General features: G+C 39.1%; 1 protein-coding gene across 4 annotated transcripts; it reads left to right on the top strand.

Annotated features, from left to right (window-relative positions):
- The first annotated feature begins 46,076 nt into the window (after positions 1-46,076).
- LOC149323169 (guanine nucleotide exchange factor C9orf72 homolog) lies at positions 46,077-65,179 on the top strand. 4 transcript variants are annotated; one of them, XM_089510156.1, is made up of 12 exons: positions 46,077-46,100; positions 48,832-48,940; positions 49,599-50,072; positions 53,151-53,210; positions 53,977-54,072; positions 55,763-55,827; positions 57,008-57,080; positions 58,982-59,098; positions 60,949-61,184; positions 62,863-62,920; positions 64,073-64,182; positions 64,281-65,179. In XM_089510156.1, the coding sequence occupies exons 3-12, from the start codon at positions 49,629-49,631 to the stop codon at positions 64,465-64,467; spliced, it is 1,446 nt and encodes a 481-aa protein (XP_089366282.1). In that variant the 5' UTR covers positions 46,077-46,100; positions 48,832-48,940; positions 49,599-49,628; the 3' UTR covers positions 64,468-65,179. The 4 variants fall into 4 exon arrangements, with proteins under 4 accessions (XP_089366282.1, XP_089366301.1, XP_089366272.1 ...); XM_089510146.1 differs by lacking the exon at positions 46,077-46,100 and adding an exon at positions 46,136-46,247; XM_089510175.1 differs by lacking the exon at positions 48,832-48,940 and having other exon boundaries at positions 46,078-46,100.
- Positions 65,180-72,089: the final 6,910 nt, after the last annotated feature.

Here is a 72,089-nt window from a genome sequence, read left to right as displayed (position 1 = left end):
CAATATAAAGGGAAAGCCTCCTATGCTCGTGCCCCTTTGGAAAAAATGGGGCGCGTGCGCGCATGCCATCGCTATTATTGTTATGCGGCTTCCACGTAAGCTGGAAGCCGTGTATAGTGCACCCGTGTATGGCACGGGTGCATTTTACTTGAGACAGAATATGAATTCTGTTATGTACTACTTTTCCCACTGCTCAACACTGCTTTTGCTGAGCTAGTTGAGCTGGCCTTGGGCTGGCACTAGAGTCGTCCTGGGGGGGGGGGGCTGCTGGAGGGACTTCAACATCTATGCCTCTGCCTTAGCATTTCATGATATCATATCATCCATGGATCTGTTTCAAGTCATATCATCTACAGAGTTGAAGAGGCAAGCACAGCTCCACCAAGCCTAGCCCCAGAGGCAGATGAAAGGAACTCTCTCCATCTTAACTGTTATCACCTTGGCCTCAGGGAGAGAGAGAGAGAGAAGAAGAGGCAGGCACAGCTCCACCAGACTTAGCTCCAGAAGCAGATGGAGCACCCTTCCTCCATTCCAACTGCCACCTTCCTGGCCTTGAAAGGAGAGAAGAACCATCAGTGATTCCTTTGGTTCCCTTCTCCATTGTCATTCCCTTCTCCTTTTGTGTCATGCCTTTTTAGACTGTAAATTTGAGGGCAGGAAACTGTCAAATAAGCAATCTGTAAGCCACTCAGAGAGCCTTTGTGGCTGAAGAGTAGGATATAAATACTTTAAATAAATAAATAAATAAATAACCAAGCACCATTCATGTTACAGGACACATTTTGGGCCTGCTCTTCTGTGCTGGATGGGATGGTTGGGATCTATGTATGGAGGGACTTTCCCTAGTTCTGTTTTCTTTTATCACTCCATGTTGGGATTTAGACTCGCTGGAACTCAACACCTCTGCAGGACTGGAGGGACTCATTCTGAGTTATCTGCCATCGTTGTTGTAGTTTCCATCCTTGTTTTGCCTGGTTCAGTTCATGAGCCTGGTGGAATTTGGCTCCAGAGCAAATCCAGTCCAGCTTCCTGTTTTACTAGGGAACAGTTGGTGATGAAATAAGTAGGATGGGAACTACAGCAGTGATGGCAGATTACTCAGAATGAGTCCAACTGAACAAAAGATAATGCTCATAGGAAGTCATCATTCTTGTTGGCCCAGGCAGCAAAAAACAAAAACACAACGGTTTTCTGTGCCACTATTGCATCTGCTCAGATTTATCCAGAAGAGCTGTTTTGAGTGGCCAGGGGCCTATTATATTCTAGCCTGTAAGTATGCAGACCATTTGACAGTGCACTGAAAACAATTTGCAGAATACTCTGCAGATAAAATCAGTAGGATCTGTTCAGATTTGGCTGCTGTAGCTGATAATAATAATAAATAATAATAAACTTTTTATTTATATGCCGCCCTTCCTTCGATCAGGGCGGCTTACAACATACAGTTCTAGTGGATGTAACTCTGGTTCCTGCCTAACTAATAATAATGGACACTTTTCAGTTTGTTCAGCCTGAGGTTGTGGATAGAATCCTTGAACCACTAAAGTCAATGCCATGTGTGCTGGATCCTGCCCTGTCTGGCTTATAAAATAGTTGGAAGGACTGGCCAATTTGGTGGGGATGTAAATCTTTTCTCAATTTCTTCTCAAGTGAAGCAATTAATAATTTTAGAAATTGACTTCCTACTGTGAGAAGCTTTATGAAAACTGCATGTTGTGAAGCCTATTTACAATTTGGGAAAACGTATGTGCAAAATTTGCACACTGTTGTTTTGTGAAGAAAACAGCATTTCCTGTGCAGAAAACAGCAATAACATTTCTGCACATAAAATAATTGCATGTGAATTTTGTGCAAAATAATGGTGAAGATTCACATCAGTCCATGATTCTTCCCATCTGGGTAACTCAACACTCAAAAGAGCGACGACGGAAGAAGGGCAGTGAGAGAAAGAGAGACGACGTGGAACACGGACTAGAGCGACAGCGGAAGAAGGTCATTGAGACAGGAAGAAGAGGAGGAACAGCGACGGAAGAAGGGCAACGAGAGAGAAGAAACGAGGGAAGACGCGGGCTAGAGAGGAAACGGAAGTCAGCGGAACAGTGAAGGAGAAAGAAGGGGAAAGAGAGGTCTGAAGGAGGACAGTAAGTCAGAAAGATATAAACAGAGACGTGGGCCTGAGAAACAAAGGAAGAAGACAGCGGGGAAAGACGTGACGATTTGAGGGGGGCTGGAGAGACGCTGTAAGGAGGACTGAGTGAGGAGAATACTGTAAAAAGGGGGGTTTAGAACCAAAATCAAACTAAGGGAAGTTGTGTTTGAGTTTAAGAATTGAAAAAAGGAGTTAAAGAGGAGACACTGGAACTGATTTTAGGAAATTGAAAGTTTAACCTGTGAGAAGTGTATTTAAACGTATATTAATTTGAATAATAAGACTTACTGGGTATTTGAAGAGGGGACAGCTGGATGGTTAAGTGGGTATAGTAAGACTGTTTGGCTAGAAAAAAAGGATAGATAATTAGCAAAGTAAATTGTGTTGAGATAAATATAACAAAGTAATTATTTTTGTTTTATTCTATTTGGGTCTTGGGTGAGGGTCTCAATAGATATTGAAGGCGAAGAAGTGATAGTTGCACAATATGAACACTAGACATCAATCTCAAAAGGCAATTCAACAGGCACAAGCCCAAAGAAAGCTCTCGGTGGACAGACCCAAGAGCCCAGACATGAATCAGCTCTTATTGGACAAAATTGAGAATTTATCATTAAGTTTGTCGGCGAATCTGGCTAAGGAGATGAACAATTTTAAAAAAGAAATTAAACAAGAGATAAGGTCGGATTTGAGGGAAATTAGCCAAACAGTAGACAAATTAATGTTGGACAACCAAAAAACAAAACAAAGGGTGGAAATTTTGGAATTTAGAACAGAAAAATTAGAGTCGGAATTTGTAAAAGTTGTTTCCAGTAAAGAGGAAGAACTGGATGAGAAGGCGGTTTGGGAACAGAAATTAAGAGAAAAATGTGTTAAAATTAGAGGTTTGGCAGAAGAGAAAAATGAAGATTTGGCAGATAAATTAATAACGGAAATTGCAAAATTTTTGAAAAAAGACCCAGTTTTTTTTGACGAAGAAATTGATAAATTATTTCGAATAAACTCAGTAATTGCTAAACAGAAGTGTCTCCCACGCGATGTGGCGGTTTATTTTGTGAGAAAACGTACTCGGGACCTATTCCTTACTAAGCATAACGAAACCCCCTTTACATATAAAAATCAGGAATTGAAAGTGTTGAAAGACATCCCAGGACGGATTCTCCGAAAAAGAAAAGACTATATAGTGCTGACGACGTTCCTCAGGAAAGAAGGGATTCCATATCGTTGGGATCTTCCAGAGGGTCTCATTTTTTGGTGGAATAAAAAAAGGACAAAGATATCTTCCCCGGATCAAGCAAGAGCCTTCTTAAAGAAGACATCACAAAGGAATAAAGAACAAAATAAAGGAAAACAAACAGAATCAGAGAATAATAGCCGGGAAGAAGGACTGAATAATTTAATAGTGGACCTAAATGATAAAGAAGAGGAGTTAGGAAGTGAAGAAGAACTAAACCGTAACCTCTCGGATAAATCCTTCACCGACTTGGAACCGCAAGAATTTTTATTGGAGGAAGAAAGAATCAGGAGAGAGGAACTGGATTATGAAAAAGGTGCTGCCGCAGCAATTGAACAAGAGTAGAAGACTGAGATTCCCTATCTGTCAGAGAGCCAAACCCCTGCTACTTTATCTAGTCTTCAATTTTTTCGTCTGAAAGTAAATCAGTATACTTCCTTTTTTCATTTTTAAAGTTTAATTTTTTGTTTCCTTCTTATTTATGAGAATAAGAAGGGAACTTTTCCCTTTATATCAAGAATTTAAATAAAATCTTTTTCGAAAAGAGCTCAAAGAATCCTTGGTGTCTGAATATAAGGTTTAAGAGATACTTCATAGACACATAAAAATGGAAGCGTATTTAAAAATATTATCATGGAATGTACAAGGGCTTAACACTCCACAAAAAAGAAAAAAGGTATTTAGTTACTTGCAAAAACTTAAATTAGACGTGATATGCCTACAAGAAACCAGGATAAAACAAAAAGACGTAAAACACTTGAGATGCGTGAAGTTAGGCCAGGAATTTATATCAGCGGCTAAAGGAAAGAAAAAAGGGGTTGTAATATATGTGAATCAGAAGTGGGAAGTAAAAGAAATAGCAAAGGATTCGGAGGGGCATTATATAATAGTGGAGTTGAGATATAGGAATCAAAGATGGATGTTGGTAGGAGTTTATGGCCCACTGGAAAATAAGAGTAAGTTCTATAAGAAATTAAGAGAAAAAATTTTGGAACTAGAATATGACTCACTTATAATGTTAGGGGACTGGAACGGGGTGATGGACCCCAGTATAGATAGATTTTCAGAAAAAAAGATAAAAAAATCTCAAGGGAAATTACCAAAAGAATTCTTTAACATGATGGAGGTACTGGTGGTAAATGATGTGTGGAGATCAATGAATATAACAGAAAAAGATTACACATTTTTCTCTAATCCCCACAAGACATGGTCCCGCATAGACATGATCTTAACCTCGTTACATCTACTACCTGGAGTACATAAAGCAACAATATTACCAAAAATTTGGTCGGACCATAACCCGGTTCAAATAGAAATAAAAACGGGACATAAAGAATTTCATTGGAAATTAAATACGAACTTATTAAAAGATGAGCAATTAGTGAAAGAGCTGAACCTAAATATACAAACATATTTTAAAGAGAATCTAGATAAAGGCCCAGAAATTCAGACGGTATGGGATGCATTTAAAGCTGTGATAAGAGGGTGGTTAATTAAGAAAGCTTCCGAAAAAAAGAAACTCAAGAACGCAAGGATAGATACTTTAGTTAAAGAATTAGAACAAAGAGAAAAAATATTAAAAAGAAACCCTGAAAACAAAGAAATTTTAAACGAAATTAAGTATATACAAAAGCAAATTTCAATATTGATGGTGGAAGAAATGGATAAAAAACTAAAATTTGTAAAACAAAAATTCTTCGAATCTGCTAACAAACCTGGAAAATTTCTGGCATATCAAATTAGAAGGGAGAAGGCCAGACGTATGATAAGTATGTTAAAGGAAGAAGGTCGGATAATGAAGAATCAAACGCAAATTAAGAACTGCTTTCTGAAATTTTACACAGAATTATTTAAGAAACCAATAGTTAAAGACAGAAAGATAACGAATTATTTGAAGATGACTAAACTGAAAAAGTTCTCAGAGGAGCAGAAAGAGTTGTTAAATAACACGATAACTAAACAGGAGTTGTCGCAAGCGATACAGAGAGGTAAAAAAGGAAAGTCACCTGGCCCAGACGGATTCCCTAATGAATTCTATAAATCGGGGGAAGAAAGTGTTAGAGATCCTCTACTCCAGATAATGAACGAGGTATTAAAAGGTAGGATACCCCAAACATGGACTCACTCCAATACAATTTTGATTCCAAAAGAGGGGAAAGATTTGACTAACCCAAGAAACTACAGGCCTATTGCTTTATTAAATTCGGACTATAAATTATTTGTCTCAATATTGGCTGAAAGATTAAAAAAAGTTTTGAAGAATTGGATACATCCTGATCAAAACGGTTTCCTTCCGGGAAGAATGATAAAAGATAATATTAGGAACTTATTGAATTTAATAGAAATCCATGAAAAAAGAATTGACAAAAAATTAGCATTATATTTTATTGACGCCGAAAAGGCTTTTGACAACATATATTGGGAGTTCATGTTTGGGGTGTTAGACTCGGTGGGGGCGGGAGAAAAATTCCAGACGGCAGTGGAAGCCATATACGATAAACAAACAACAAGGATCTTGGTGAATGGAGAAATGACATCATCGTGTAATATACATAAAGGGGTAAGGCAAGGGTGCCCTTTATCTCCATTATTATTTATCATGATGTTGGAAATATTACTCATAAATATAAGAGATAACCAGTTAATTGAAGGATATAAATCAAGAGGAGAAGAATATAAATTAAGGGCTTATGCTGATGACCTAGTCCTGACAATAGCAAACCCATTGGATAATTATCAGCAGATCATTAAAGCTTTAAAGAAATTCGGTAAAGTGGCCGGATACCGAGTAAATATAGAAAAAACCAGTGTTTTGACTATGAATTTGAATAATGAGGAAAAAAAGCTGCTGCAGGAAAAATCGGGATTCAAAATTGTCAAAACGGTTAAGTATTTAGGGATAAATTTAATGGCGAAGAATATAGACTTATTTAGTAATAATTATGAGAAAACATGGAAAATAATTAAAAGAGATTTTGAAAAATGGACCAGGCTAAGATCCTCATGGATGGGCAAAATTGCAGTTATCAAAATGATGGTGTTACCTAAGTTAATATTTCTTTTCCAAAATTTGCCAATAATCGCTAATGATTTACCTTTTAAGAAATGGGAGACAGATATTTCCAAATTTATATGGAATAAGAAAAAAGCAAGAATTAGGAGTAAGGTATTACAAGATTCGGTAGATAAAGGAGGATTAGCTCTCCCAAATATAAAGTGGTACTATCACGCGTGCGTTATGAATTGGGTAATGGATTGGCTTAAATTAAAAGATAAGAGGGTAATAAACTTAGAGAAAGTGGATTTAAAGTTTGGATTACATGGTTATCTTTTTTATGACAAAATTAAAGTAGATGGGAATTTCAAAAACCACATTATAAGGAAAAATTTATATAAAATTTGGAATAGATATAAGGGAAAATGGTGTAATCAACTACCACTATGGACCTCACCTAACGAAGCCTTCTTTAAAAGAGAAGAATTGAAGGAAAATTACTGGGTGCTATATGAGGATATAACTAAATTACAAAATGGAGATAGAATTATGAAATCACAAGAGGAGTTAAATAAAGAAGGATATAGGTGTAGCTGGTTTACATACAGACAGTTTAAGGAAAGATTTGTTGAAGATAAGAAAAAATCAGGGATTGGACAGGTAGATCAGGATTTGGAAAAAATAATCAAGGACCCTAGACATAAAATCGCGAAATTATACAGTGCAATTAGAAAGTTGGAACTAGAACAGGAAACAATTAAAGAATTTATGATTAAATGGGCAAGGGACATTAAAGAACCAATACAACTGGAACAATGGGAAAAATTGTGGAAGATAAAGATGAAATATACACCAAGTATAATGATTAGAGAGAACTTATATAAAGTAATGTATAGATGGTATATGACCCCTTTTAAAATTGCTAAAATGTTTAAAAACAATAAGAACAAATGTTGGAAATGTAAAGTAGAGGTGGGGACATATTTACATAGTTGGTGGTATTGTAAAAAGCTAGAAATATATTGGAGAGAAATTCACAATGAGATTAAAAAAATTTTTAAGACAAAAAGTATAGGGAAGGCTGATCCAAAGATGTATCTCTTGAACATGACAGACACCAAGGACTTGGATAAAGAAAATGAGAAATTACTCTTCTATTTGACTGCAGCGGCAAGAGTTCTGGTGGCTAAATTTTGGAGATCAGAAGAAATACCAACGATTGAAGAATGGAGATTGAAAGTGCTCGAATACTTCGAAATGGATAAGCTGACAACAATAATAGGCAATGATACCCTAAATCAGTTCGATAAGAAATGGGATCCATGGAATATTTATATTCAGAGGGTGGAAAAAACAAAAACAAAAAACAAACAAATTCTGTAAATAAACAGGACAGTCTGATACGGAGGGTGTAAGTGAAAATAAAGATAGTATAGGGAAGGTGGAAATCCTATTGTTTGATATTTTTTTGAGTCTATGGAGAATGTATAAATATTGTTAAAAGAGTTAGTCTGATGATAAAAGAAATATTTGGGGGAATATGGATTTGTCTGTGGAAGAGATAGGAAAAATAAGTTATGAAGAGGACAGTAACTATTAGCATATACTAGTTAGGTACGGAGATTTTAAAGTATTGCTTACTTGTCTTTTTATGTGATTTTCTTTCTTTTTTTTTTTTTTTGTAAAAGAAGATGTAAAGATGTATTTCTGAATAAAAAAAATTAAAAAAAAATAATTTTAGAAATTGACTTCCTACTGTGAGAAGCTTTATGAAAACTGCATGTTGTGAAGCCTATTTACAATTTGGGAAAACGTATGTGCAAAATTTGCACACTGTTGTTTTGTGAAGAAAACAGCATTTCCTGTGCAGAAAACAGCAATAACATTTCTGCACATAAAATAATTGCATGTGAATTTTGTGCAAAATAATGGTGAAGATTCACATCAGTCCATGATTCTTCCCATCTGGGTAACTCAACACTCAAAAGAGCATGGCTCCTTCTTATTTTTAAATATTTTCAGATTAATTATTTTCATGCCTAGTGATCAGTGCTTCTCTGCAACAAAGAAACATTCCATTGTGTTTTAAAATGGCAGTTGTGAATCCATTGTTTAAAAAGACCACCCTGAATCTTATCATACTGAATAATTACAGAGCATTTCCTAATATTCCATTTTTAGATATTGTCTTGAAGTATGTGGTGCCCTCTCAATTCCAGAGTTCCTGGAAAAGGCATTTATTTCAATCTGGCTTCAGTCCTGATTATGGGATAGAAAAGGCTGTGGTCACTTTGGAGGATGATTTGTGCAGAGAAGAAGGAGTCTTTCTCTTTGGCTTCTGCTGAACATCTCAGAGATTTTTTGATACCATTGACCACAACATTCTGTTGAACCATCTTTCTGGAATAGGGCTTGGAGGCATTGTTTTTCAGTGGCTTTGGTCTTTCCTGGCAGAATTAATTCAGAAGTGCTGGGTTGTTTCACATTTGATGTCCTGGAAGTAGTTCCGTGACATTTGTCAAGGCTCTGTCTTGTCCTCCATTTTATTAAGTATTTATCAGCAGCCACTGGGAAAAGCTGGTCAGGGATTTGAGGTTTAGTGCCATCAATATGCCTTACCCTCTAAATCTGAAAAAGCTGGTTTAGTTCTAAACTAGGGTCCAGCATTAGTAATGGACTAGATTAGCATGAAGACATCAAAGCTTAATCCAGACAAGATGAGAGGGGGGTTGATTCTGGCCATCTAAAAGGCAGATCGGGGAATACAGATTTAACCAGTACTGGATGGAGTCAATTGAAGAAGCAGGTTTGCAATTTGGGTGTACGCCTGGATTCAACCCTGAATTTGGATTCCCAGATTTTTGTGGCAGTTGTATAACTAAAGGTAATGTGCCAGCTGAATCCATTCCTGGAGAGATCTGATGTGGCTATAAAGATACTTTATAACATAAATTATATCCTATTTGGATTACTATGGTGTGCTTTATGTAGCCTGTATTTGAACAACGTTTGCTACAGCCAAACTGTTAGCCAGGGCAAATTACAGGGAATATATGATTTCCCCATTACAACAGCTTCACAGATTACTAGTCCATTTCTGGGCACTGCAACACTATATTCCCCTATATAAACTAGCTTGGGTTTTGAGGTCTTCAGAAGAGGCTCTTTTCCTAAAGTGTATCTACAAGATAGAAATAATGCAGTTCAACACCACTGCACTGGTGATGGCTTCCTTGTACAAAACCCTGGGATTTTTAATTTTGTAAAGCTCTAGCACTCTTTGGTACAGAAAGCTAAAGACCTTGAAAAACTACAAATCCTAGGATTCTATAGGATGGAACTACAGCACTTAAAGTAATGTCACACTGTATTATTTCTACTGTGTAGATGCACTCCTTATTTTCACCACCTTCAGAAGAACATCTGGTATAGACATAAAAGAGGGCCTCCTTGCTGGTTACTCCAAGGTTATGGAACGCCTTAATCCCTTCCAAGGCAGGTTACAATAGTCCTGTCCTGGTCATCATTTTGTTAGCTAGCAAAGACCTTTCTATTGAGTGCCTGCTATAGTCCACGGTTTTAAAGCTGATGTGCTGGATTTTTAATATTTTACTGCTTATTTATTATTAATGTGGAATTTTTAAATTGTCTTAATTGGCATTTTAATAGTATCAATAATTTATGCTATTTATAATATATATAATGTATTGTGTTTTTATTGGAACCTATTAAACTTTTTTTAAAGTTATGTTAAAAGCCACCGTGCATTTCAATCCTGGTAGAAAGGTAGGGTATGCATTAAAAATAAATAAATAACTTTCTTCTTTACCCCAAGTTCATGTCATGCTGTGGTATCTCGTGGCTATCCCTAAAACAGATCTTTGAGTAATTCTTTCAAAGTCTGGACTAAAACCCAGAACAGAACCCCAGTCACTGCCCTACTGACATCATAGCCACTAGTCTCAACAGGTACCAAAGGAAAGATGCATTTTGTGTCAAGTATAAAAAATCAAGCCCATTTACAAAATTATTCCCATTTAGGGGTGGTACTAAGGGAGTGCGGAGGGTTGCGGACCACACTGGGTGACACCACAGAAGGGGGAGAACATCCAGTGGAGTGATGGCTCCCATCTGTCCTAAGACCCCCTTTGGCTGCACTCCTCTACTAGCCAGGGCACCTCTGCCATCCATCAGCTGCGGATGCTGGTAGAGGTGGGTCGCTGCTTCTGCCCAGCAGCTCTTCTGGATCTGGCAGGACTAGTCTTGACTGAGTGTGGAAGCAACATCCCACCCCCACCAGAAAGCACTGGTGGCAAGGGGCTGCCTACTGGGTCTGGTGCCCAACAGCTCTGCCAGATCCAGAAAAGGGTTCTGGACAGCACCAGCATCCCACCCCTACCGTGCAATCGGTGTCCCGAGAAGCAGAGAGGGATGGTGTTGGGGTGCCAAACAGCCTGGAGAGGACAGCATGAATCACCACATTGGAGTGACATCAACCCTAGTGATGCCACTACTGACATATAGCATTATTCTTGCTTTTCTAGTTGTGGGTAAGGGGAAAAAATGCAAAGCCCCATAGTGCACTGGAAGAGGGATGCTGCTCTGGGGCCTTGTTAAGAGTAGGGGCCCTTTCATACTACACAGTGATCGCACTATGATTCCACTTTAACTGCCATGGCTCCATTCTATGGAATCCTGGGTTTTCCCATTTAGGGATAGGCATCTGAGCCAGAGAGCTCTTATGCCTCCCCAAACTACAAACCATAGGGGTTCCACAGCATGCATCCATGACAATTAAAGTGAAACCATGGTGCTATAACTGTGTTAGGGTGAAAGGGCAGAAACATGACCTTCAAATTATTGCGAAAAAGAAATGCATTTAACAACTCAGCCCCCATGGAATTGTATTTATTTGAACTTGACTGCTTTGCAGAGCCTAACAACATATCTACCAAGAAGCTCACCACAGGGCATGGGAGAGAGAGATAGGGATAGATAAACAGACTTATCTTTGACCTCAAAATCCCAGAATCCTCCCCATCACATGGGCACTAGGTTTCTGGGAGCTGTAGTTGAAAAAACAAGGTGTCCACCCTCTGCCAATAAGCCTTGTATAAAGTTACTGCTTTCTACAAACAACACTGCAAATCTTAGTATAACTTGGCTGGGGATTGATTGCAAACTTTATCAAACTTTACTAAACTTAGCTTAGAGAAATAAAGAAATATACCCTCTGAGGGCTGCTTCCTATGATTGGGTTTTTAGTTTGTTTGTTTTTTGTATTGTGTGAAAGGACCTTAGGAGTAAGCACAGCATGTTGATAAATTGTGTCCTACTTATGTCTACTGAGGGTAGCACAGCAGAGAAATATGCAAAGAAATAGTCCAGAACCCAGTCCAAAGGTCACATAATGCCAACCAGTCAGTCACAGCAAAGGGCAGAGACAAGAGCATAGTCACAAGGCAAGTCCAGAGGTCAGATAACCAGAGTCATGAATCAAAGAGCAAGAAACAACAAGGCTGCAAGACTGGTTGTCAGGTGCAAAGAACCTCTGCAGCTGGAAGTCTTTTAAAAGGCCTCTGCTCCTCTCAGCTGAAACCTATTAGCTCTCCTCTTGGCTTCTAGCCTGGAAGAATGCCTCAAAGACTCCTTGACCTGCCTTCTCTGCACAGGCCCTAGCATCTAGAGCCTGTTTTTCCCTGAGCCTCCTCTGAGACTGCTGATCTAGGCAGCCCCAGATCTGCCCCTGTCTCAGCCTCCTCCATGTCTTCAGAGTCTGAGTCCTCTGACTGTGCCTCTAAGTCAGGTCCAAAGCAGTCCATGACAACTGAGGCACCATCCAGCATGCAAATGAAATCACAACATAATAATGAAGCTACCAGTTTTATTATTATTTACAGAAGACTTGCATAAAAGAAGCCAGGGAAGGATTTTGGAAATATCATGAGAAGACAAGACTCACTGGAAAAGACAATAATGTTGGCTAAGGTAGAAGGCAGTAGGAAAAGATGGATATTACAGACTGATAGACTCAGTCAAGGAAGCCATGGCGCTGAGTTTCCAAAACCTGAGCAGGGCTGGTGATAGAGTGACTTGGAGGCTCTTTATTCATAGGATCTCCATAAGTCGAAGTCGACTTGATAGCAGTTCACAAAAATTTAGGTGTGGTCATGTGAACGTGACCTCAAAGTTCTACAAAAAGAAAAAAGAACTGATGGTTTTATTGAAAGTATGCATAAATGTGATTACAAAAGGAGAACATGGGTGCCAAAATCAGTTCTGTGCATTGATAAAGAGAATTCTTGCTTTTTTAAAAAAAATCACTCAAGAACAAATGGATTTCTGAAAACACACTGTTCGGAAAAGATGAGTCCTCCCTTAAATTCAATTACATTGGAACCTCCTGTGCTTTGTATCCCTGCAGTCCCACTTAATCATTAATTACAGTGTCTTTTATTGTCTCCCATGTTGATTGCATGTCTGATATCACAGATTGCTCAGCAAGTTGACTTAACACCTTCGCTAATTGCTCCGTGGTGCTATGCTTTAATTTTCTTTTCTTTACCCCCCCCCCCCCCCAGTTTAATGAACATGGGAGTTCTGAGCTGTTTGCTCAAGCAAGCCCATTGTATGTTTTATTCTATTATCTGTAGCATCTGTGCCTACAATGCACAAAAAGAAACAGGGAAGTTTGCACCTGGAATTTCTTTTGTGAGTTGTTTAGGGAGTGACAAAGGCACACCACAACACTGAGGAGTCTAACCTTCCTTGAAGTGCAGCTTCTGAGCTCTTAGCTCTGAAACTAAAGATAAATAATTTTGTAGCCAGAAGAATATGTTCATGTCCTGTGACATTTTGCATACAAAAACAGGGAAACTACTCATTGGTATGTTTGAAGTACAGAATTTTCTTACTGCAACAACTCCCTTGGTCGCTGGTCTATTTCCACGCACAATTCAAATTGCTGGTTATGACCGATAAACCCTATATGGCACAGGTCCAAATTATCGGAAAGACCATATTCTCTCATATGAACCTGTTTTGAGCTTTTCTGTAGAGGCACTTCGCTCTATCCCACCACCCTCACAGGTATATCTAGCACGAACATGGGAGAGGGTCTTCTTGGTGGCTGCTCCTAGGTTCCAGAATTCTCTTTCTAAAGAAGTTAGACTGACACCTTCCTTACTAACTTTTCACAAGCAGGTGAAGACTCCTTTTGTTTTGGTAGGCCTTTAAAGATGGACTACTCAAAGGGAAAGGGCCTTACATAACATGTTGTATGGCCTATTGGTTGTTTTCTTTGCAATGATTATGCTTTAATTGGTTTTCATTTCATTTAATCTTAAACTTTTTCATTTAATTACATCTTAAACTTTTGCATGGAATTTGTTGTGACTTTTGTAAAGTGCTTCGAATCCTGAGCAGGGTGAAAGGCAGGATATAAATAAATATAAGTGTAATAATATTCTCATACCAAGGATTCAGCTCTGGCATCACCATTAGGAAGAGTGACGCAAACACTGACCTTTCCCGTCACCTGGTAGGCAAAGTCACGGGTGGCATATACCCTACCCTGCACCCCTAACCCAGCGTGCTACCCTCAGTTGACATGGGTGACCCAGTCCAATTGCTAGCGTTGGAGTAAGTTCCACCATCAGCCCAATTGGCTTATGTACATGGGACAATGGGGCCATATTGTACTTTGCCGCAGACAGCAAAATGTTTGTATGCTTTATAAAAGAAATGTGGAACTGTATCATTCAGGTGGATAAAAAGGTACTTTAAAATGTGGAGAAGGGCTATAGGGAAAAAAAGATCTGAAACCTGAAATAAATAGATGGAAAGAACCTGAGATCAAAGATGTGCCAGCACTCCAGGAAAGAAGGAAACCTGAGAGCAGGTTGAGTCAAGGGCTGCACTTGAGAGTAATCTTAAACTGATCAGAACTCCATGAATCAGCAAAATGTTCACCTTCCGGGGACCTGCCTTGGCAGTAATTAAGTGTAGGAGCCCTGTTTCATTTTTGAAGAGAGCAAATGTTAAAGTCATGAGGGGAAAAGGAATGGCAGCAGACGCACTACACGAGAAGAAGCACCATTGTTAATCAAACTACAACTGATTACATCCACTGGAAGCATTCTGAGCTGCTACTCTGGATGGATTTTAAAAAAATCTTATTATTCCACCCACCTTCCTCCACCATGGATTTTTTTTTTAAAAAAAAATCATGTCCATTTTTATTTTTAAAAAAACTTGGTTTATCTAGATTTAGATGTGTACTGTACATCTAACACAGTCATGTTAAAGATTACATTTAAAATAGAATCATTGTCATCTCCCAAGCCATCTTGCATCCTGGGCTAGAAGCAAGAGGGGATAGAAATGAAAGCAAGCAAGAAATTTGAGGAGATGCCACTTTTCCTTACAAATGCGAGTACCATAGATTGCTTATGCCTACACCAGCCGCAGTCAGGCAGTGAATCTGTTTGTGTTTTTAGCCTGAACTTTAAATGAGCTATCCATGGTACTTAACTTATTTTGTAAACACTTTGAATCCAGAGCAGATTCACTGCCCTACTAACATGGAAGCCACCAACTGCCCCTGTTATTCATGAGTTGTTCTTGTTGCATGCCTTCAAGTCATTTCCGATTTATGGAGATCCTCAGGCAAATCTATCATAAGGGGGTTTTTTTTGGCAAGATTTCTTTGGGGGGGAGGGAGTTCCCATTGTCTCCCTCTGAGGCTGAGAGAGTGTGACTTTCCAAGGTCCCCTGGGGGTTTTCATGGCTGAGCAGGGATTGGAACCCTAGTCTCCAAAGTCACAGTTCAACACTCAAACCACTACACCATGGTAGCTGTTCTGCATATATGCATATATTATGTATTCATGAACTATATAAGCATTATAAATGACACTGTTTTGTCAGCTGTTTAGTATTTAAACACAGTAGAAAGCCTCAAATATGAGCAAATAATCATAAATACTAATTCCTGGAGATATTATCCTGTAACTCACCAAAATGAACCACAGAGCCCACTTAGAGTAACTTCAGCTCCTATTCTTTATATCCCCAAATATCCAAGTACTGCATTTCTCATGAATTCTGGCAGCAAACATTTTTCCATTTGTTGCAATGCTTGTGGCAAATGTCACCCTTCACACACCCAACTCAAGGTGCATACTACCCAAATCCAACTAAGGCCCAAAACTGACAGGCCAAATAGAGCAGCTTTTGGCCGCTTCAGGAGCATGTAATTTAGATGATGCATGCCCCCAAAGAGGCCGGAATCCACTCTGAGGCACCTAAGGCAGCCCAAAGCCACCGGCAAAAGGAGTGGATTTAATCCACTCCTGCCAGCTGAATAGTTAAGTTTTTATTTTATCCTTTCATGATACACAAAATCTATTGTCTGAGGCAGCTGCTTCAGCCAATCTTAAAAGACAAAGTCTCATCTCATGAATGCTTATGACCCTCTTAACTAAAATAATATTAACCTTTGATTCTAGACAACTCTACAGACACTTGTTACAGCCCAACCTTAGCCCTTTCGGCAATATTGAGTATTAATTCCTGCTGTGTTAATTAAGGCTTACTTCCAACAAAGTCTGCATAAATAGGACTGCAACTGTCACTTTCAAATAACAGATCTTGCTCATGAGCAGAGAAAGCCAAACAGAAATCTTTCTCGTTTCTAAACAGCAATTTATTCTGCAGGCATGTTGGGCGATCATTTGTTGTTGCTGTGTGCCTTCAAGTTGTTTCCAGCTAAGGCAAGCCTATCATGGGATTTTCTTGGCAGGTTTCTTCAGAAGGGGTTTTCCATTGCCTTCTTCTGAGGATGAAAGAGTGTGACTTGCCCAAGCTCACCCAATAAGTTTTCATGCCCAAGTGGGAATTCAAAATCTGGTCTTCAGAGTCATAGTCCAATGCTCAAACCACTACACCATGCTGGCAATCATACTGCTTTGGTATACAAAAACTGTTTTAGGGTGGAGAATTGCAGCCCCTTCCAGATGTTGTTGAACTGCAACTCTCAGCATTCTTCACCATTGCCTTTGAAGACTAGAACTGCTGGGAGTTACAGTGCATCTGGAGAACTGTACAATTGTTCTATTTAGCTGCAAACCACTAGAAAACTGTTGGTATGCATGCTTATTTAGGAAACAAGTACATTCCACAATGGGAAATGAGCACTGCAACCAGTCTACCTCATCAACAAACCCTTTGTTGTTTGTTGTTACTCTGTCATAGACCCAAGTAATAATGAGTCATATTTGGACAACTGATTTCTATGTGATGTTCCCAATATGCCTAACAGGATGTTTTCTTTAGAGATTATTAGTGATATCTGTAATTTATTAAACAAAAAAACCCTCTAAAAATCCCCAAATATGAAAATATCAAAGCACATTAGGGGTTTCCTCAAAAGACCTGTGATATCCTGTACAACATCCTCACATGTTTAAGGAATTATTGCAAAGTGACAAGATGTATGTTATCTTTCCACTGGTACATGATTTGCAAGTAGGACTACAAAGAGTATTAATTATTATTCCTTTTCTGGCTGGAAAAAATTGATTTCCCATTATTTGGGAAATCCAGTCAGGGGGAATATTAAAGAGCTGAAAATTTTGTGCAGATTTTTTCTGGTATTCCCACATCTCAAAATTTTGGGGATATTTTTCTGCACAGAAACATACATGGACTGGCATTCAGTATCATAGTTATGGATGTGTAACCTACAATTATATAGCCATAATTGCTCAATATTTGCAATCACTATGTAGTCCTACAATTGTAACTGTTCTCCCGAACCTACTTTACTGGGCATTAGTCACATAAAAAGAAGAAAGTCTATTCTGCAGTGGTTCAGAACACAGAATAGGGATGGTTCCACTCTCTCCCCCTAGTTCTGCACAAAAATAGACACATGCACACACCCCTGCAGCCCCAGGTGTATATAGAAAGTGTTATTTGCATGAGAATTTTTTTCATACAAAAAGCTCATGACTTTTATGCAAAATTTCCACAGGCAATTTTGTGCTAAATAAGTTTCTGAAGCACTTTCAGACATGTAAGCACCAAGCAAGAGCTGTGCTGAGAATTGGTATACTGCCAATATGGTCTTCTGGATGCGGCCCACTGTGATTTTAATTTTAGTCATATGAACTTCTTGGTATATATGACTTTCTTTGATTTTGGATTATCTTTGTTAGCTGCCTGAAACATGAAACAGGGACACATTTTAAAAAATAAATAAATACAGAAGCATTTGTAAAGCCGACATGATAAAGAGAGACAACCTGGAATTATGAAGGTTTGGGTGAGGGGAAAGCTTTGTTATGGTTGTTTGATCTCCGAGAGACTTTTGCTAAAATCTATAGATAATTACTAGCACACACCACCTGGCCTCCTAAGAATAATAAAGATTTTAGCTCATTTACAATGGAAATAGCCACTGCCAAATATTTCAAAATGGATTTTCATTTCATTTTTATTTCTAAAAATGCATTATATAATCTTAACTTGTAAAGACATTCAGACTCAATAGCAGCTCACACATGTAATTTCACTGAGCGATTTACAGTGTGCTAGCCCATAATTCACTCAGAAAATAAATAACAAGTGGCCTGCACTTCTTAATAGAGAATCTTTACTGGAAGAGGAAGAAAAATGAAATGCAGTGTTGAAAACCACTAAAACCAATTAAGGGAGATGATTATAGCATCACATCCTCATATGGGCTAAACTCTTTCTTACAGCTATAACTAATGTGGCAGATAATGAAGGTAATATTTATGTGTACTCACACATGTTTTTATTTAATGGTGAAAGCATAAATTCGCAGACTAACAAATGTAGTAACTGTTTCCAGTAACAATATAAGGAGGTTACATTTTGTGGCTGTAGAACTGTCATGATACAAGGCTTTATGGACAATTAGGTTTTTAGGTACCTGAAAGCACTATGCCCATCTACACACTTGTTCGAATTATTACACATGTTCCAAATTCCACTAACACTGAAAGCATCTAGGCAAGGCCACAAAACTCTGGTTATCTGAAAACGTCTGGAAAGTTACAGGTCCCCACCCTGATCTGAGTTTCCTCACTGTTAGCACTTGTAGGGTGTGTGTAGTAGTATGAACAAGTATGACCATGAACATATGGCCTTTAAACTCTCATTATCCCTGATAATGGTTCATGCTGGCTAGGGCTGCTAGATGTCCAGAGGGCCACAGTTTCCTTACCTGTAGCTAAAGAACCTGTCAGTTGTACACAGAATAGTTTCACACAGCTATAGTAAGCAGAGAATGACCCCTTACTTGTCAGGTGAACATTGAGAGGGCCAAGAGTGTCTTATCAGAGGCTCAGGTTTCTAACTGAAGGTGATCAGGTCTTGCAGACTAAGAGCTGTGGCTTCCTAGATAGAGTCTATCCATCTGGAATGTGGTCTTCCTCTTTTCCTACTACCTTCTATCTTACAAAGCATTGTTGTCTTTTATTGTGAATCATGTCTTCTCATGATATGTCCAAAATATGACACATTCAGTTTAATCATCTACGCTTCTCGGAATTTGCTCTAGGAGTTATTTATATGTCTTTTTAGCAGTCTACAGTATCCATAGGACTTTTTCCCAACATCAACTTCCTGCAGAGAGTTAGTGCCTAAAACCAGTAAACTTCTTATAATCTTATCACTTCTTATCACTTGTAAACCAGTAAACCCAGTACACTGTTGTTATCACATTCTTCATTTTCACAGCCATATTTTACAAATGGGAAATGCAATGACATGGACTATTCTAACTTTAGTATACATGTATCTTTATACTTCAGGATCTTGCCTAGTTTCTTCATAGCTGCCCTTCCAAGTCCTAATCTTCTGATTTCTTGATTGCAGTCTTCATTCTGATGATGACTGAGCCAAGGTGTGGAAAATCTTTAGCTATTTCAATTTCTTCATCATCTAATGTACCGTTACATATATAATTTCTGGTCATTATTTTTGTTTTCTTAATCTTCAACTGTAAACCTGCCTTTTCATTTTCTTCCTTGACTTTTTTCAAGAATCATTCCAAGTCATTGCTAATCTGTCCTAGTAGCATGGTGTCTTCTGCATATCTGAAATTGTTTATGCTCCTTCTTCCAACTTTCACACAGCCTTCATCCAGGTCTAATCCTGCTCTATATATGACATGTTCAGCATACAAAGGCTTGAATCTACCAGTATAAATACTATGGTATGGAAAATAACAAAGTATTTTCCCCAGAACTGCCAAGATCCAATCCATTAGGACCATACTTATTGTTAATAAAGTGATCCAATGTCATATAGATGTCTACCCAATTCTCCAGCCCAAGTGCAAACTGGTACTGGTTTATTGTCTCTTATTCCCACAGGTTCTCCATTGCTGGACTCATCCTGGACTAGTTGTAGTGCGCGCGCACACACACACAGAGGAGAGTTTCACTGGTGACAGTGGCCCGGTACAGATGGGCCAAAAAGGATGCCCTCGTCACGTTCCCCACCCACACTCCCCTTGCCCTTCGCACGTGATGAGGGCGTCCTTGTTGCATGGTGCTGAATAGACGGTGCACATAGCGATGACATCACTGCTATGCAGCCTTCAGATGGAGCTGCGCAGCAGCGACGTTTTTGCGCCACCGCAAGTTATTTGTGATGATGCAAAAAGGGCCCGCCTTTTAGCGGTCCTTTTTTTGCATAGCTGCGCCGCGCCATATGATTGCTGTGGAGCAGCTACGCAGCAAAGAGAGGCGACTTCCGGCCGCCTCTTCCTGGCATTCTGCACCGCTCCTAAGTCACTGGCTGTGATGTTCCCAAGAGGTGTCCAGCCATGCAATCAAGGAAGGAGTAGTAATAGCATGGCCAATGGGGTTCTGCCAGAGGGATACTTGGTCTGTTTGGTGACCTAGGTGGCTGGGGCTTGGCTGGGGAGGAGGTGGCAGGCAGCACTAGCCCATTAAGGATGGTAACGCTTGCCACCCACATGGTTTAATATCTAGGGGTTCCAATCAAAATTCTTAAGAGTTGAAAAATCAAAGCCCTGAACCTGGATGGACGAATCTTTCAATTTTACTTCCTTCCACATTCAGAAGTTTTGACTTTCTAATCCTAGTTATCCTGAATATGAAACATTTGCAAAGAAGCTAAAAAAAAATTCACCCACTCCTATATTATGTAATATAAAGCAAAATAAGGGCATAGCTAATCTCACAGCCTTCAAGAGGGAGTTCCATAGTGGTGGTGCTGCTACTGAAAAGGCCTTGTCTTCAATACATACCATCCTAGTATATATACCATCCTGTGTATATTATTAAATATACACATAGCAAATGCAAACAAGGACTAACAGCACAGTATTCCTACAGCATGTCGAAAGCCCAAACCTTCTGTCTGAACTAGCTCACACTTTATCCACATGGTTCTCATGTCAGTCTTTGAAATGGCATCTTAACTTGAAGGCTACAAAAAGAAATATTTGTGTTTTTGTGAACATGCACACATTTATTATATGTTTTGTTAATTTTATTTCTGTTGACTTTTGTTAACTTATATTTCTTTCAACTGAAATTTTTTTTTAAGGGAGGTCCTATTACTTGTGCCATCACCTCAAGAGGCTAGGATGGTATGTATTGAAGACAAGGCCTTTTCAGTAGCAACAGCACTGCTGTGGAACTCCCTCTGGAAGACTGTGAGATTAGATATGCCCTTATTTTGCTTTAGATGAACACTAAGGAAGGTAGTTCCATCTCTTCCTTGCAATACTGTAGGACATTTTGCTGCTCTTCATTGTTAATTTTAATGCCTCTTCTAAGTTTTATTGCACAGGATTCCCCTCTCCTTTGGTCCTGTGTTTCTTGGGGAGAGGGGAGGGTTTATGCAATTTTAATATGTTTATTTTAATATGCTCATCACCCTGAGTGTCTTGTAGACTAATCATCATCATCATCATCCAGAGGGCCCAACTTGAAAGACCCTTTGCAAAAGCTGAAAACCACCTCTCCTCCAGTCTGTCTCTCTCCTTCTCTTCCTTCTCTCCCTCTCTCAGATGGCTTCTGTTCTTTTGTTAACATTTTACACAGAAGCAGAAACTTTTATACAGAGACAGAGACTTTCATTCTCCATTTGTTGGAGAAAGAGGTGGGTGGAGAGGAGCTGAATCTTCTTTGCCAAAATAGCTCTCACCTTCCAGCTGTGTTTCCAGTAATTTTCTAGCCATTATGGACCTTTAATTTCCCTAACAAAAGATTTTCCTGACAGCTTGAACCACTTACTATTAAGGCAATTTAAGCTGTCCTTTTGTCCTTATCAAACTGCTCCTGTCCAAATAACTTCCTCAAAGCAATCTATAACACTGATTTTTATTTTTATTTTTTACCACTGTGATTTGGGTCAGACAGATATTTTGAGGTTTTGTCGTGCTTCAAAAATCTGTCAGATCTATTCAGTCTGAAGCTGTCATGTGTGCCAGCAAGAAATGATGGCTCTTTAAGGCACAGGTTCTTAACCAAGGAGGCTCCCAGGTGCTCTTAGATTTCCTTTTCCCAAATCCCTCAACACTAGCCATGCTGGTTGAGGCTTCTAGGAGTCAAGGTCCAACAAAGTCCATTCTCTGCTCTAATACAGTCTTCAAATGTCTGAAAACCTAAAATCAATTGTGGACTTTTGAGGTCTAATGATGAAAATGTGAGGCTTGTTCACCATCCTGTGACAGAAAAGGGAGGAAAAAGACTATTAAATCAATTTCAAGGAAAATAGCTTGGCCTTATTCCAATAATTCTTATTTCAATGTCCAGATAATGTAAGGCTTATTTTTTTTCTCTCTCACACAAATGGCACATGAGATTGTTTATCTGTTTCTGGACTTGAGATCAGGGCTCATATGACTAAACATTCTTTTGTTTAAAATGGGGTGGAAAATGTATTGCCCTCTGTCTGTTGCTGAAATGTAATTCATATCAACTGCAGCCAATGATGGGGGTGACTGGAAGTGCAATCCCATGAGATCTGGAGAACTACAAGTTGCTCACCCCAATATCAGGGAAGACCAATGATTCCGTTGTCAGTGAAGGTCTGTGTCTTAGTTTGAATGCTAAAGAAGCAAAGGTGTTGAACCTTATCCTCAGTATAGGTTCAGCACCTTGGATAATTCCTTTAAAGTATGGTCTCTAACAAAGGATTATAAATATACATGGGGCAGGGTGTTATCAGTATGCTGATGACACCCAGATATATTTCTCCATGTTTCGGTCATCAGCTTTGACTTCAGATGGCATCTCTCCTCTCAGTGACTGTCTTAAGGCAGTAATGGACTGGATGAGGGAAAACAAATTGAAGCTGAATCCAGACAAAACGGAGGTACTTACGGTATCAGCTCCGAACCCAGGTATTGGGATACAACCTCTGGCCCTAGAAGGGGTCACACTCTCCTCAAAGGACTGTGTTCACAGTCTGGGGGTGCTCCTAGATCCATCACTTCACATGACAAATCAGGTGAATACAATGGTCAGGAGCGCCTTTTATCAGCTTCGGCTGATATGCCAGCTGCGCCCTTTCCTGGAAGTCAGGGACCATGAGACCATAGTACATGCACTGGTAACCTCATGCCTTGATTTCTGCAGTGCACTCTACATGGGGCTACCCTTGTGCTTGGTCCAGAAACTTCAGTTAGTTCAGAACATGGCAGCCAGACTGGTCTCTGGTACATCCAGAAGAGACCATATAACACCAATCTTAAGATCACTCCACTGGTTGCCTATCAGTTTCCGGGCCCAGTACAAGATATTGGTGATTACCTTTAAAACCCCAAATGGCTTGGGTCCAACCTATCTTTGGGAGTACCTCCTTCCATATAATCCTCCCCGCACACTTAGATCCTTGGGGAGGAACCTATTACAGCCTTATAAAACAAGGCTGTCCTCGACTTCCCAGAGGACCTTCTCAGCTATCGCTCCCAGATTGTGGAATGATGCAGTGGATGAGATCCACCATATTGCCACTCTAAGTAGCCTTTAAAAAGCTATAAAGACAGATCTCTTCCAGCAGGCCTTTCCTGAATAGTTTCCCGGCCACTAGAAGGAAAATCTAACTTTCAAACTCCAACCTCACCACAGTCATAATTTATTGTTTAATATATTATTTTTAAGTATGTTTTAATTATTATATTACTTAATTGTATTGGGGGGGGGTTTTTTTGAGGGATTTGGATTGTATGCTTTTTTAATCTTTGTAAGCCTCCCCGATTGCATCTTGAAGAGGGGAGGGATACAAATTATTATTATTATTATTATTATTATTATTATTATTCTCTCTCTTTAACTAGAAATCCTAGGATTCCTTAGGATGGAGCCATTAAAATGAAAGTGGCATGAAATTGAAATTACTGGATAACACAGATAAACCTTTTGTCACTTTCAAACAGAAATTCACAGCCCATGGCACAAATAACAATGTCTCCCTTGAACACTGAAAAGTCCTGTAAAGTTGGTAGTTAGAGAAACATTCTTCCAGTAATCTTGTTCTGAGTAATTGGAACAGTTCAATAAAATGGATGCCAATGGTTCAGCAGAACCGGCTGTTTAGAAGGGGAAATAAAACAGCTCTAAGCATTTATCAGACATAAAACGTATCCATTAATACTATGTCGCCATGATCATGCAAACACTTCCGTTAATCATATGTCACACACAGAACCTAAAGAAATATGGGCAGGTGGTTCCCCATAACAAAAACTGTTCATCTGTCTCGGGCTAAATAAACTCTCACAAAGCCATCTGTCTTTACGATGAGTGAGGCATAGAGAAAAGTTGTCGATGCAATCAAGTTAAAGACATTCCACGGGGGAATAATTATGATCAATGTGGAACTATATTTTGCATTCCTCAGTTTCAGCATGGAGGCTATCAACATCTGTGTCCCTTCTGCACTAGGCATCCATCCTTAAAAATGCCAGCACTTGTTCTCAAGTCTGTGAACTCTGAACCGAAAATGGATCAGAAGCCTGTAGTTCCAAGTAAAGAATAGGTAGTGCCAGCATCTTTCTACATCCTAAAACCAAAGAGTTAGAAGGGAACTCAAGGGCCATCCAGTCCAACCCTCAGCAGGAAGGGAGACTGGTGAACTGTGAAGTGGGTGTTACACCAACAAAATCCTTATTCTTTCCCAGCCACCCACCTTCAAATGCATACACTCAAACCCAGTAGCCTGAGATAACACACCTGATGAAAGTGACAGAATATCATTAGACCACTGTGGCTCTGCCTCCACACTTCCTAGACATCACTTGTTGCTGCACAGAGAACCCAGGCAGACAAAGCTAGGAGAGTTTAACCCTCCAGAAAACAAGCTTGCTCCATTTTCTATACGACATTCCTTCAGATATTTAAAGATGGCTACATATCACCCCGCAATCTTCTCTTCTCCAAACTTGCCAAGCTCACTAAGCTATTTCTCACATGGCTTGTTCATCCTCCTCTGAGCACATTCCAGCTTGTACACTTCTTGAACTATGGTGCCCTAAAGTAGTCACAGTATTCTGTGAAGTCTAGCCAAAGCAGAACAAACTCGTACTATGACATCCCTTGTACTGAATACAATACTCCTGTTGAAGCAGCCTTAGCACTGGATTTTTTGACTGTCACAACACACTGTTGATTCATGGTGAAGTCAACTAACAGGATGCTAGGGTGACTGAATGAAAGTTTTTCTTCCTACACCAAGCAAAAACTTGAACTTTCTCTCATTGCATTAAGAAAGAAATTTGCACATTTTGGGAGGTTTCTGACAAAAATAAAAGGAACCAAACAAAAGCAAATGTCTCACTCATCTCTAACAGCAATGCATAGTACTATTGTTGTGGGTGCAGAAACTACTTGATTGTATTGCTGACAGTAAACTGATGGTCCTGCAAGAAATGGCAACCTGAAAGGCAAACTCACAGATTGGTAGAAGTGTGCTAGTAAAACTCCTTGTGGATCGCCCCTCTGATAGCAGGCACTCAATGACAATACTAAGTAGCAGTTATCAGACCTCAAGGCAAGAAAGCCACAAGAAGACAACTACAAATATAAGGAAATTGAGTCTTCAGGGTAGAGTCTGGAATATTTATTTATTTATTTATTTATTTATTTATTTATTTATTTGGATTACAACTCCCAGAATCTTGCCTGCTGGGTAGAGGATTCTAAGAGTTATAGTATAAAAATAGCAATTTTTCTGCACATTGCTGGAGGGTCACATGTAATGTAAGCTTTATTGGGAACAGGGCAACTATTTCTATGGATAAAAGGTTGTGTTATAGAAGATTCTAGAACAAAAGGACTGCTATGCTATACTGCTATTTTCTAACTCACCACAAAGTGCTAATCATTTTTTAAACCTTCCAGCATAAGTTATTGATCACCTAACACAGCTCAAGCTCTCGTCAGGATTAAGATACATGAGTGAAGTGTGTTACTACTAAAACTCAATATTCCTATTGTGGACAAGGGTTATAGAGATATCTTGAGGTGTTTTCTTTCCCCATTTGTTCAGCACATGGCTCACAACAGTTTTGCAGTTATGATTTTTTTATACACACCTGTACTTCTACGGTGGGCACTGAGTTTCTTTTCCAGAACCAAACAGACCAGCAGATATTACTAGCATTTGATGCTACTTACCAGAATCCTGACTCAAGAGCATACTTAGATACAAGAGCCTTTCAAACCTTCTTAATACTGTTGAGGAAAATGGATCTGTTCCAGCCATGCTGCACCCTAATGGGACATCGATCAGCTCTCAATGAAAAAACAAACAAACTTCATTTCAGTATTTAAAAGCTAGGAGCAGTTAGTACAGTTGGAGTTGATCTATACTTAGGGCTTGTCTGAAACATAGACTTAACATGGTTTCATAAGTTCACCTAGGAGTGAAGGCAAGACAATTTTCATTGGGTGGAAAGAGACAAAAATGGCAGTGTGTCAGGGAGAAAGTCTGGATCATTGTTTTAAAAGAGGTTTAACACAAGGAAGATTTTGTAAGGGGGCAGAATTATCATTTTAGAGATGTCCTCATTTGCCTCCCCCTTCACTACGCCCCTGCTTTTATGCCAGGAAATGTGGTTGGACATAGTTTTCTCTAGATAAGAATTCTAGGCACCCTCACCAAACTATGGACTTTATCACACAAGGCTGTTCTTCCACTAAAACAGAGTTGTTTTCAAAAATGTTATACAAGTGGGATTGTTCTTTTCCCTATTTCACTTTAGGGAACTTTTCATACATTGCAACCTTCATTCAGGCTAACAGCTTATTACACACAGCATTTGGGACTGTCTAGGCACCACCTCTTCCCCCTTGCCTGGTTTGGTACACATTTGTACACGTACAGACATGCTTGCCCCCCAAAAATATTAAATGAAATGAAAATAATCATATATTTTTAAAAGGCCTTTCCTTCCTTGTAGGAGAGGAGCACACAGAAATAAACCACTTAGCACAACAGCAAGCGATATAGAAATGTACTTGCTATTGCTATTGCACTTCTTGATTTGGGATAGACTTGTTGAATCGCTGGCAGATGAAAGCCAGCAGTTAGAGTAGCAATTAGTCTGCCAGTAATTAATCATGTCAGTAGCACCAAGAACAGTGGAGCAAGAGTAATGAAATAAATGCTTTTTAAAGTGTCCCCTTACATTTCCAAGCATGTGATGGTGTTTGAGAGAGTTTGTGTGTATGTATGTGTGTGTGAGAGAGAGATTGAGATTGAGAGAGAGAGATTCTGGAACTGGGCTACTCACCTGCAAAACAAGGTGGGGTCAGTAGGTAAAGTTTTCCCTTCTTGGCTTCTCTGACAAGCTCCAATTGACCGGGGGGGGGGGGGGCGGGTTGGGGAGTGATCATTTGCCAATGGAGCAAAGAAAAAAAATTAAAGATTCTCAGTTACTTTGCCAATTCATCAAAGGAAATCAAATGGAAATGTTCACCCTTTTTCTTTCTCCGCTGATCGCTGGTAAGCAACAAGCACCTAAGCCAAACCTAAAGCACGCCCACTGACCACCCAAACTCAACCTTGGCTGTATCTGCACTGCAGAAATAATCCAGTTTGACCCCACTTTAAATGCCGTGGCTCAGTGCTACGTAATCCTGGGAAATATAGTTTGTTGTAGCATCAGAGCAGAGCATATAACCACATGAAACCTCAGGGTGGCTGTTTTGTTTTAACAAATATTTATTTATTTGAAAGGAAATTATGCTAGGAAGGCTCCCCTGGTATGTCCTCCCTCCATTTTGTTCTGGTTTGGAAATTTGCTGGAGTGGGGCTTGATAGATGTAATGTGGGAGAGAGGTGCATAAAGTGTATTCTTTTTTTTCTTTTTTCTTTTCTTTTCTTTTTCTTCCACAACTGAACACATTAGCAAGTAAATATATATCCACAAATAAGTCCCAGTGAGTTCAGTGATAATTCCCAAGTAAGTAGGCAAAGGACAGGAAGCAACCTTAAGATGCTACATTCCTACTTACAAATAAATCAGTTTGTGATCCAAATCAATGGATCAGTTTGACAGCGGAGCATGGTTCACACTATATTTGGCTCAATCACATTTTCTTCTAGTAAAATAACCCACTTGTGGTTCACAATGGCTAATGAATCGGCTCAAAATGAACCATTTCCAGCGGGATTTTTTTTCTCTGTCCATCACTGCAATTCCACTTACATACTTCTGCCAATACCCACATGCCATAACCTGCCTCCACGCATATGTGATGACGTGCTCTGTCACTTCTGCTTTTGTCAGTTCCGCGCACATGCTTTGGCTTTCTTGTTTGGACAACAATGGATCACACACTGCTATTGATCTTGCAAGCCCTGCAAACATGCATGCAGTCCACTTTCCGGATTTGCCACCAGTGGTGAAGAGCACACATGCCACCTGGTGACCTCTTATCACATCATAGGAAATCAATTCCGATCTGAATCCTGTTCACATTCACATTGAATTGATTCTTGAAATTGATTCCGATCCGCTTCCTGCTCATACTTGTGGTGAATCAATTTACTGAAATGGACACAGAAAAAATGAGTGTCAAAAAGACATGTGTTAAATGGGTCTAGCACATAATCCCCCTCTCCGAACTGCCTCAGAATTTCAGTTCAAGTGCGAACCAGGGTCATTTAAACCACTTCAAATTGGTTAGCAAACTGGTTTAAAACGTAGTGCGAATGAGGCCCTGGAAGGATTTTCCATCCTAAGTTTAATAAAACTTGTGATTAATGTTCAAGCAGAATTATATGAAACTGCAGTTTGGTTTGTAGAAAGAAGTGACTTTATTTAGTGCAAGACTTACAGCTTTATTGATAGAGGATGTACAGCTCATTTTTTCAGCTACAATCTCAGTAGGCATGTGACTAGAGAATTCTGGGAAATGTCCAAAAAGTTTCTCTCTCTTTTTCTCTCTCTCTCTGGCACAGTTGTAGTTCCTTGTGTTTATATTGTTAGACTCTTCAAAGCTGCCAATCTTTTTTTCTCTCTCTCAAATATATATATATATATATATATATATATATACACACACACACACACACACACACACACACACATTTATTCCATGGCAGCTGAGCTGATAAATGTCTTTCTTTTCTTCTCATATTTGAAAGTCCCATTTTCAGGGACCCTTTCACACTAATAGAATTATAGCACTATGGTTGCCCTTTATCTGTCATGCTTCCGTACTATGGAAGCATGAGAACTGCACTTTAAAGAGGAACACATAGAATTCTCAGTCAGAGAGCTCTAGGGCCTTTCCAAACTACAAACCCCAGGATTCCATAGGAAGCAGCCATGACAGTTAAAGAGTAATCATAGCATTGTTACTGTGTAGTGTGAAAGTGCCACAGGATAACAACTGTGAGCTTTTCATGGATGAGATTTCTTTGCAGACAGATTTTTTAAACTGTTTTGTTTTTATTTTGTTTTTGCAAGGAAGGGCTTGGATTTTTTTAAAAAAATCCCAGTTTGCATGTAGGCTAATAAAACAATCTCTACTGCTTTGGAAACTGCTTTGCAGTATTTAATTTAAGATAATGAAAGAGTCTGGTTCCTAAAGATGGAGATGGGGATAGCTACCAAGGAGCAATAAAACTTCTCTTTCTTCTGTGGATGGAGGTTGAGTATTTGTGATTCATTTTACATGCCACACTTTACCAGTCTTTTCTTTGTATTTTTCCCCCTTTTCTTTTTGTCATGTCCTATTCTTTTATGCAGGAATCAACAAACCAATCTGGACAAAAAGAAATTACTTTTCTAGCTTTGGCAGTTTGCTGAATGTAAGAACCCTGCTTGGCAATGATGGATGAATACAATCCGCTCACCAACTCCATAAAACAGTGCAGTCACATAGCTTGAGCACCTCACATTCTCCACAGATCACCTTGTATGCACCATTAACTTGCCCAATTCTGTCAAAATGACATAGTTGCAGTGGTGGAACTGGTTAGGCCACTAGAGTTAAACTAATATGGTCTAATCCAAGTCACTGAAATGCAGCTGAACAGAACAGGCCTCATGTCAGGTTTGCCATATAGCTGACCTTTTATTATCTGCCCAAAATGACATTCATTGACTTCTTCATTTCCAAGTGTCTCTGAGCTACTAGGGAACCACAGGACATTTTCAGTGATGGCACCTTATCTGGTCCCCTTGTCTTTTTGGAGTCAAGTGACGCAAATCTTTTTTATTCTCCTGAACATTTTAAAAGCAGTTGCCATGCTTCTACATTTTTTCTCTCTTGTTGGTTGTTAATTTTGAATTTGGCTTAATGTGCTGAAGAGAGCAGCTAGGCTACTCAAAGTGATGGTATGTAGACCACTGTCAGTCTGTGAGATATTGACTGCTGGTCAATGGAAAATCTTCAGGAAAGAAAGAAACAGTTACTTGTAGGTTGTATCTGCACTACAGGAATAGTGCAGTTTGATACTACTTTAATTGCCATGGCTCAGTGCTATGGCATTGTGGAATTTGTAATTTGGTGGAGAACTCTCTGACAAAGAAGGCTAAATATCTCACAAAATTACAAATCCCAAAATTCCATAGCATTGAGTCATGACAGTTAAAGTGGTGTCAAACTGCTTTATTTCTGCAGTGCAAACAAGGCCACACTCAGTGAGCAGGACTATGGTGCTAGTCCCTGGCAAATTGGGGGGGGGGGGACTCATATCAGATGTCATATCAGCTGCCTTGAGTCCTGTACTCAGAGGAAGGTGGGATATAAATAAATATCACCATGTGTAAATTTACAGCGCTTTATAAATAAAGGATAATAATAATAACAATAATAATAATAATAACAATCAGAAGCACTTATGTAGAAAAATCCCAGTGCCCAGACACCCTTCAAACCTGGCAGCACCATTGAGTATATGGGTGTAAAGGCATCTCCTTTGCTTTCTCCTAGCTAACCCCCAGGTCTCTTCCAGTTCTGTTCTTTTATATGTTTTTCAGACTTTTTATTATTATTATTTCATCTGCTCATATTGCACAGATCACAGTGATTACCAGGTCCCAGCCCATAATATATTTCAGCTGATGGTGTCCTTTAAGTAAAGCTGCTTATTTTAAAAATGTCAATGAGTGATGGCTCACCCCGCCCCTGGCAGACCACATTAATGTATAACTTTTACATCTGGTGCTTTGATTTTTGCAGCCGTCTGCAGATGTACATCTTGAAACTGTCAGCAGCCCTCCGTGATGACTTATGGAGTAGCCAAATCACTGTCAAGACAGCAACTTCAGAAGTTAATAAAGTTTTTAAAGTTATCAGCGGTGGGGAATGAATTTTGGTCATTCTGCTGTGATAGAGACTTCATTTTTTTAAACACAGCTGTAATAGCAGAAGCACCAGACTCCTGCAAGTCTTTTAATAGTACAAGAAAGTTTTGTGCAAGTATAGACCTCAACTAAATTAAGTGTCATGTTTTGCGACTCTTTCACACTATACAATTATAGCACTATGATTCCACTTTAACTGTCATGTTTCCATCCTGTAGAATCCAAGGTTTTGCAGTTTAGGGAAGAGTATTTAGGCTTTTCAGCCAGAGAGCTCTAGTGCCAAACCAGTCTACAAATTTCAGGATTCCACAAGATGCCTCAATGGCAAATATAGTGTTATAATTGCCTAAGTGAAAGGGCCCATGGAAAGATCCAGAAAAACTGTGTAGGAACACAGAAGCTACAAATCAGAAACATGCAAATTTCTCTGGTGGACATTACAACTTGCCCAACTCTGCCAGTTAAGCTATCCCTAAACTGCTAAAAAACTAAGATGAGACAAGAACGATGATGCTCTTAATGGTCTGTACTGCTATGTACAATAAATGGACTGGTGTTTCTCATATGTAGAACTTGGTGGCTTTTCAGCGACTGGCAGCTCCTCTAATGGGCTAGTACTATCCAGAACCACTGGTAGATTACAGCCCATCATGTCAGGAATAGCAGATGGGAGCTTCTGTACTGCTAAGAGGAATTGCTTTCATTATATCTTCTTCCATTACACCATCAGCAGTGATGAAAGTGAGACAGAATTTTACAGATTTGCTACAGTTGATTAAAGTGTAGGAGCTACAGTATTATCTCCCAGCAACAAAAAGATTCTCATAAAAGAGTCATGCATTGTACCTTGTCTTTGTGCGTTGCTTTGGATAGGCTGATGGTTGTTTCAGTTCTCTCTTGTTTCTGTGTGTCAGGGCTGGGAAACCTGAAGTCTTTTAGATGTTGATGAACTACAGCTCTCATCATCACTAATAGGAACAGAGAGCCAGCATGGTGGAGTAGTTTGAGTGTTGGATTAGGGCAATGGAAAACCAGGGTTTGAATTCCTGTTTGTCCATGGGAACCCACTGGATGATCTTGGGTAAATCATACTCTCTCAGCCTCAGAGGAAAGGAAGAACAAACTCTGCCATGAAAACCATGTGATAGGGTCACCTTAAAGTTGCCATACTCAGAAATTACTTGGAGGCACACAACAACAACGAAGTTGTGCAACGACACCTTGAGGGGCTCAGGTTCACCAGCGCTGACATATATAATTCTGTGCACACTGAAAAGTTGCAGTAGTCTTAGGCTGCATCCACGCTGCAGAAATAATCCAGTTTGAGACTGCTTTAATTGCCATGGCTCCGTGCTATGGAATCCTGGGATTTGAAGTTTCTTGTGGCACCAGAGCTCTCAGACAGAGAAGGCTAAACATATTACAAAACTACAGATCCCAGAACTCCATAGCTTTGTGCTGTTAGGAAGGATCGAATTAGGGTTTTTTTAATTAACTCAAATATAGTCGAGAGGTGGCCCTAACAACACCACGTGCTGGAATCGGGTCCCAATAGTGTATACCAGAGGTCGCCAGCAAGCCCCAAGAGAAAGAGACACTCATACCAAGTAGGTCCAATTAAAAGGGTAATGTTTATTACAGGACGGGAAAAACCACACAGCAAAAGGGGAACATACACACACACACACTCAATGCTACAGCAGGGGATGGGTAAGTTTGGGAGATAGGTTTGAGAAAGAGAGGCACCACTAGGGAATATTACCTTAGAAGTTTTCTCCGGGAAGTCTGATGAAGCTTGGGTGGACAGTGAATCACAGCCGCAGGAGCAGGGGAAGAGGGCCGCGGGAGCTAAGAGCAGAGTTCAAACTGATGTGGACCAGTTTGCAACTGGGTGATAGCACAAGCTCAGCTCAAAGAGGGTCCAAAACCCTGGGGTTCTTATAGTGCGAAACGTATCTGGAAGCTAGGAATATTTGCTAGACAAAGGTGTTGATTGCTTGGACTTGCCAAGAGCAAGTAATGGGTTGCACAATGCATTTAGGTCTGGACACAATTCGGAGGGGCATCCGACTTGATTACTAAGTCGTTAAGCTGATCACTGGCTCATCAGGTGTGAAGCCAAGTCTATTGTCTTACTTGGGCTAGCAGAGGCGATTCTGGTTTGGCGACTCCCAAACTTCCTATGGAAAATTTCCTATTCTATCTCTTTCTAGGGCTCTGCCTTTGCAAGGCGAGCTGCCTACGTGGTCTCCTCACCTTTAGGTTAATGGCGGGTCCTCTCTGGGGTCAGTCAGGGGTCATAGCACAGACCACATGTACCTAAAATTTTATTAAAACCAAACTTGGTAACAGTGCCATGACAGTTAAAGAGGTACCAAACTGAATTATTTCTGCAGAGCAGATGCAGCTTTAGTAAGAGACAACTCCATTCAGTATAATCCTCAACAGCACTCTACAGAAACCATGTTTAGAGAAACAGGAATGGACAAAACAGAAGCTTCCTCAGTTACTGCATTTACAACATGAACATCTTGTAGTTAATTAATATTAGAAAGAAAAGGTGCCTGTTATCTGCTGAAGGAACAAAAAATTTAAAACCAAGTATGTAACTACAGAACAGATACCTAGCAGTTTGATCTTGCTTTAACTGTCCAGTTCAGGCCTGACTTGCTCTAGGACTCACATGTTTTTAGCAGTCCTCGATATCTGTAGAACTCTCCTCCATCTCCAGCACCATATCTCAAATGAGGTGATTTTCTTCCTGTCAGCTTTCTTCCCTGTCCAGCTTTCATAACCATACAATGAAATGGGAAGAGCAATGGCATGGACAATCCTAACTTGAGTATTCAGTGATATATTTTTACATTTCACCATCCTATATAGTTCCTTCATGGATGCCCTTCCAAGTCTACCTCTTGACCACAGTCTCAGTTCTGATTAATGGAGCCAAAAGATGGAAAATCTTTTAACTATTGGCTCAAGATCTATACAAAAGATTTGAACCAATTTGGTTAACAGGTGTGCCTACCCACCAACAATCTTTGCCTACCCCTTGACTGGTAGTGGCTGGTGGCTCCCATCATATCAGAGGAGTGATTGATCTGAACTTTTAAGATGTTTTCCAGGAGAAATTTTGGGCACAGGGAAATTTTGGGCATAGGAACCAGAATCTTGGATAGCTCTTGTAAAGTTAGGGGGAAAGTCTAGAACAGTTTAATTGCTCCCAAGGAAATGAAAGCCCCCACTCTTTACAGCCTTTGACTGAACATGTATATGTTGACATACTTGTGTAACAATCCTTAGATTAGTATGACACAGGGCCCAAACAGACAGGCCAAAATAAAGATGCTTTGGGTCACTTTGGAGGTATGCTGTTTAAATGCTACATGTGTCCTAAGAGGCCAGAAGTCGTGCCAAAGCCACGCTCCAGTCCTAAGGACTGGAGCGCAACTTTGGTACAGCTTCTGGCCTGTTAAGATGTGTGTGTCATTTAAATAGCATACCTCCAAAGTGACCCAAAGCAGCTTTATTTTGGCCTGTCTCTTTGGGACCACAATAGCAATAAAAAGTCTTCCATTTATAAAGATTTTCTACACGCATACTGCTCCCACATGCTTAAAGACAAGAGGACTTTTGTCACTCAGATAAATAAATAAAAAAAAAAAGATTGTGTAGCATAGTTTTCCAACAACAGACTACTGATGAAGCATACCCAGCAACCATGCCATTGTTAAGAGAGCATCTTGGTAGGCCGTTGTCTCGCTTTCAGAGGAAATAATAACATCCAATGAAAATGCTTAAACTTCCTAAAATTTGGGAAGTTTATCCCCCTAAATGCTACTGCTTAATGGTTTCTGTTTGAAATCAGTTATTTCTTTACAGAATACTTCCTATTTAGGTATAATCTTTTAGCAGAACGGAGGAGACGTGCAGTTCCCAGAATAGAGAGTCTCAGATAATTACAGCTGACTTGTTAGCAATTAAATGATAAAAGACAAGTCTACATACATCTTGCATTTTTGTTTTGTTCTCACCTGTTTAATCTAAAATGTCACTAAGGGCTGGTTTCCTCATTAAATTTCCCTCCCTCCTAACAATAGACTGGCAAGCCGAACAAGCAAACTGAACTTTAAAAGACTTTAGCTCCACCAAAGCCCCTCAGCTAAGCTCTGCAACTCAATATGCAAAGTAGCTTTAAACCAAGTTGGAACCTTGTTCCTTTCCAGCCCACTTTTGACCACTCTGTCTGGCAACAGCATAGGCATCTGTGGCACAGATGAGGAATGTGTAGGATAGTGTTAGTCTGGAATTCCCATTATCCCTTTAATCGGCTATACTAGCTGGAACTGATGGGAGTTGCAGTCCTCAAACACCTGGAGGACCACAGATTCTGAGCCCTTGTTGTACAGGCAAAGATAAACGTCTCTCATAGGTCTGTCTGCTCATTGCAAATTTAACTTGGCAACATTTGCATGCAAATCAAAGGAGCGGTACATACCAACAAAAAGCGGCGTACTAGTGCCAATTCTAGGGTTAGGGACCACGCGGCAACCGCATGGTCCCTAACCCTAGAACGTATTGGCGGTGTAACAATGGTGGTGCCCTGGGTACACAGGCACTGCCATTGTTATGTAAGCACCAGGTGGCATCCACATGTTACCGTGCAGCGCTTGTGTAAGGAGTGTGCCAGTGGCACATTTGTTACGCCGTCCCTGCAGCTTAAAAAACCCCACTTTTCTCACGTTCTTTTTCCTCCAAAGGGAAGCCGCAAGGTTTGGTAGCTGCGGCTTCCCTCCAGAGGAAAAGAGGCCTCTGGCAGGCCACCCTTTTCAGGTGGTCTGTCCCATGCCAAAGACTAAGGCTGCTGCCACATTGTAGAACTGATGCAGTTTGACACTGCTTTAACTGTCGTGGCTCTATCCTATGGAACACTGGGCTTTGTAGTGGCATCAGAGCTCTCTGACAAAGAAAGCTAAGTGTCTCACAAAACTACAAATCCCAGAATTCCATAGCAATAGCAGTTAAGGTGGTGTCAAACTGCACTAAAGAAATGAAACAACGGATTCTGCAGTGTAGCTGCAGCCTGAGCCACAACTTGTCTCTACAATCAGCATATAGCAATGAGCGAAATAAAATCTATTCATATTGGGATTTACAAACCATGCAAAGGAAACAAAAAAGAAAAACCAAGAAGTGGGAGCGGGGAGCAAGAAAAGAAAGACATATAAAGATGACTTTGTCTTTCAGTAATTTTTGGTGATTCCTTATGGATATAAAACAGAATACCGTATTTTCCAGCATATAAGACGACATTTTGACCTTCTAAAATTGGGTCAAAAGTCAGGGGTCGTCTTATAGGCCAGGTTGAGCCCAGCAAGAAGAGAGCCCTGTGGCCAGGCGTGCGCACGCTGGGCCACCAGCTTCTCAGGCTTCCGGAGGCCTGGGAAGCCAGCAGCCCCGCGGCGGCTTTTAAGGGGCCTTCGGAGGCCCCTTGAAGCCAGCACGCATGTGCACGTCTGGCTGCCGGCTTCTGAGGAAGAGGAGTAGCCTTATACGGTGAGTATATGTTTAAATGCTCGTGCCTTTTCATTTAAGTCTTGGAATTTAACTCTATATTTTTATTTTAAAAGTTGGGGGTCGTCTTATACGTCCGGTCGTCTTATACGCCGGAAAATACAGTATATTTGAAGGAAGGAAAGGAGGGAGAGAGGCAGGCTTCAAGAGTGGGCAAAATACAGCCATGGGCTTCATGCAGTCCTAGGTCCTTGAATTGTGGTCCCTGCGAATCCTCCAGACTCAAAAATTTTCACCCAAACTTTCTGTATAATTCCATGCCATACTGGATAATTCCATCATAATTCCTCAAGGCCTGGACAGTTGCTTACATTGAGATGACTTCTCTGTATTTGAACTCTCTACACAAGTATAGAATCTTTGAATCTGGGCTGTGAATCTGTTCCAGATTTTAACTCAGTTTTTGAAGGAACTATCCAAGGTGCTTAATTTATTTCATTGACAGCACCTTGGATCCAGTTTGACTTAATACCTGGATTCATTATCCCACTGACCTGGAAGCAACACCAGCTACCACTGCGGGTTAATATCATCACCTCCTCACTGTAACCCTGTACACAAGCAGGCAAATGCCTACCTGGCACTTTGAGATGATACAGATCCATCCATGGACATCTATGCCATGTGCCTACTTCCTTGGCCCTGAGATGTACTGATTCTAAAACAGGGCTGTTTATTTTGTAACAGCCCTGCAGTGTATTGGCTAGGGGTGCAGTAGGGGATATTCTTCCCATTTCAGTGAGAAACACATGCTGTATATGTAGAAGTCTAGAAATTTTAGTTTAAAAATTGACCCCAAAAGCCTGGATTGACTTATCCACGAGTCAATGTAAGTATGGTACTTTAACTGTTATTTGGGGAGGGAATCCCCTGGTGAAAGGTGCACCTAAAAGAAATGCCAGTCCTCTCTACTCTCTCATCCATCCAGCCTTTAGTGTGAGCACAAACAATTATACCTGCTGGAATTTTGTAAGTTCTTTGGCATCATTTTTCTTTGCTTCATCATTTACGTCCTTTGTTACATGGCCCTATGTTTTACCCTCGATCTATCCATGGGTCCTATCAAAATCCATAATTTTGGCCCAAAAACCTCCCTTCGACTTCTACATGAGCTCCATTTATAGTTGAGTATATACGGTATGTACAGTTTTACAGGTTGTGTATTGAGTTGTGAAGATCATTTAACAAATGAATACATTAGCTGGCATCCTGTTAGCAATGTTGCAAATATGTCTTACAACACTGCAACTCACTTTTTGGTTACTGCATAGATTGGAATATTATTCTGAACGCCAAAAGTCTTCAGAAATCCACCTTGTAAACCATGCACCCCACTCCACAGCCATTTCCAGGTTGTTGAAGAGCAGAAGATTAAAGGTGTTCGAGTTCAAGATTCAGTCTTTTAGCCTTCATAGACTGGTCTCTGCCCATTCAGCAGAATAAGTTCTGGTTAAAATAACAGAACCAGCAGATTAATTATATGTAGCTCATATTATTATTATTATTGCCCCATTTTCCCCCAAGTGGCTTACAGTCTAAAAATACAGTACAATTAAAAACTTAGAAGAGTGACAATTAAAATGGAATTAAACTACTACAATATTAAAACAGGAGCCTATGGTGAGAGATTCTTCCCTAAATTACATCCATTGGGAGGGTGTAATGAAGATGTTGCTGGGGAAAATATCAGAATTAACACAACTCAGCTCCACCCAGAGGGACACCTTCTGTAAATCGAAGCCATGTGACTTTGTTAACAGAGTCATCACAAGCATTCTTAAAATATATCAAATTCATCTCCATCTGCAGGTGACTAATTGTTAAGATGCAATATGTCCTCCCACCCCAGCCATAAATAGTGCTTTTTAACAAATGATCCTTCTTTCCTTTTCCTGTGTTGACTGATTTGTATTGTGGCTGCTGTAATAACGCCTAATTTCCATATAGATTAAAAATTACCTTGAAACCCATTTACACCCTGATGAGCCAAAGACAATACAACAAACCCCTGATATATGGGTTCCATTTAGCCCATGTTGGATGAAATATTAGAAATGCCCTGAACATCACAGCATGCTTCCAGGGGTCACTTAGCTAAATTAGATCGACAAATACCATCATTGGGAGACTTCTTTGAGTAGGCGCTTCCATTATTAGGTCTTAGCTTAGTTTCCATTATTAGGTCTTAGCTCAATCACCCTTGAGTCAATCTCATGGCGACCCTGTGGATGAGACATGACTCTTGCCCTTATTGTAAGAACTTCTGTTGGACAAACTCATGGAGAATAAATGTGCCGTCGTTTTTGTTGTTGTTGTTGTTGTTGTGTGCCTTCAAGCCATTTCCGACTAAGGCAAACCAATCACGGGGGTTTCTGGGGTTGAATGTGTGTGATTCATTCACAATCACCCAGTTGGTATCCATGGCTCAGTGGGGAATCAAACCTGACCTTTGAGTCATAATCCAATATTCAAACCACTACACCACACTAGCGCTCATCATTTTTATTGAGGCCTTATTAGCCATAACAGTAGTGTACGGAGCCTCGCTGTTCAATGTTATTGACTGCATATATCTAATTCAGAACGAGCAATCTGAAGCCTTCCAGATGTTGGAAAAAAGTTCCCATCATCCTGTACCATTGGCTATGTTAGCAAAGGTTTAATTGCAGATGCCTGCGATGAAAAATATTATTTGTTTGCCTATTTACTGTATACATTTTCCCCAGTCTTGGACTCAAGGTTGGCTACAAAAGTTAAAACAGATACAGCACATACAAAAATTAAAAAATACAATTCAACTGATAATAGAATCACAAGCTGTTTTAAAATGTGACAGTTTTTAAAAAGTGAATAATACATCACGAGGGCAGAACAGATAGGCAAGAAAAAGCATCTGGATCCTACTTTTTTCAAAAGTGGCTCAAAACCCCACCATCCACAGGCGGGCCAAATACATACAGTCTGACCACATGGCACAGCATCAAACTGCACCATTATATAATTTGTTGTTGTTATTGTCTCCCCACCATACATGCACACCATCGCACAAACACACCACCTACAAGTACCAATGCCATCCCATCACACGGCCATTTCCTTGATCAGCCACACAGTGGCATATGCAATGATCCAGCTGTTCAGGGCATGAGTGGATGTATGTGCAAGTGATACATTGGCAAAGCACAATCATGGAACCCCCCTCCCCATACATACCCCCTTTATCCCTCCTTCACCCCATGCCCCCTGTCGGCCTGTCTGGCTTGTGTATATTGTAATTACATCCATTAGAGTGGTCGCACTTTCATTTTTTGGTTTGCCACAGCCCCACACTCATATTGGGGCATTTGTATGCAGCAGTGGAGGTGCACATTTTCTGCCTTGAGTCAGACTATCTCAGTTTCTTTTTGCTCCGGTTTTTAGCCCCGGAGCATGGCTTCAGTCTGGAGGCGTGTACTGTCTAAATACCCCCACCTTCAAAGTGGCTGGAAACTGCCTTATTTGGTACATCTGTTTCACCCTTCTGAGGATGATGCAAGAAAGAGAAAGATAAGCAGGATTGTATGGGAGAACGCAGTCTTTCGGATAAACTGGCCCCAAGCTGTGTAGGGCTTTATAGGTGATAAACGACACTTTGAATTGTGCTCAGGTATCAACTAGCAACGAGTGGAGCTGTTGCAACAAGGAAGTTGTGTGCAAATAGAAGCAGAGTTATTTATAGCTTGACTTGCTTGTCAGCTTACCTGGGGTATCTGGCTTGCTACTATTTGATATATGCAGCATGAATCTATACATGTTAACACAGAAATAAACAGTGGGACTTGCTCTTTGGTTAGCATCTTTGTGGTTGCGGTTTTATGCAGATGGGGCTACAGCTGGATTGATTAAATGGGACCTTTGGAGTTAGGTCCAATAAGACTATTCTCATTATCATTTACATATACTTTAGCATAAAGCAGTAGCTGTTCTGCAGAATTTTCTTGACCATGCCGCTGCAGTATTCCATTGGCACAAGATATCAAACAGATGCAAAGGAGATAGAACTGTTTTTTTTCCCTTCTGTTCTTGGCATCTGCTGTTGGTCTAAAATAAGGTGTGTTGCTGAGACATTCTCTGTTCACTTTCCAAACAGCACAGAATAGGAAAGGGAGAGATTTTAAACAGCACAGAGAAAGTGGAATTCTCCATTTCTTCTCATGACAATTGAAACTGAGCAGACCATCTTCATATTATGCCAAAAATCATTTAAAACGTGCCCTCTGGAAACAGGGGCAAGGAGATTCAACAGTGGAAGAGGTTTAAATATATCAAACATAAGCCCTACTTGGCACTAAGGATTACGGTAGCTTACCTGTTGTTCCCATTTTTGTTCTCATGCAGGTGGTCTTCTATAAAATTGATCATTTTAATCACACTGGAAACCCAACTCCATGGAGCACCTGTATGCATATAGTTAACTTATACATGAATATCTACCTTTGGAGATATTGTGCTGAATCTGCACACATCAAAGCAGTGAATCAAAGAGGCACAGTCCCAATGTCCAGTTATTCATATATAAACTAGCCAGAATTCTGTATTTCCAGAATACTTCAGCCAACATGGCCACTGGGATTTGTAGTCCAAAAGGTAACTACTCCAAAGGTTGGACATCTTCCTCCTCTATACCTGAGGGCAACAAGCTACTTTCAGAATGCAACACAAGTTGCCCTTCTATTAGAGGACAGAGAACTCTGGATGCATCTACACTATAAAAATGTAGACATTTGACACCATTTTAACTGCCATGGCTTCATCTTCCAGAATCCAATGTCTTGTAGTTTTCTGAGTCATTTGGCAGAGAAAGCTAAAGACCTTGTAAAACTGCAAATCCCCGGATTCCATAGGATGGCGGTTCAGTGCTTAAAGTGATATCAAACTGCATTATTTCTACAGTGAAGATGCACCCTTGAAGACCAGGACCAAAGTAAGTCATTTGGGATCCCTGTGTTCCTTCAACCTCTCTACTGTTAAAACAACACAATTGCAGGGGAAACAAACACACTTGTTTTAAAATAATTGAAATAAACATGTCACTGGAACTACACCTTATTGAACTCAGTAATGGACAGCCATACCATCAAATGGAGTGACGTGTGTTGCTGCTGCAATTATTCTTGTGCCAAAATAACTCAAGTAGCATTGCACCTTAACTTGAAGGGGCGTTTAAATTTGCTGCCCTGCCTCAGACAGCAACATTTGTTGTGATGGTTCTGTACTCTATTGGACAGGATCCATCCAGCCATTCTCCCTGCTTCCTCCACCCGTTCCCTAAAACGTTATTTGAAAACTCGATATAATTTTCCTTAAAAAAGTGAAATGCACTGTAGTTCATAAATCTAACAAGGAAGCCTTCTTTTTTGCATATTTAAATTTGTGGGTCTTATCAGTTGACTAAAGCAATAAAACCCAGAATTTATTTCCAGAGACTGAGTACCATCAGGATATTTTATGCCCAAGAGGAGCCTTAAATAATTCCTAGAAACATAAATTAAAATTTAGGCCGCTGAAAGATCATAAGGGAATGGTGTATGTGGAAGACAGCATCTATGGAATGTTTTTGCTATAAGAAAAGCTTTAAAAGGGAGTGTAACTGTTATCTGGGAGAGTACAGTGGCTGCATACATTGGATATAAATGGGAAATTTACATTAGCCACGAGTTTACAAGGTAGACTGCAGTAAGTCACTATTCTCTCTTGACATTTTCATATAACTTCACTTCCTATACCTTTGAAAGTTAGTAAAATAATGCATATGAATACCTTGATAAATTTAACTTAAATGCTTGATAAAATTGCTGAGTATTATTGTTGTATTGTTAATGAAATGTATTACCAAAAAAGAGAGAGAGAGAGAGAGAGAGAGAGAGAGAGAGTGGTTTGATAGTATGAGCGTTGGATTATAGAGACCTGAATACAAATTCCCACTCAGATGTCAAAATCCATTGGGTGACTTGGGTCAGTCACAGTCTCTCATCCTCAGAGGAAAGCAATGGCAAACCCCCTCTGAACAAATCTTGCCAAGAAAACCTCATAATAGCCTTAGAGTCAACATAAGACAGGAACGACTTGAAGGCACACAACAACAACTCCTACAAAAAATACCACTATTTGTTGCTTTTAAATAAATATGGGCGAGGGCAGTACTCGGCAGAGTAAAATCAATTTGTCACTTTGCCCGGAAAATCCTTGGAAATGTATTTTCATACTCACAAAAGTATTTCAAATTATGTGCCAGAGACAGCTGCCAGCAAGAGCCAACAGGTTTATGGACTCATTTACACTACACAGTTGTAGCATTATGATGCCATGGCTCCATTCTCCAGAATCCTGTTGGTTGTAGCTTCTTGAGGCAACAGAGACATTTCTCTGGCACTTAAATTGAAATACTTCACAAAACTCCAAGTCCCAGGATTTCATAGGACGGGATCAGGGCAGTTAAAGTGGTATCAAAGTGCTATAACTGTATAATGTGAGGAAAAACAAAGGGGCTGATCAAAGGGGTGACCATGCACTATAGGCATCTGGGCCTATAACTTTTAATATAATTTATTTTATTTGTTTATTTTATTCCTAATTTTTCTATTTTATTTTTATTGCATTTTTGCATTTTTAATTTTCTTTCTTTTTTATTTCATTTTATATTATTTCATATTTATTTGATAGGTTTTTTTTTAAGGGACAAAACAGACCGGCATAAAAAGCCAGCTTCCAGCCAGCTTAAAGGTGTGGAATACAGACGATGCACACCCCCAAAATGCCCAAAAGTCTACTTCAAGTTGCCCGGCTGGCAAGACGGCGGACGGCTTCCATGCGTTCCAGCAGCATGGCATTTACATGCTGCATGCCACCTGAGTGGGTTAAAGCTGCTCCTGGAACCAGAGCAGACAGGAAAAGCCACCTTTTTTCCAACCAAAAAAAGAGCGGCTCTTGGCTGCTCCTTGTTCAGTTGGCTTCAAGATGGACTGGGGCCACTGTGTGCAGTTTCCGCAGCCCCAATCCGCCCTTAGAAGGGGCGTCTTGAAGCCGCCCCTTTGGAGCAGTCTGTTTCACCCCTATTTTTATTTTTTATTTTTCATATTTCATTTTATGTTATCTTATTTCCCTTTTATTTCCATTTTATACTTACTTTTCTATTTTCTATTTATTTTTAAAACATTTTTATTTTTTTATTTTTGTTTTTATTTTTTATTTTCTATTTTATGTTCTATTATTTTTATTTTATTTCCTATTTTAATTTGATTTTTGCTTTATGTTGTTTTAATAAGTAATGTCTTACAAGAATCGAACCACTATTGCACACTGGCTCTGCTGCTGCATTCCTATTTGGGCACAGCATGGAGCGTGTGTGAGCTTCTGGCATTCTTGGAGGAAACACATGATCTAGAACCATTTCAGTTTCATATCAGGCTAGGCATAGAATCAGGGAAGCATAGAATCAAAGAGTTGAAAGAGACTGCAAGGAAGGGACATCTGGTCCAACCCCATTCTGCCATGCAGGAACTCTCATCCACTCACTCACAAACCACAAGGTTGCGAGTTCAATCCCAGCCAGGGTCTCAGGGTTGACTCAGGCTTGTAATCTTCTGATGTTACTAAAATGAGTACTCAGATTGTTGGGGGCAATTAGCTTACAGTTGTAAACCGCTTAGAGACTGCTTAGGCGGTATGAAGCGGTATATAAATGAAGCTGCTATTGCTATGTGCAATCTGGGCTTATCCCATTGCTTTTCAAACGCAGGGTTTTCAAGAACAGGGAACACAGTAAGATTCGCCATTGATGGGTTAAATGTGTGTATTATTTTATTTGGATTATGTGTGTGTGTGTGTGTGTGTGTGTGTGTGTGCATTGTTTTAATTTAGTGGGCGAAACAGACCACCCCATTAATTAATTAATGCTAGGGAATCCTGGGAATTGTAGTTTCTCTGGCAGAGAAGGCTCAATGTCTCACAAAGCTACAGTTCCCACAATCCCCTAGTATGTATTGATACAGGGCAGTTAAAGTGGTCTCAAACTGGATTGCTTCTTATTCCTGCAATGTGCTTTTGGTCCAAAGTGGAGTCAGCCTGGATGGTTGTGCCTAAAGGTCATTTTCAGCCCTCCTCCCGTAAACCCTGGAAAAGAGGCGCCTCTGTGTTTCCTTTGCAGCAGCATTGTCTGCTATCCAAACAACCGAAGGGGGCGGGGCCTCAGCTTCAGGCCCAAGGGGAAGGGGCTGGGTTGTTTACACCAAGACTTCAGGGTCCCCAATCGCACACTCCATTTGGAATTGTGGGATTTGTAGTTCTGTGAGAGGTTTAGGCCTACTCTGGTGCCACACAGGAAACTACAATTCCCAGGCTTCCCTAGCACTGAGCCTTGGCAGTTAAAAGTGGTGTCTGCAGCCAAAGTCACACTCTCTCAGCCTCAGGGGCAGGGCAATGGCAAGCCCCCTCTGAGCAAACCTTGCCGTGGAAAACCCCATGATAGGGTCGCCTTAAGGAATGGACACAACATATATATATATATATATATATTATACACACAAGCACACACACTAAACATATACACAGTGGTGTGTGTCTGTGAAATAAATATGTAATAATATATTTATATTTGAAGGGCGGTGTTTGTAAAGTACATATGTGTATGTGTTTGTAATATATATATATATATATATAGGCATGTGTGTGTTTGTTTGTAAATATGTATATTTATGTATGTATTATTTAAATATACTTAATTATACACACACACACATGTTTGTCTGTATGTATTTGAAGGTGTGTGTTTGTAAAATGCACATTTTATATGTGTATTATTGTTTAAATACACACACACACATATATATTTGAAGGAGTGTGTATACATAATTATATATATATAAATATATATTTGAAGGTGTGTGTACATATTTTATATATGTATTATTTAAGTATACATATTATATATATATATATATAAACAATAATACACATATAAATGTGTATTTTACGAACACACACACCTTCAAATACATACGTATATATGTGTGTGTGTGTGTGTGTGTGTATATATATATATATATATAATTAAGTATATTTAAATAATACATATTGTATATATGTATATTGTATCTATGTTATTGTATAGGAAGGCATAATGTTTCTGTTTACACTCCCCCCACCATCGAACTTTAACCCGAAGTGAGCGGCGGCGGCGGCAAAACTGCTTTTTCTCTTTGGCCAAGTGCGTGACGTCATCAGCCGCCTGCTCCTTTCCTGGAGAAGGACGCCTCCGCGCCGGAGCCAATCTCGGGTGAGGCGTAGAACGTCGGGCGAGGCGCGCAGGCGCAGTGCGGGGTTACCTGTGCGTTTATGTAAATGAGCTCATGGAGCAGCGTTAGAGGAAGGGGCGGGGCTTCACCTGTATCCTTTGGAGGGCGAGGAAGGGAGAGTGCCTCAGGTGAGCAGGGAAGGAAGGAAGGCTGGTAGGCAGCCAGGGAGAGGAGGCTAGCATGCCTCCCATTCCAGGGACTGGGCTCACTGGGAGGGTCCTTTGGCTCCCCTTCCCAGGAGCTGAGACTGAGAAGCATGTATATATTTGTACATATATAGGCATGTGTGTACTATACAAACATACATATATATGTATGTGTGTATGTATAGTACACACATGCCTATATATGTAGGTGTGTGTGTGTAAAATACTTATATTTATATATTATTATTATTACTTAAATATACATAATTGCATATATGTGTTTGTAATAATGTATTTGTATTTGGAGGTGTGTGTGTATGAAGGCATGTGAGTGTTTGTCAAATGCATATATTTATATATGTATTAGTTAAATATGCATTATACATATATATACACACACACACACACAGAGTAATATGTTTATATTTGTAGGTGTGTGTGTTTGTAAAATACATTTATATATTTGTATGTTTGTGTATATATATAATTGTGTATATGTAATATATTTATATATGAAGGCATGTGTTTATGTTTGTAAAATACATATATATATATATGCATATATTTGTAAAATACATGTATTTATATATGTATTAAATATACATAACTATATATATGTAATAATATAGTTATATGGAAGGTGTGTGCATTTATAAAATACATTTATATATTTGTATGTTTGTGTAATATATATATATATATATATATAATCATGTATATGCAATATATAAAGGCATGTGTGTATGATTGTAAAATACGTAAATATATATATGCACATGTGTTTGTAAAATACAAGTATTTATATATGTATTAAGTATATATATATATATATATATATATATATTTGAAAGCTGCAATTATTGTATTATACTACGCATATTATATAATTGGCTTGTGAAGTGATTATACAGTTCACAATAATAATAACAGCAATAATAATAATTTCTTACCTGTCTCTCTAATGGATCAAAGGAGGGAACAACAACAATTAACAGACAAACAACATCAGTTACAGATATTGGTTAAAGCACATACCGATTTAAAAGGACAAATGAGATGAATACCTATTAAAACGATCCACATTTAAAATACGCAATGTAAAAAGCATCTCGACTTGTGAAATGATCATTTAGGAGGGAGATCCCCATTATATTGTACATATTATATACACAGTTGGCTTGTGAATTGATCAAAATTCACAGTGGACACAGGTACCTACTCCATACTCATGATAAGTATGAATGTATTAAAGTAAATCAGTTACAGCAGCCACTCCAACACTACTAAGCGGTGAACAAGCTTTTGAACTGCCCAGCCTGGAGGAGGATGGAAAAGTGTAGCAGGACTGCAGGGGGACTGTGGAACTAAGGTCAAAAACACACTGCAGAAATAATCCAGTTTGAGACCGCTTTAACTGCCCTGGCTCAATGCTAGGGAATCCTGGGAACTGTAGTTTATTGTGGCACCAGATCTCTCTGACAGAGAAGGATAAATGTCTCACAAAACTACAGTTTCCAGAATTCCCTAGCATTGAGCCAGAGCAGTTAAAATAGTCTCAAACTGGATTATTTCTGCAGTGTGTTTTGAACCTAACGTCGTGGGACTCTATGGGGGCCGTTGGAATGGCCAAACCCTCCTCCTCCAAGCCAGGAAGAAACAAAAAGAAAGGCAAAGGAGATTGAAAAAGACATTTCAGGGCAAAATGGAAGAGCAGTGAGGTCTGAGGTTTGTAGCAGTATTAAGAGGAAATGCAGGAGGTATTTGGCAGGCTTAATTAGGCTAAACTAAGCCAAGTGCAAAATAGATCTCAAAAGGCACCTGAGGTTACTGGGTCAGAGAAGACGTTTTCCTTTAGAAGATGTAAATGCTAACAATAGTGTGGATCCTTGTATGTTTCTATTAGGAATGTATGGACTAATTGGAAGGCAAAGAACTAATACTGTATTGCCTTTTTAAAACTAAACCTTTCTGTTTAAAAGGCCTTGTCTCCTACCCATTTCAGGAGTGGGATTGGAGAGTTCAAATGCAGACCTTAATCCTAACTATGCACAGCAGTCATAATTCTGAGGTTCATTTTTGACTATGAATTTGTCTATGCTGCCTGGAAATGCGGGACTAAAATAAATAATAGGAAATTGCAACCTCCCAAGCAGGATTGGAACGATGTCTTAAATGTTTTTTTAAATACTGCCTCTGTAGCTTTCTATATTTCATAATTCTGAGTTAGTGTAATTTAATACCCTGTGTCATTTTTATTTATATCCTAGTTCATCTAATTTTCATATTCTCCTGCCTATTCAGACAAATGAGACTTATGTACTAGAGGGAGGCTTATTTTTCAGTATGTTTTTACATTTATGGCTTCTCTCTTACTTTGGGAAGTAAATTCAAATGGAATTAGAAGTTTCTTTGGCCACATAAAGACTGAGATTCTAGCCTTGTGTCCAAACACATGGTTGGTTATTGCGTAGGTGAAAATCAGTGTTCAAGCTGCAAAATGTGTTGAATATCTGGAACTTCCATTTTATTATGAAACTTCCTCATAATTGCATCTCTTCCTCCTCAGCTTGCAACACCGAAGGCCAAATGGGGATGCTTTGCTTTATGTAGTGTAAAAACAGAACTGGGTGAAGATGACTTTAAATGCATTGATGGGGAAATGAAAAGTTAAGCTGGTCAGTGAACTTTTTCACTTCCTGGTTTCTTAATGTAGACATGAGTTTAAATTAGGTTTTTTTTATAATTTTGATTTTGATGCTTTCTATCTAATGGATTATGTTGCGAGTACAAGTTATATTTTTACAAAAGTTGAATCTATGGTTCTCAGGAAGTATTGCAAAATTTGTGTTGTCAGCAGTACAACAGAAACAATCAATCAGCTGCATGTTTACCTAGTATTAAGTCTGTTTGTTCAGCCTGGCTTACTATAGAAGGTTGGTTTAAGATTATGCCCTGAGATGCATTCTGCGTCCTTCTAAAAAATGTTTGCTAAAAGGTTATTTACACTATTCAGGAAGCCAAAGTGGAGAGTAACTCTTTAGTTGAATTACTATACTCAGCAGCATGTGTATAGTTATACTGCCCAGTGCTCAGTATGTTCTATTTCCTTCTGTTTCCAAAGTCCCTTAATTATACCAACCTTGAAGTAAAACTGCAACCTTATTTAATTTTCCTACTCTTCACTTTCATATATAATGATGTGTTGGGCCATTGGAAGCTTCACATTAGTTTCACTTGTGCTAAAAATTGCACCTCAGAGTTTATAGTACTGAGATGTTCTATTTCAATATTGTTCCCTCTACTCACTCTTTACTCTTCAATTTCCTTTCTTAGGTTTTCAGTGATGTGACAGCTGAGGCCACCATGTCTGCTTTATGTCCTCCTCCTTCTCCTGCCGTTGCCAAGACAGAGATTGCACTGAGTGGAGAATCACCACTACTGGCTGCTACTTTTGCATACTGGGATAATATTCTTGGCCCCAGGGTTAGACATATCTGGGCCCCAAAAACAGAACAGCAGCTTCTCAGTGATGGAGAAATAATATTTCTTGCAAACCATACTCTGAACGGAGAAATACTTCGTAATGCAGAGAGCGGTGCCATCGATGTAAAGTTTTTTGTTTTGGCTGAGAAAGGAGTCATTATTGTCTCCTTAATTTTTGATGGGAATTGGAATGGGGACAGAAGTACGTACGGACTTTCAATAATACTTCCCCAAAGTGAGCTTAGTTTCTACCTTCCCCTTCACAGAGTGTGTGTTGACAGGCTTACACACATTATAAGAAAAGGAAGAATATGGATGCATAAGGTAGGCAGCTGCTTCATGGTTACTACTTTTAAATCTCTTAAAGCAGTTGGGTCACAATGTGTCTTTTGTCAGCGCCTATAAAATATTACACTTGCCTACTGATGTCATACCAAAAAAAGCAGTTTCAAAATAGTCCCTTATCTTATCCTTGGCGTCCTGACTATTTCATTCTTGCTGAGAGCAAACTCAGTGGTTTAAAATTATTGAATTATTTAAGTAATATTCCTAGATTTTTTAAGATTATTGTCATTGTACAGGACACCATCATGCATATGTGTTTGAACATAAGGCCAACTGTGTTTACAAGAAGTACGCCAATGGAACAGCGGTGTTTAAGATTAAATGGCAAATGGATGTTCTTTATATGCTCTGTATTTTTGACTTGTCAAAGATTTTTTATAAAAACTTGTTCCCCTTTATTTTCTGCAAAATAGCCATGACAAGAGATTAGGCCTGAATCCTGTTGTTTTGTTGACTATAGTAGATCCATTAAATCCATTGGATTAATCTACATGTTGACTCACGGGCCAAAAATGGATTCAGTAGGTCTATTCTAGTTGAGCTTAAGCAATAGAATTTTGATTTGAATGTTTAAAATTCTTAATCTGTAAAGACTTTTAAAATTAACAGTAAATTGAAACAGAACAGTTTACCCCAAATTACAAATCTTCATGTATCCTAAATGCTCCCAAACTACTGTGTTGTTACTTTGAAAAACTGTATTTACATAGATGGCATTACATATACCGGTATGTGTTTTAATGGATACATACTTAATACATCATATTTTTTTCTTCTCTTGCCCAGAAAAACATAAGTTCTCATAACAAATAGTCAAAATTGTTTCACCATCTGTGCCTGAAGAGTACAATGGTTACATCCTTTATGGTGTGTGAACCAGTTTTTAAAAACTATTCCAGTTATTTTGTACTGGTTTCACCAGTTACCTTTTGGTCTCTTAAAGGGCTAAAAAAAAAAAAAAGGGGGGGGGGTAATATCAAAGCAGAAAAACTTTTCACCCATTACATCCAGGATCATTATGAAACCATCTTCTGTATTCTAAGCATTGAGTTTTAAATTCTTCCTTGTGTAGTGATGGCCAGTCTTCTTAGTAAGTGGGAAAGAGTGACATTTTGTTCCAGTTTACGGTAATATTTGCAGAATCTGTCTCTACCCTCATGTAATTTTATCTGAATCCCTTTGAGTTGTGGAATAGGCAGCACTGTGATGCATGAGAACTGTATAAAAGACAGGCTCAGTTCTGTCATAACCATTTCCCAGGATAGAGTTGGAAACCTCAGGCCTTCCAAATGTAGGATGTCAATCCAGTGTAGCAAGGGAGTTGTAATTTGGCACCGTCTGGAGGCTCACACATTTCTCATCTCTGCCTCAGCATTTCCAAGTCCTGACTAGGATACTACAGAATCCTATTCCCTATGTAACTTGTCTCATCCAGTCTCAAGAACTGACCATCCATGCCAAGTAAGAATTTAATTGGTTTGTCCCTCCACAGACAGATGTGGATGTCCAGAGGTTGTTAGATTTTGCTTCTCATAATTTCTTACCATTGACTATGTCTGATGGGAGACCTAGTCCAATAGTTATGGTCCAATAATGCTTGGAGGGAAAAGGTTACAGCTCTCCTGATCTGTGCTGAAACTGAAAAGAAAAGCATGCAAACTTCATATACTGCTCTAGTTGCTAAAATTACTGATGTCTTTGAGCTGCAGTTCCTGCCATTGGCAATACTTCCTGGAGATGCAATGTGGCAACATTTGAAGGGGTGCATGATTCCCACTGATGCTATAAGATTTCAGTAGTGCTTCATAGAAATTTCTACAGTCTCTTAAGCCTCCTACTTTGGTCCTTGCTGTTCTGATACAGAGCTTGTGTATATTGCTTAGCTAGGAAAACAAAAAATTGAGATTGCCTTGTTTAGGTGTAGTCATTTGAGGCCCTAGTGTTGTTTAGAAAAGATCTAGACAAACAGCGGCCTAGGGGTTTAAATTGATATGTGGATTTATTACATGAATAGAAGCTTGGCCTCTAGATAACTTCTTGCAAGCAGAGTGCAGCTTGTGGTTTTCTGAAGTGTACTATTCCATTTATATGCTTGATCCTAAGCCTCTGTTTCATGATAAGCCTGTCTTAAGATAGGAGCATTCATTGTCTAGGAAAAATCCTCAAAGGACTTGTCTGTATTAATTCATCTTGCCTGCTTCAGTTACATTGAGGAAATCATGTATATATTCTTTTATGTAACTAAAATCTCTTACATGTGTGACAGCTGTTGAACTCTATTCTTTGGCTTAAAGCAGCATCAGTGCAGAAACAATCCAGTTTGACACCACTTTAACTGCCATAGCTCAGTGCTGTGGAATTCTGGGATTTACAGTTTTGAGAGATACTTAGCAGTCTCTGTCAGAGAGCTCTGATGCCATAACAAACTACAAGTCCCAGAATTCCACAGCATTGAGCCAGGGCAGTCAAAGTGATGTGAAACTGAATTATTTCTACAATGTGAATGCTGCCAATATGTCACCCCAAATCTCTTTAGTCCTGGGACATACTTATTGCTGCTGCTGAGGAAGTGGTTTGCCTTTCTTTTATCTGTCTCCCCTCCCTCAAGTTGCCCTAGTCTCAGGCTCTGTTATTTCTTACTGTATTTGCCCCATTTCTATTCTATTCCTTATTCGGGGCACAAATCCTACACTCCTGCACAATTTATAGTGCAGTCTATAATAAATGACTACTGTACGTTTGTTATGATCTTTACATCTGAAATAGCTGATGTTCTTACTAAATTTATATCAGGATGTCCCCATTTCGTATCTTGAACAGTCTTAATAGTTCCTAGGATAATTTGCTTGTTCTTCAAAGCAAATGCGTGCAATGGATGCAAGTTCTTTAAGTCAGCACTCCTTCCTTTGTTATAGTTATATCTCATTTTTCTATAGTCAGAGTTGAATTATTGTAATTTAATTGGCCTGTGGATCTGATGTCTCATTATAAACTGACTGGTGTGTGGGTGTGCATGTGGAAGCGCAAAAAAAACCCTGAAATTGATTTCTTCCTTAGGAGCGGCAAGAACTTTTCCAGAAGGCTGCCATGGAAGGTACAGAGAGAATGGAGGATCAGGTAAGAATTATGCACATAACAAAACACCAAGTACAAATTGAGTACATTTTGATTTGATTGGGAAGCCAAAGAATAAACTTTATGCTATCCAGTTGGATCACAACTTATATGTAAAGATGGTACTGCAAGTCCATCTGGGCATTCTTGAAGTTTTGTGTAAGCAAAGATTTTACATGAAGATGTGATAGAAACTGAGTAAAGTGAAAGCATGTCTCTCCCCAAACGCACATTTCGTAGTAAAGAAGAAATCTCAATAGTATATTGTCATTGTACAGAAACCATTCAGATGAATTAAGTGTGTTTTTAACAGAGGTAAGTTTCCTGAGATGGTCTGTACTACCAAACTCTCATCAAAATGGAGGGTTTTACTGTGTCATGTATCTCTCAGGTGAAAGAATTATCAGTCTTAACCTGGAGCTGTATCTGGGTTAGAGAGAATTTGTGACACCTGACTCTAGGAAACAGTAATTAATAAAGATTTAGACTGCAGTTCCTTCATTTTTGGTAGTCTCTGAAGGTAGCAATGAATCCATTTACTAATTGCATGGTCTGGTATGATAGAAAAACATAAACATATCCAAATTGTATTCTTGGTTAACTTGCTCACTTTTTCTGGTTTATGCTTTGGAAAAAATCTGGAAAACACATCCAGGTTGTGTTGTGCTTTTTGTTCTGCTTTGTTTTCTAAAAATGTCCAGTCTTCCCATATCCTGCTTTAAAGTGCATTCTGCGCTTTATATTTCATCAAATACTATTTATTGCACAGGGCCAAAGCATCATTCCAATGCTGACGGGGGAAGTTATTCCAGTAATGGAACTCCTTTCATCTATGAAATCACACAGTGTTCCAGAAGAAATAGATGTAAGTTCTTATGCTGGCTGCATCATGAAAGGAAGCATCTCTCCTATTCTGTTCTTTTGTGGGCTATATTTGCTAAAAGAAATTGTAGCTCATAAATCAATATACTGCTAGTGTTTTGGTAATGTATAGTGAACACAAACTTGTACCTTGCAAACATATATCTTAATTTTTAAACTGTACTTGACTAAATTGCTTGTTAAATGTTCTGTCAAATGTGGTACAAAAGTGGATACAATTCTAAATATAGGGAAAGTTCAAAGGTAAGATCTGAAGGATGTTGGGCTACCTTCCCTTGGGTTACCAAGATAGGAGCAAAACAAATGCAGGGATATAGATGTGGAGATTTCAAGGATATACAAATTTAGATTAAATGACAAAGTTTTATTCTCTGCTCTTGTTCTTGCTTGAGTTCATGCCAACTTTGGTAGAATAATGCTCTTTCCTCATCTTCTCTTATAATCTATCCATCTGATTTATTAATCCATTCTACTCATTAATTCATTCTACTTGCCTTCAGAGTTAAGATTTATAGATAGAATGCACTCTTGTACTTCTGCAGAACCCCACTATTGCTGCTTGAATCAGTGTTTCCCCCATTGCCAGCCTATTGTGCAGCCAAAAAACTGTTCCAAAGGAAAGACTGACATTATGGAGAGCAAAGAGCAGAAGCAGAAATAAGTCTGAATTCCGTTTGCATTTGATAGTGAAATACACTGTTAAATCTTAGCTGTTCCTATCAGCTCTGTCATTAAGGTTGATTAATGAAAAACAGGATGTTGTAACAGGTTATGGTGTGAAACCTTGCCTAAAGGACTAGATTGATAGGCAACTAACACATGTAACTATTAAATAACCCAATATATGAATTTGAATAACAACTAGCCCTGATTAGAAATATTCATAGTTAAATGAGGTAGAGATCAGGAAATAAAACACCTAGTCCTATGAAATTTGAACCATGGTTTGTAATGTCTTCATATGGTCCTTGGAGAAAAGAGTTCGAAGGAAGTCTGATGATGATGTTTCCTTTTTTGTTTGAATCACATCTGTTTTTGCCTTAAAATATCCTTTGGGTTCACTGCTCTTTTAGTTATATGGTCTTTGTTACTACTTATATGGCAATGTATGTGACCCATTTTCATTTTATCTTTACAGTTGTACATGACCGCTGAGGAAGACACATATGTCGAAACGCGTTTGGTCATTATCTAGTATTTTGTAATGGGCATACTGCATTATCCCTTTTTAATTTGTTAGTCATTGTGCACTCTCTAACCGGTTGTATACCCTTTTATCTGATTTTGTGAGGCACAAATGAACTGATATTTTTTGTACTGTATATGTTCCCATGGGATTTGCAGTTTTCTGGCCCAGTACTGATTGTTCATTTTACGTGTATGTCTGTAGGGCGTGGCCCACAGGCTTGAATTACTTTTTATAGATCGCTAGCTTTGTATTTTAACATTTTTTAAAATACATTCATTGCATTTGAGTGCAACACACTGTTTAAATAAAATTGCCAAGTGTCCATCTCCCCTAAACTTTTTGCTCATTCACCTGCTTGTGTTTGTTTAGGGATTCACCTCCCAGCTTTTTTCCTTCACTGAAGAGTTACAATGTATGATATGTCTCTATATGGCATTATTCTTCATAAATTAATCCTTCTTTCCTTGTTTTCCTAACATTCCAGATTCGTGATACAGTGCTAAGTGATGATGACATTGGAGATAGCTGTCATGAAGGTTTCCTCCTTAAGTAAGAACAGTTTTTATTATGCTTTTATAAAAGCCTTTTTAAAGCAAAGGCTTGGAAACGTACTGGAGGTAGATTACTTACTGGCAAAAACTTAAAAGGTTTCTATGATTTATATGTAAGATACATTTCAAATGACTTTTAAAAATCAAAATTAGTTGTGAAAACTAGTGTACTTGTTTCTAATTACTTTAATGACATACATATTCAGTATAACAACCTATAAATGAGGAAGCTTGGAAATGGTTACGTTCTTAAGGTAAAAGCTAATGACTGGATTACATCACTGAATTGAAAGCTGTTGGGATCCTACTTTGAGCCCCCTTTCCTGGATATCTGCTGTTTAGGTTAACAGGTTTTGGGTTTTGTTCCCCGTCATTAAAAAGTAGTCTTTTGGCATCTTTAAAACTAGTCGCTTTAAGCTGCTTCCACTATAAGCTTTTGTGGACTACAATCCACATCTTCAGATGCAAGCAGAGTCTTTTCTAACCCTGAAAGATGGAATTAGATTAAGATGATTTCTGTTAGGGAGCATAACTGGAGCAACTGCCACTGCTAGAATGAAGTACTTCCTTATATTATTATGAAATTAGTAACTGCATTCTATGTGTAACTAACTGAGTAGATGTTCACCCTATCAAAAGAACAAGAACAATACTTCAACAATTTTGTTGTCATCCAGTTTATGTCCAGTGAAGTTTGTGATGCAGAATCTACTAAAAGATCTTGTGTTGGCTTTAACTCAGTTTATCACCAAGAATGAGAGAGGCCATTCTGTTAACACTTTCTCCCAGTACTGTACCTTGCAAACATGAGGAACTTTTCTAGTCGTCTTCAGAAGCGGAAAATTCAATGAACAGATGTCCAAAATTTTATAAATTCATGTACATATGCAAGGGAAAAAAGCAGTTATAATTTTATGCAGGCTTGCAACTTACATCTTTAATTTTAATGCTCTGTTTATGATTTTTTTTATTTGTTTGCTTGAAGTCACAGACCACTCATGCAGGTCGGACTGTTGGCATTTGGTTTTAGAACAGACTACCTATCAAATTGGAAAATGTTAAAATTAATATCCTGTCTTAGAAATCTATATTATATGTCTTAGAAATCTTAGTTGCAGCATGTTAAACAGTTGTGAAATATCTCACATTGTTTTGTTTATCTCTTGTTTAATTTTTAGAGCTATCAGTTCACACCTCCAGACATGTGGTTGCTCAGTTGTTGTAGGAAGCAGTGCAGAAAAAGTTAATAAGGTGAGTGCTTTTCCCACGGATTATGAAAATAACCAACTTAACAGAGTGGCTAGTGTGTTAGCTTAAATCATAGTAGTGACTATTAGTCATTTGATTTTGTGTGTGTGTGTGTGTAGCTTGTATCAAATGCTGCTGTCAAGAAGGTCAGACTTGCTGGTTCATTTGCTTTCTTTTGGTGACTCTAAACGTCACTAGTGTGATATTGGAGGCAAGCTCATAATTTTTTTAAAATTAGCCAACTATCAACCCTACCCCCTTCATTTAAATACAATTAATATGGTTAAATTAGCTGTACTGTTTGATGTTCAGGTGTAAAGAGAAAGTCTGGTTGTGGCCTATAAATGGAAGTTTTATTTTCTTTTTGCTTTGTGGATAATGAAGAGGGAAGATGAATGAACCCAAGGCCCACTTTAGTTTGTTTTTACATTTTGAAATGTGGGCTGTATGTTTACTTCTGTTTTAGTGTTACAAAGGAGTATATTTGATCTCTAAATGAACTGTAAATTTTTAAAGTTAGTGTACTGGAATGTTGCTGTTCGCTAGATGATAACAACAGCAGTGCCCTTATCTGGCAGGCCAACAGCAGCGAAAGCAGTGGTTGTGTGTGAAGGGAGGAGTATTCTAGTAACAAATGTACAGTACAGCCTCCATATATGTGGGACTGGCACCCACAGAATCGGTTATCTGTCTCTGCAAAAATATGTTCTCTGTAGGCATTTTCTAGGTTCTCCAGCATGATTCTATGGTATACTTTCACTGGAAGTTAACCATAGAGTCCTGCTGGTAGACCAAGAAAGGTGCTCTCTCTAAGCATGTCTAGGTCCTCCAGTGTGATTCTGTGGTGGTATTATTATTATTATTATTATTATTATTATTATTATTATTTGCCTCTCCCCATGGATTGAGGTGGGGAACAGCAAATAAGCAATGTACAACATAAATTAGAATCATAGAGTTGGAAGAGACCACAAGGGCCACCCAGTCCAACCCCATTCTTCCATCCAGGAAATCTCAATCAAAGCATCCCCAACAGATGGCCATCCAGCCTCTGCTTGAAGACCTCTAAGAAAGGAGACTCCACTACACTCCGAGGGAGTTTGTTCCACTGTCGAACAGCCCTTACTGTCAGGGAGTTCTTCCTAATGTTGAGGTGGAATCTCTTTTCCTGGAGCTTGTATCCATTGCTCCAGGTCCTAGTCTCTGGAACAGCAGAAAAAAAGCTTGCTACCTCCTCAATATGACATCCCTTCAAATATTTAAACAGGGCTATCATATCACCTCTTAACCTCTTCTCCATGCTAAACATCCCCAGCAATGTAAGTCGTTCCTCATAGGGCATGGTTTCCAGATCATTAAAACACATTAATTAAATGTGAAGTGGAAGGCTTTCATGGCCGGCATCCATAGTTTTTTGTGTTTTTTGGGGACTATGAGACCATGTTCTAAGAGGGTTTCTTCCTGAAGTTTCGCCAGCATCTGTGGCTGGCTGGATGCCAGCCACAGATGCTGGTGAAACGTCAAGAAGAAACTCTCCTAGAACATGGCCACATAGCCCCCAAAAACCACAAAAAAATTAATTAAACATGCAACAATTTAAAAGGACACACACACACACACACACACACATATATGTATATTCTAAAACAATCCATATTTAAAATGCATCATTTAATTTATGCTTCCGCCAGAAGCTGTTCATTTCAGTAGGGTTCACTATTATTCACAGTTGCACATTTGTGTGGTAATTCTGGAAATGTATCCTTTGTAGATATGGGGGGTCATGCTGTATACAGTTTGTAAACTGGAAAGATGAACTAACTGAAAAAGAAGTTTGGATCTCTAAAACAGACAATAAACATCTAGCCAATTAACTATTCACACATGGTTTTCTTATGTTACAGATAGTTCGGACACTGTGCCTCTTTCTCACTTCTGCAGAGCGGAAATGTTCTAGGCTCTGCCGAAATGAAACCTCCTTCAAGTACGAGTCAGGTCTTTTTGTGCAAGGATTGCTCAAGGTAAAATCTTTGATTCCCTGAACTAAATGCTTTCAGAACCCAGCAACCTGTTTTTTTACAAAGCAATGTTTTAACAAATTTGTTTTTGCTAGCCCCACTGTGTCTATTCCTCCTCTGTATATGACTAGATAGCACACCTATAGGTATAAGATATCCTGTATGCTTTCTCCAGTTGCCCTTTTGCTTTGAAATGCTTGTTTCAGTAATTTGACAGGTGGACTAGTTTGAAGACTTTTTCTCAGAGTGTGGAAGTAACAAAACATTTATCTAGCATGAAAAATGCTAGTATGGTTTATCTAGTGTAGTCTTGACTGGTAATCAGAATTAACAGTTCCGCAGTGTGTGAAACCTTGTGTCACTATTTACTTGGGACAATGCACTTTCCTGTTTGTTCCCTTATTTTGGGGATTAAGGATAAATTGGGACCTTTCCTTTGCTTTTCTCTTCATTAAAACAGCCCCTTAATTAGAATGTATTATGAAAGACATTTCCAAGGCAAAGAATGGTCTGACCTCACACAGTTCAAATTCAACATGTGATTTTTAGAAGCAGTTATTGTGAAATAATTTCAGAGCAGAGGGAAGCATACAGATAATGAAGTGAACAGAACTACAAACAACAGTTTTTCTCCCATCCCTTGACAGATGTTTGAAGAGCCAATTGTGGCTTTGTCACAAGGGAAGTCTATAATGTTTGTGGCTGAACAGCTGATCGTTCAAGTCTATTTGCTAAGCACTCTTTAGGGCTGGTTAATTTGGGAACTGAAAGAAATGTGACCCTCCCTTTCTGGAACTGCATCTGCAATGCAGAGATAATCCAATTTGACACCACTTCAACTGCCATGGCTAAATTCTATGGAATCCTGGGATTTGTAGTTTGTTATGGTACCAGAGCTCTGATAGACAAGGCTGAATACCTCATCAATCTACAAATTCCAGGATTCTGTAGCATTGAGCCATGGCTGTAAAGTGGTGTCAAACTGTATTATTTCTACAGTGTGGATGCAGCCTATAGTTTGGGAGCCATAAACTGGGATTAAAATCCCAATCATAAATGTATTTATCCTCAAATAAGTTTCAATGATTTCAATAGACCTTCTCTGTTTTTTATAATGGCACTTTCAGTCATGGTTACATTGTTTTTATCAACACCTTAAAACATGGATAGGCAACTGTGGTCCTCCAATTATTGTAGAAGTTCAGTTCTCATAAGTATTAGTCAACATAGTTAGTAGTGAAGGATTATAGAAGTGGCAGTCCAACAACATGTGGATGGCCACAGCTGTCCTCCGGTGTAATGTGGGGCAGCCTACCTCAGTGTTTTGTCATCTAAATTTTCAACACTACAATTCCAGTCAGCCCTAGCCAAGGTGACCAGTAGTCAGGACAAGGCTGCACTGGGGTCACTTATTGATAACAATGGGAGCAAATACAGAGAGAGAGAGAAACTTGAAAATAGGAAAGCACTACTAGTCCATCTTTTCTAGTTTTAACAGTGCAGTTGCACTGCTTTTAATTAAGTTAACCTCAACATCAGTCTGTGTGGATCAAGCCTAAACCTATGCAATATCAATCATATCTAAATCAGGCAAGTGGAATTTGTTTCTTAGTATATGTATGTGTAGATTGCACAATAAAATCTTGAATGCACTCCATATAGAACACAAAACTCGGTATGAAAGCATTCCTCTTTCTTCTTGAAGTAGATTTATTTGCATATTTCTTGAATATTATGAGTGCTATTCTAAACAAATTACTCAAATTATTGTGTGATGGTGGCCCATTCTTAATTCCTGTGCCTTAAAGAAAATAATAAAAAGAAATAAAAACTAATTGTTTTCACTGTTACAGGATGTTACTGGAAGCTTTGTGTTGCCTTTCCGTCAAGTAATGTATGCTCCATATCCTACCACACACATAGATGTAGATGTCAACACGGTAAAACAGATGCCTCCTTGCCACGAACATATCTATAATCAGCGGCGGTACATGAGATCTGAGCTTACAGCATTTTGGAGAGCCACTTCAGATGAAGACATAGCTCAGGATACCATTATTCATACAGATGAAAGCTTCACTCCTGACTTGTATGTATACATGTAGGAATAGCCATATAACATCCATAGAGCCAAAGCTTCTCTAGTAAACACACCAATCTTTCTAACTTACCAATTATACTTTTATGTTAGTACCCATTTTGATTTGAATGAAGTATCTATATAGCACCAGGTTTATTTGCCAATCTGTTTTCCTTTTCACTGATGTTTGCCAATTTACAAAGTGCTTATTAAAGAATATTGAAAATCAGTGCCCATTTATCTGTTTCATATGTGCAACATTAGATTGCTTCCTCCTCCCCCCCCCCCCCCTTTCCTTTTTTAGACTATTTGGATGGATATTCTGTTGTTTTCCCCAAGGAACTATTGAGCAAATGAGTACTTACCGTATATACTCAACTATAAGTCAACCTCATGTATATGCCGAGGGCAGGTTTGGGGGCTAAAATTATGGATTTTAATATGACGTCTGGATAAGTCAAGGGTAGAACTTAGGGGCCTGTAACAAAGGATCCAAAGGATGAAGCAAAGGAAAGCAATACCAAAGAATGTTCAAAATCCCAGCAGGCATAATTGTTTGTGCTCATCCTGAAGAATGAAATAGATGGGGGGAGGGTTTAAGTTCCCCAGGACAGACCAAGTTCTTGTATTTCGCCACTCAGAGAAGGGGATGGTTCTGCACAGTCCTTACATACATATATACTTACACTCATGTACTTATATATACTGACCCATGAATAAGTTAAACCCGGATTTTGGGTCAATTTATTTACTAAAATTTCTAGACTTATACATGAGTATATACAGTTCCCTATAAGCACTTGGATGCTTTCACAGTTACTGGAAGAAAGGGGTGACAAACCTGAGACTTACACAGTGACTCCTGTTAGCCCTAGCCATCATGGTTACCAGTGAGGGATTATGGGATATATCATCCAGCAACACCTGGAAGGCCACATGCTCCTTACCCCTGCTACAGAGAATCTGATTTCTCCCCTCTTTCCATTTTTCTGAGTTTTAACTTGCATGGTTAACCTGTAGTGGACCTGAATACTTTTAGATTATTTCCCCATAAGACAGTAGCAAATGAGATTTCTGATATAAGTCTTAATTAACTGCAGGTTTATATGCACATGTACACATCAACTGTTGAATATGAAGTCCTTTGATTTCAGCTGAGCATATAAACTGAGAGGAAATTTGAAAGATCCCTTGACAACTAATCAAAATTTCATTGGCATGGTTCTATCAATGATCTGAAAAAAAGTCAGAAATTAGTTAGGATCCTGTAGATTGGCAATTTGCAATACAAAAGGAAACATTCTTTCAAGCTTCAGTGATGAAATTACACTCAGATTTTGGGAAGTGGGTGGGGCCAAGAACTTTTCGGCATCCCCTTCTATATGAACCTTTGGGGAATGATGGCCACTAGTGCTGGCTGCTTTTCAATACCAAAGCTTGACTCTTAATGCAAGCTTTTGGAACCCATTGACCATAGCTTGATTCTACTGGGTTATAGATTTCTGTTATTTTATTATGTTAATTCATTTTTATTGCATTAAATTGTTTTAAAATTAATGTTGTTTTATTGGCTGTGCCCTGCACTGAAATCTCTTGATGTAGGGTAGGATAAATTGTCATCATGTGCCACTTTCTGTTATTCATAAAATCAGCATATTATGTTTCTTCTTTTTGTATTTTTTTACAGGAATGTTTTCCAAGATGTCCTCCACCAAGACACTCTAGTAAAAGCCTTTCTGGATCAGGTAACTATTGTTCATTCAGATAAGGAGCTGTACAAACAGCCCGTTCAGGGGTGGCTCTGTACCACCCCTGGAAGCGCTGGGTTGGGGATGTGGCAGCCGCATGCCATGCCCCCAACCCGATGCAAATAGAAGATGAAAAACGCACGTCATATTTGCGACCTAGAAGGGACACCATCAGAGCAGCAACATGGCCTTATGACACCCCTCATGCACAGTGCCGTTTGGACACTGAGCACGATGGACATGAACAGACACGTGCCAAGATGGCGCCTGGGCAGCAGACTAGGGTTTCTGAGCGTGTAAACGCTCAGCCTTTATCTATCCCTAGTCTGCGTACAGGCCGGCATAAAGTGCCGGTCTGTATTGACCCTAAGTTAAATATAATAATCAATATTTAGCCTTTAAAAAGCTCAAGTAGGCCTTTTGTATAGTATTTAAAAGAAGTATGATTATAGAAAGGCACAGTAATGCTAGTGACAATAAAGAAGCATTGGCTGTTCTCCCTATTTTCAGCATCCCAAAGTTAAGTGGTGGTGTACTTTGTGCTAAGAGAGTAAGGCTAAATCATGTAGGAATAAAAGATCTACCCCTCTCAATTGGCAAATTGAGAGGGGTAGAAGTCAACAAGCCACTGACGTTGGTGGCCCTTCTGGAGTTAATTAAGGCTGAAACCCAAATCTTTTATATATAATATAATAATACGTGTGTATGTTTTTCGTATTCATGCATCTCTGTAAAAGGCAGTTCCCAAGATTGTCACACTCAGGATGTTGATGAGGTGTAGACTAGGCATCTTTTCTCATCTGACTCACATTTATAAGTTTGCTTGTATCTGTGATGTACAATGCACCTGTGAGCTTCACTCCACATCCTGTTACACTGGGTAATTTTGTCAGTGCATATATAAAGGAAATTTCTGCAGTGATCCTTGAAGGCAAATGCAAGTACTTGGACAATTCTGAACATTGAGATTCATTTTTTTTACTTGATTTTATTGTCTTTGATATCTTGTTACCCGCCTCGATCCAATACAGGGAGAGGCGGGATATAAATAAATATTATTATTATTATTATTATTATTATTATTATTATTATTATTACATGAAGATTTTTATTTATTCATTCATTTATTTTGGATGGTGGTTTTAATAGGTCTTTCATCTGAAACCTGGATTGTCTTTGAGGAGTGTGTTCCTTGCACAATTCCTTTTAGTCCTTCATAGAAAAGCCTTAACTCTCATCAAATACATAGAAGATGATACGTGAGTATAAAGCCAAAGGGTACAATGGGTTAAGTCTCAACACAGTATCAGATAAAATTGCGCTCCTTAATCACGTCTTTTCCCTCAAACTTCCACAGGCAAAAAGGTAAAAAGCCTTTCAAATCTCTTCGTAGTTTGAAGATAGACCTGGACTTAACAGCAGAGGGCGATCTTAACATAATAATGGCTTTAGCCGAGAAGATCAAGCCTGGTTTACATTCATTTCTCTTTGGACGGCCTTTCTACACCAGTGTGCAGGAACATGATGTCCTGATGGCATTTTAAAGATGTTTTTGATGTGGGTTTCTGGAGCTCTACAGTACTTTTCAAAGATATCTCTAAAGGGAATGTGGTGTTTTACTTGGAAAGTATGTGCAACTAACTGAATGTGAAGTTACACTACAGCCTGTGGAAAAAGGGATAGGATGGTTTTTGGAGTTGAGTCAAATCACATCAACATGGGCATGCATCAGAGGTTCCATTTTGTATATAGAGAAGAGTAAATATTATTGTGGCTGGTTGAAGTGCTTACTCTACAGGACGTTCAAACCCTCAAAGCAAAGAGAACAGTACTTAATGGTTGTTCAGAGTAACACTGGATTTCTCACTTTTTCTTCCTGTGTGTGGTACAGAGCAAATGAATACACTTGTCCCTTTCATATCTAAGGGCTGTTGACTGAAAAACATGCTGAAGAGAGTGGCTTCTGGTGTGTTTATTAGCATGAACAGTGTCATGTATCTTTTTTTATGCATGTATCCCTGAAAAGCAATTGGAAACCTTCTGGTGACATCTCATCATTTAAAGAGAAAGGAAACAGAATCCTTCAGAACGCTGTTCTTAGAGTCTGCTATCATTTTTCATGTTTCTTTGTGCCCAGGTGCCAAGCAGTGCTACTTGGACGATTATGCATGGTGCACTGGCTAATAACTAGATAAGATAAATAAGATTATTGGTAGGTTGTTTTTTTTTGTGTGTGTGTGTGGTTTTTTCGGGCTATGTGGCCATGTTCTAAAAGAGTTTATTCCTGATGTTTCGCCATCATCTGTGGCTGGCATCTTCAGAGACTTTCTCTGAAGATGCCAGCCACAGATGCTGGCGAAACATCAGGAATAAACTCTTCTAGAACATGGCCACATAGCCCGAAAAACCCACAAAAACTATGGATGCCGGCCACGAAAGCCTTCGACTTCACATAAATAAGATTGTTGCAAATGTGAAGTCGAAGGCTTTCATGGCCGGCATCCATGTTTTTTGTGGGTTTTTCGGGCTCTGTGGCCATGTTCTAGAACAAAAAAACATTGTTGCAAATCTTTATACCATAGGAAAGCTAGGGTTTATAGTGAACGTATAGCAGTGGCCAAACTTTCTCTGATGAGCTGCTGTATAAAGCCAAATACTCCTAGACCTCACGTACTTTGTGGCAAGGGTTGATTATAGCCAAATGTGGCAGGTAACAGAGTTTGAAGGAAGGATAAGAATGCTGCTTTGACACATTAGTCTCCAACACCAGCATGTTTGCTTCTTACCTACCCCTTTATCTGTATGGAAGACATAAGAATATGTATAATTTACCCATTTTCCAATGCCTTGGATATTGTTTAACATGGAATATTCTTATTGGTTACAGTGTCCAGATTTCACAAATTCAAAATGCAAACATATGCCTTTCTACTGCATGCTATGCTGCAGTTGATGTTTTAGTACATACTGCTGTTGATTTATTTATTTGTTTAATTTTTGGTGTTTGTGTTTTTGCCAAATGCAGTTATGTTTCTTTAAGTGCAATATTTTTTTATTCCTCTGTGACTGGAGAGATGCTTTGTTAAAATGACATCTCTAAACACGTTGGGTGACAGTTTTTGTTAAACCTATTCCTGAGCATTCTCTAACATGAAATCTTATGTTCTTGGAAATATGTTCCCTGTTGTGATCTAGTGGCTATGACTCACAATGGCTCTAATAAGCACATGTGAGTTCTGGGGAAGGTTTTTCCCTTTTTAACCATTGCATCTTGGCAATTGGTGAGTGCCACTTTCCCCGTTAGTAAAATGAGCAAGGCAGTCTTTTCTCTTGTGGACTCAAAGTTGCACAGATCTCTTCATTATGGCCTATGTTAATTTATTAAGATGTATTGTGTCAAAATACTAAATGTTATTGCAGAGGAGGGAAACTCACAAATCAGATTTTTAGAACTATTGAAAAAGAATAAGCAATGGGACAAATAAGCCAAGAAAGAAAGAAAAACTCCCTACCCTTTAATTTGGTGGGGAGTAGTGCCCGGGGCAAGAAGGAAATAATTTGGGATTAAAATTGCTTCCCAGAGTTAACAGGGTGAGCATATATCTTGTGGTCTAATGTACTGCAAGAGATAAGTCACAAAAAACTCTGCCTTTGAAATTCATTGGCCTGTGTAGCCTTTCATATTTATATTGCAGGGCGTTCAGTACAGGGAATTGATATTTTTGTAGGTTACTGAAGTCATACATATTGCAATACAAAGCGTAAGATAATTACATGCTTATCTGCAATTCTGTTGTATGATTTGATTATCTTTGGTGTTAGTTTAATGGCAGCTTACATAACTGTACACCTATTGTTGTAATTGTAACATAGCTAAAAGTACTGCCCATTCTTTGTTTACACTTTCAGTTATACACTAAAGTTGGATTTTTTTTTCCTTCTGTTTGGAGTGGGGTTTGAAAGAGAAATAGTATTTGATCTCTGTATTCTGGGTCCCTGAATGTTTCATATTTTCTAGTCTTTTAATGGCAAGGTGCTTTAAAAGTGAGTGGGAGAATTATTCATATTACAATCTAGTATTAAGACAAATGCTTTTTATTTGCCGTTGTCTTGAAATTGCCCAATAGGAGGTCAAGGGTTGTTCTCTATTTTTAATTTGCTTTTTAAAGTGGTTTACATAGCCTTAGCTTCTTAAAGTAAATAAGATGTTGCCACACAAAGACCACATTATTGAATCACATGCCTAATCATAGGTTGTTAAATTTTGATAAATACCACTGGCATTACTAAACTGAAAGCACTGTTGTTTGAAACACATTGTTATGTTGGCTTTTCCCACTATGGAATGACTCAAAAAGTGAAAACTTGCTCCAAGTATTAATGCACTTTTGCCATGTATACAGGGAATAATAAAAGATTAGTACCTCTGTATTGTGTGTAGCATATCTTCTTGCTTAGGGTAAAATTAGACTATTGAAAACAGCATCATAATGAAATCAGTTTTTTATTTACCATAAGCTCTTAGTTGCAGAACTCGTATGCAGCACCAATGTATTTTCCCCACTGATTGTATCAGTGTTACAAATTGTTAAGCTAGTCTTTTCCCTACCTTGGTCATTTTTTCATCACATCAATGTAGCTTGCTGTCTTCAGGCTTCAAAATAATTCTTCTTCTGACTTGAGGACTGGCATATTGCTTCAAGTGGCTAGTACTTGTGCTTCTCTTGTATTGTTTTGTGCCTTCAAGTCGTTTCCAACTTCTGTCGACCCTAAGGTGAACCTATCACAGGGTTTTCTGGGGCTGACAGTGACTCAACCCAAGTCACCAAGTGGGTGTCCAGGATCAAGCAGATAATTGAACCTTGATTTCCAGAGTCTTACTCCAGTGCTCAAACCACTACACCACACTAGCTCCCACTCTTACATTAACCATCTACAATATTGCTGTGACAAGAGAAGGCTTTCCATCTGGCAAAGGTCATAATTTTTTTATCCCTACCTAATAAATGGTAGTTTGACCCCAAAAGTGGGGCAGAGTACATTCTGAGAATTGGAAATCCATAAATAAAAGATGTTTGAGCTCTTATTCTGTATTTATTTTTTGTGGGTTGTGGGGGAGCGGGAGCTTCCATTATTCATACCTTTAGCCAAAAATAAACTGTCAGAAGCATATCCTGGTGTCTTAATGAGGGCATGTTTCTTCCACTCCCTTCATTTTTACTGTTAACCACAAGGGTTAATCATATTCAAACATGTATACTAATCATAAAACAGCAAATAAAAATAGAACGATATCAAAGTTATAGTAATAGCATAAGACCCTGCTTTCCTATGAAGTTGCAAATACATCACACAGCTATTCGGGAAAGGGTTCTGCATTTTTACTCTCCCCCAGCTTCACTTCCAATAGTTGTAAACTGCTTAGACACTGCTTAGGTGGTATGAAGCAGTATATAAATGAAGCTTGTTTGTTTGGGTCACCTAGCTGAGGGGGCTCTCCAGATGGCAACCTGGAGCATGACAGGGTCTAAATACCTTAAAGGTACCAGATCCCACCTGATCTTGGAAAGTAAGCAGGATCAACCCTGATCAGTACTTGAATGGAAGACCACCAATGAATACCAGGAGCTATATTTCAAATGAAAGAACTGGCATGAGTATTGCTTGCCTAAGAAAACGCCTATGAGGAGCAGCTTAGAAGGCAGGTATGGTTAACCTTGAGAAGAGAAGGTTAAGGGGTGATGTGATAGCCATGTTCAAATGTTTTAACGGATGTCATATTGACTATAAGAAAAAAGATTCCACCTAAACATCCTAGCAGTAAAAAATGATAAGGCAATATGCTGCTTTGGAATGTGACGGAGTTTCTTTTGGAGGTTTTAAAACAGAGGCTCCTTTGGAGGTTTTAAAATTGATCCTCTATCAGGAGAAAGATGGGTTTTCTTAGGCAAGTTCCTTCCTCTGAAATATAGCACCTGGTATTCATTGGTGGTCTTCCATTCAAGTACTGATCAGGGTTGACCCTGCTTACTTTCCAAGATCAGGTAGGATCTGGTACCTTTAGGGTATTTAGACCCCACCATGCCATACTATTTTTTTAAATGCTCCACTAGTTTTCAGGCCTCATAACCTTCTAGCCCCACACCTATGGTGTCTTTGGAAATTTTGCAGCTTTTTAGCCTGGGGAAATGTGGATCATGCATGCTGTTTTCATGCCAATATACGCATACAAAACACAAGGTGAGGGAAGGAAGTTAATAACTCCCATCACTTTATATGTCTTAAACTCCCACATGAATTGCTGCACCTGTCCATCTGAAACTTTACAAGATTGTTATTTAAGGCATATTGTTGTATGGAAGTGCTTACATGCTCTCATACTATCTGAAGTGGATGTTCTTACTTGCCTGCTGATTACCTAGTTACCTTTTTCTCTTGCACCAAGCAGGAGTCTTGAGTGATTAATTGCTTTTAAACAGAGACCCTCTCCCACCTGCACTAGTCACCACTATCTGGGTGAAGGCTGAAACCAAAGTTGAAACAAATAGCCTCAATGAGCGTCTCTCTTGCCACACACACACACTGAAGGGGAACCTCCACATTTTACCCTCGATGGATCCATGGGTCATGGTAAAATCCATAATTTTGGTCCCCAAACCCAACTTTGACTTATACATGAGGTCAACTTATAGTTCAGTATATATAATATTTCTCAGAGGAGAAAAGCAAATGTGTTTGGCGATGCCTTGAGGTGGCATAGTTCGACCCAATGACATCATACAGCCCATCCTTAGGTCTCAGGGATGACCCTGATTTGACAGCTTTATTAACCATGTATGCTTCTTTTCTCTGGAGAATATCACACAGAGAAAAAGGATGGGAGTGAAGCAGGATGCTCCCATCCTTATTGCACAACTGCGTGTGGATTATCAGACGACGTCCCACGATGTGTCGCTCATCCCATCCTTCTCCCATCCTCAATGAAGTGGAATGGTCCTGTTACTTTTCATTAACGGGAAACTGCTGTGAATGAAAAGTGACAGGACCATTCCACTTTATTGACAGGAGAAGGACGGGATGAGCACAACATCCTTGCACAATCGTGCTATAAGGACAGGAGCATCCCGCGTCTCTCCTTTTTCTCCATGTGATAATCTCCTCGTGTGTGTGTGTGTGTTATGAAAAAAATTGTAGGGGGAAAAAACCCAAACAAAAAATTAAGTCCAAACCCCAATCAATACTTTAGGAGCTTTGAATGAATTTCCTCCTTTTTAGAAGTTTCCTTCTTTGTTACATAGATCTGAGTGCATCTCTGGTAAAGTTGTCATTAATCCTGCATTTATTGTCGTGTACGGACATATAGTAATTCATGTGAGTATATTCTGGGGGGGGGGGGCTCAAGAATGCACAGCAACATGAGTAGGAAGGTGGGCACTTTTGCATGCAGCAAAATATTATCTTGGGCTTCTTGCAGCTAAATGTTCTGAATCTATCCTGGTTGGAAGACATACTAACATTCTCACAATGCAGCTTTTAGGACTTCCTTTACAGTACTTGAAAGGTAAATATTCCTTGCTTTCTAATTTTACAGGATGGCTTAAATGTCCTATATTATATCCTCTAATGAAATCCCATTGGCTTTAGAAACAATCGTCTTGAACCCTCCGAAATATTTATGGAGCCTTATTGACTTCCTTCCTATTCAGGTTTAGAGGATTTTCTCAGCAGAAATAAATAAATGAAAGTGGTTGTGTTCCCTTTCTCGTGAGAAGTTGGTTTTCATTAGAAAATACAATGTAAGCACAAACAAACTAAGCTGGGGCCATTTCATAGCATTGTGGGCAAGGCTACTTTGAATTTTTTTTCAAAAAAAGCTGCATGAAGAAAAATGAAACCATTATTAAAAACACAGTAGTATCTATTGTGTGGGTTGCTGTATTTTTTTTAATTAAACTAGCATTGGCCCAAATCTTACACTTTGAACACTGTTTTTCTTTCAGGAGTCCCATTAGGCAGTAAGAAGGATTTGAGCTTTAGAATTTAATGTAGATTTGCCTGTCCTCCAGCAAGGTATGCTTTTGCTGAATTATACAGGCAGAAATCTAGTGTTAGTGGTAGGAAAGGAGCAAGTGTTGTATGATCAGATCCACAAAGGTGATGAACAATTTGGGCAGCAGAGACGAGTGCCAGTTTTTCAGGCCACAGGTAAAATATCAAGGCCTCAAATAAATTTTGAACCCTGAGTCTTAAATTAGTGCCCTAGGATATCTTAATATTGATTTTGCTTTTATGAATATGACCTGAAGAATGTTAATGGTGAAATATTAAAATATTTCTCATTAGTTTACTGTTGACATATTACTTTGACATATCACCAGGACATGTGTGGCTACTTCTGGGCAGAGAAAAAAGAGGCTGTAGGTCATGTGTTTAATAAATGTACAGATTGCTTTGTGTAGTTGTTAGTTCCCTGTACATAGAGAAGTTGGCATTTCTTCTATCACCTCTAGCATTTCATATCTGAAAACCAGGACATGTGTGGCCATGCAACGTTAGAGTGTGGCAAAGCTGGCAAGAGTTATTAATCAGAAAGAACATGCAAACTAGGAGCAGTTTACTTTTGCCTGAGCCTCCTGGGAAGAAAGGGATTCTACCCCTTCCTCTCCCCTCCCCTCTATTGAGTTAACTGCGTGCAAACTGAGTGAAGTAAGATGAGGACAAGGGGAAAGTGGGAAGAAGTGAGAGAAACGGGGACACTTAAAAAGCAGCTGAAGTGAGATGGCAGAGGATTCATCTGAACTGTCCTTTTCAAACGGACCTTTGAAGGGTATGTTTTTTCAGGTATGCTGATGTGAGCAAGGTTATGGTACTGAAGGGTCGTATTGCTGTGCACCATTTCCTTTTTGTAGGGGTGCACCCACTTTGTACTAGTTGCAGCAATGTGGTGCAGGAGAATTCCTGACTATTACCCACACCAGAGCCCTGCAAGAATGCAGGGCAAGAGCAGTTTTCCCCCTACTATTGCTAATGAAGTAACAGGAAGGTTTAACCCATGCCATTTCATTAGCTTTTACAATAGGGCTTATGGCAGGGGTTGATTCCGCAATGGCAGGGAGAATGCAAAAAAGTGCAAGGGTCACTAACATTCCTCCCATGGGCCACTTGT

This window comes from Sceloporus occidentalis, unplaced genomic scaffold (assembly GCF_023333645.1).
Source record: "Sceloporus occidentalis isolate IW3139 unplaced genomic scaffold, rSceOcc1.0.p SCAF_1, whole genome shotgun sequence".
Lineage (NCBI taxonomy): Eukaryota > Metazoa > Chordata > Lepidosauria > Squamata > Phrynosomatidae > Sceloporus > Sceloporus occidentalis.
The sequence above is the reverse complement of the archived record's forward strand: the minus strand, read 5'-3'. Positions and strand labels throughout refer to the sequence as shown.

What these genes read in the sequence shown, in the direction of transcription:
- LOC149323169 (XM_089510156.1), top strand. Translation starts at nt 49,629, where the DNA reads ATGTCTGCTTTATGTCCTCCTCCTTCTCCTGCCGTTGCCAAGACAGAG. An exon ending in CAGAGAGAATGGAGGATCAG is followed by an intron (nt 53,211 to 53,976) that starts GTAAGAATTATG and finishes TTTATTGCACAG; the next exon opens with GGCCAAAGCATCATTCCAAT. An exon ending in AAATACATAGAAGATGATAC is followed by an intron (nt 64,183 to 64,280) that starts GTGAGTATAAAG and finishes AAACTTCCACAG; the next exon opens with GCAAAAAGGTAAAAAGCCTT.